The sequence below is a fragment of the Primulina eburnea genome, chromosome 5, assembly GCF_022965805.1.
Source record: "Primulina eburnea isolate SZY01 chromosome 5, ASM2296580v1, whole genome shotgun sequence".
NCBI lineage: Eukaryota > Viridiplantae > Streptophyta > Magnoliopsida > Lamiales > Gesneriaceae > Primulina > Primulina eburnea.
Window position 1 is genome coordinate 25,783,776 of NC_133105.1, and position 72,089 is coordinate 25,855,864.

A 72,089-nucleotide genomic window follows, 5' to 3' on the forward strand; every position below is an offset into this window, starting at 1 on the left:
TCGTATCAACCAAGTTTTCCACTTACCTGATCAGTATATACTCAAACGGTGGACAAAAGATGCAAAGATTGGTGTACATTACACTATGGCTGAGCAAAATGTGGTTGACGATCCAGAAAGGTGTTTGATGTCTAGACATATGAGGCTATCTTGTAAAGCCTCAGCTTTAATTGATGTTACATCTTTCAGTGATGAGGGGACAAACTTTTTGACTGATCAGTTTGATTGTATTGATAGCAAAATGAAGGAGATGAATATTAATAGAACATTACGCAGTGGAATTCAAAGTAGGAGAACCTTGGATGGAGCCATTGGTATCATTGATCCTTCTGAAATTAGAACAAAAGGACGTGGGAAGAGACTAAAATCATCGAAAGAAAAGTCAACATCAAGGGACAGACAGTGTCGTGGATGCGAGCGTCGAGGCGTGTCACATGACAAACGTAACTGTCCAAATTTGAAGGACGAGTATGTATTGATTAATTTTTTGAAAAGTTAATAGTTTCTTTAATATTACTACAGATGACAAAGTTCATTTATCAGGTCAACCGTCAAAAATGATAACACTGATGAGAACTCAGATGAAGAAGATTTTGGCTCAATACATGGTAACTCAAATACATAAATTATTTTATGCATTTAAATTTTGTTTATTTCATAATTTTTTTGTAATCAACGTGTTCATAATTGCAGGTAGTACAAAGTTGTGGACAACTGGAATGGGCTTTGATAACTGAAATTAATCTGTATGAAGTTATGTTTTTGGTGCTGGTGCTTGTATGGTATTAACTTTTGATTACATATGTTGAGTTCGGATCTGTATAAACCTGTTGTATTCAACCAGAACTTGGATATTACTGCAGATGCTGATTGATCTTCGTGGAGTTCATAGAAATCGAGATCTCAAGAGTGCTCGAGAGTTGGTCAAACTTCAGCAGCCCCCAGAGCCTGATTTTACTGCAGATGCTGATTGATCTTGTATTTCGACTTTTGAAATGAGTGACGTTAGATACTTGATTACTGATGAAAAATGTGTATCAGGAAGAACTTGCAATTGTGAGGAAAATGGAGTATGGTAATGTAACTGGGAGAAACAATATTTTGTGAAGATTACCCTCCCTCTTTGTCACTTGTTATTTGATGCAATTTGCCAATACCGTTGTCGACCAACTTCTTATGATTTATGACTTATGACTCATGAATTCAAGTGTACCATTGTATATTTTCAAATAGATGAGTTTTATTAACAATTGCTTGATTTAATACACTGGTGTCAATAGTTGAATCAGTGGTATAAAAATTACACATTTACATTGAAATATATTGCCTGTTGTGGAATAATGTGCACGTCGAAAACATTACATGTCCCATGGGAGTATTGATCAATTTAAGTTTCTAAAATATGGACAGTTTTATTAATGATAGCATCCCATAAACTGATTTTTTTTATAAAAAAAAAAAAAAGACATTTGTTTCTCTTCCAGTTTAGATGCTATCATTAATAAAAAAATTAGACATTTTGCGACGGTTTTTTAAAAACCGTCGTTATTAGCGACGAAATCTTACAAACTGTCGTTATTAGCGACGGATTCTTAAAAACCGTCGCTAAACGTTGTTTCGTATCATCCACATGCGCCTGCACAGCTGTTTAAATTTTATTTTTTTAAAAAAAAAAAAGGACATGTGGGCGCCAGCTTACCCTGCACCCTTGGGTGCAGAGTAACAACCCTATATATATATGGTGCAGAGTATATATATATATATATATATATATATATTGATATTATAATTTCCATTGTCTAATATTTATTTTATGAAATATTTGATTGTTTAGATAATTAAATTATTAAATTTAAATATTTAAAATCATGAAACATAATTATCATATTTGTGATTTTTTTTATTTATTTAAATTTAAATTTTATTATTATGTGTTTTATATTTTTGTTTAACTATTTTGTTAAAAAATTAAAACAATTTGGGTTGGTTAGATTGACTTTGGGTTGAGATTTTTTTTTAATATCCTTAGGTACCTTTTGGTTCACGTTATTATTTATCTATATTTTTATCCACATTTTTATCAAATCTAATATCATGTTTGATAAACCATATTATTTATCTATCTATCAATCATTTATCTTACATCAATCAAATCATCAATTATTTATCTCACATCAATCAAATCATTGAACTGAACTTACAATATTATCGTTTAATAAATAATATTATAAATATTTATTAATATTTTCGAAAAGACAAAACGATAATATCAAATTATTTCAAATTTAATCAAATTAATCAATAAAATCAAACATTATATTAACAGTCATTTTTATATATTTTATTATTAAAAATATTACTTATCTCTATATTATTGGTCTTCATACAAACAAACGGTACGTTATAGTAATCCAACCACCCGAATTGATACTCTTATAAAATAGTCTTGTGTTTTGCTGCAATTATATTTATTTATTATTTCCAAGTAAAAAATAAATATATACTAAAAAATAATGCATTATTTTCATATCTTCTTTATTTTTTTTAATGGCGAAAAACTCACATTTATTAATCTTCAGTAGATAAATCCACGAATTAATATAATAACTTACAGAGTGGGTCTCATGTGAGACCGTCTCACAGATCTTAATATGTGAGACGAGTCAACTCTACCCATATTCACAATAAAAAGTAATACTCTTAGCATAAAAAGTAATACTTTTTCATAGATGACCCAAATTAAAGATCCATATCACAAATATGACCCGTGAGCCTGTATCATAAAAGTTTTTGTCTTTTAACTTACAAATCAAAATAAACAAACTCCATGTGATAAACTCATTTAAAGAAAAACATCTTCTTTATCAAGTCTATATCAGATGTCCCTATTCAAATGAAAGACGTGTACTATTTTTCAAGTTTGTCGAAATGCTCGTCATATTCGAATAAATACAGAGTCCAATGTGGGGTCAAGTTCGTAGAAAACCTAAAGAGCTATTTGGTGCCAAAAAAAAATATAAATATATATAAATAAGGATGTTTGATAAAGCATTCTCCCACCTCCGACTCTAACCTTCCATTTGTCATTACATAATATTTGGCATTCTCTACGGTAACTTTCGTATTTTCTGCAATAAATATGTTAGTAAAAAGTTGGGACTGTCTACAATAAACTAACATCTCCACTTCAATGAAGATAGATGATGGAAGAACTTCCTCCATATCTAATCCAAAAGATTCCGAATCTACTCCAATATGATCTGTGTTGTCAAATGACTGGCAGTCATCGACATATTCAAACAAATAAGATAAAAATATAGCTTTCCCCACATCATTCAAACCCGAATTGGTCTTACACAACACAGCTCCCCATCCTGGCAAGAAAATAATCCATCCTTCAACCACCCATCCACTCAGACTGCTCAAGTGCAAATTTTTACATCATATATCAGCAACGAATTCAAAATCTAGCTCTCGAGGGCAACAAGGTCCCTTAAAGCTTTATACTTGTATGCAACTTTTACGTTTGAACAATATATATGATCATGACACAAATTCGCGATTACACACAAGTTGTTGAGTTGTTTATTAAGTTACTAGCTAACACACAGATACATGCCTTATTCAGACAAGGACAAGCCAATCCTACCCTCAACAACAGCATTATCTCATAAATCAGATTCGCCTTCCAAGCTTGCGCTCCATGGAAAAATCTGAGATGCGCACACACTATGCTCCAAAAAAACTACAGCACCATACACATAAAATCGGTCGCGTACAAGTTGTTTATACTGCCTGGCCAGCAACAGGATTTTATGCACCGCCTTTCTCACAGAGATCTAACAAATCCAAGGTCTGGCGTACCAGAAAAAAAATTAAGACTGAAGTTTCGGCGTAGAAACAAACAGATTTTCCAGAAACAACTGTTCAAATCTTACCTCAGGTACAGACAGCTCAAGGCGAAACTTAGGACCATCATAATGATGGAGGACTGGCCTAAAAGCATCTTCATCCAAAGGCTTGTAGAGTTTCCTGATACGGATTCTTACCTAATCGAAAACAACAAACAGTCAACAATCCAAGTCAAAAATGGCTGCACATTGTATTTTACGAGATGAAATTTACCTGTGCAGGAAACCTTGACTCGCCTTTGCATTTTTTATCTTCCCACGCAGTGGGATCAATGTTAGAACCCCCAAAAGTTGTTGCCTGTGCAAAAGTCAGTATGAGAAACAATTGGGAAATTTTCATTAGAATGGATCATCGTAGCATTCAAAGACCAAAACATTCCATAGCTTCAAGAATGCAGAATGTAAGTTCGAGAGTCTGCACATTAAGATGTGGGAATGCTAGAATCTTTAAAGTGTGTTTATTGTTTGGATTAAGATATAATTACCCGCACAAATGTGCAAAACTGTCAACAGATGCATTAGATACATTCACCACAATCACAATCCATGATTAATCAAGTTTGATGAAAGTAAATGAACATCAGTACATGATTAACAGAAGTTTGGAACATGCCTCAAAAACGCCATGTAACTGATGAGTGGTATAATTGTAGAGGAATAAAGGTAAGCCCGGGGTTATCGCTCTCACAGAGTCTCGGTATCTTGGTGGAAGACCTACAAATGATTGCACAATTACACAAAAAAGTTGATATCATATGTCATGGAATCATTATCAGCAAAAGCCATATATTTACATATTCGCTTGGATAGGGAATACTGTAAATGAACATAAAATAAATACAAAAGATCTTTGCATCACAAGCCATCAAAGAAGAAAGGAACTAAGGTGGCAATGTCCATTAAAATATAAACCTTGCTGATTTTATTCACTAAAACATGTTAGAATCTCAAAGCAAACAGTAAAGTTTGTTATAGAACTGTGAAAGCTCCTGCAAGATTTAATCATCACATGACTTCAGTAGAAGTAACTGTCTTGTACCATTGTTTCAAAATACACATTACACAGTGAAATTAAGAAAATCGACTACAACAAGAGCCAAAATTTAACCATTTGCATTCACAATCACCCACTCCAATGTTATCAAGAGACAATAAATAAATCAACATCTCCAGTCAAAGAACTCAGTCCTCAGCAACTTTTATCTACACATGGATGATGCAAAAGCATGGGCCAAAGTCATCTCAATAAACCAATGGTCTTCACAATACGAAAATAATAATTAAAAAGATTACCAAAGAGTTGTCGCTTCAAATCTTCCTGCATTGTATCATTGTTGCAGACAAAGATATATCCACCCAAAACCTTATTCCTGGGAAGTATTTCCGCAGACGGCAAAGTTTTAAACCTTTTGTCGGCAGAATTGTTAATACTTGCACCATCATCCTTGTTATTGTTGCTGCTATATGGATCCTTGTGATTGTTGATATTGTCATATTTACTTCCTGACATAGTCCTCATAGAGTTGGTGATGGTATTCTGAAACACAGCATCCATATTGTGGATGCCATTTGACAGGGAGCTTTTGCTTACATTCTCGCTGAACTTATTGTCCACGTTTAACATGTTGACATTAAAACTTTCAAACTTATTATCTTCCTGAAACCCAAAATTATCCCTATGCCTCACATCGGAAGTACCCTTTGAGAGATCTATGTTTATTCTACGTTCAGCCTTTGACCTTGTATGCTCAGCCAATTTTGAAGCAGCCATCAGCCATGCATGGTCCTCTAACACTTTTGACTGTCCTCGAAGCTCATCCCCCAACTGCCAAAAGCTATGATAGCTGTCCATACCGCACAATGAAACTCCTAGAAATCAAATGACCATAAAAATAATCAGACAAGTAAAGATGAACAACCACCCGAATCATCGTTTCCATGATGACTGACAGTTAAAAGATAATTAATTGCGGAAAATATGGATACAATCAGTGGCTAAGCCAGAAATGATGTGTACCACTAGATAAAGTCTTAATTTTTAAAAGCCACATGGATTAAAAAAGAGTAAAACATGGAATTCCCAGGTTTTATATAATCAGAAATACGAAAAATAATTAACTGACTCAACTAGGAGAATAGAAATGTTATTTGAGAAGGAAAACAAGAATAAAAACAATAGGCGGGCTATTTCTGAGAAATCGTGCATATAATAATTTTACATATTTCATCTAGTTTGGCGTGGATTTAGAGAGTGACATACCCATGTATAAGGGAACAGATGCTATCAGAAAACGACTAAGCTGATCCTCAAATTATTTGACAGAACCAACCATTTATTTCGGAATAACATCGCAGATTAACAAATTTCGTTATTTCCAGTAAACACATGATCTCGAGAGAAGTCATGCATCTTTACCAAGAGGCGAACAATAATACTAGCTGACTTGTGCAGCTGCAAGTGAGTGTATTTAAGAAATGGATATGAAATCAAACCATGTAACTGCAAATGTAAGAATTTCCCATGAAAACAAACAAGAAATGATGCTGAAATAATGTTCGATTTCGCGGGTAAGGAACCCTAGATTTGGGGATCCAATGTTGTACTGAAGAGAGAGAGAGAGAAGCACGTACCTTTACGTCCTCGGCTACGAAACTCTAAGCATATTTCTCGCTATTTATAGGAGAGACTTTACCGGAATTGCCACTGATGCTTTGCTTTATTTACTGAAAACTTAAATGCTTGCTTTATTTATTTCTCACACAAATTAACTAAATTATTTGAAAAGTCTTTTTTTAAAAAAATTATTGGAAATGTTTTTAAAAAAATGTTGGAATTAAATATATATAAATTAATACTATTATAAAAATTAGACTATATTTTGAAACATATAGAAAAGAAAATATAGTTTTATATTTGAGACTGAGAGAATAAAAATCGTTAATAAATCTTTTATGCAACTGATAGATTGATCTGATTCATATTTGCCGTAAAAAAAATATTTTTGACATAAAAAATAACATAAATTATACAACATATCTACTAAAATTGACATACGATACAATCTCACATGATATTATATGAAAAATTATATGTTATTCCGCCATACCACATGAAAATTCTAAAAGCATATTCAACCCCTATATTAAAAAAACAACACAAGTACATTTAACTCATTTATAAGAGTTTTATAACTGGTTCTTAAAACGATAAATTGCTCATAAATACCTAAAATCAAACCCAAATGTGCTTCAACTCCCTATGTCAGTATTAATATGTTTCAACTCCCTGACATCTTTTATTATGTGTTTAAGGTCCCTAGTTGGTAACAAGTTACAATGCTGCCCTCATTTTTTTCTAAAACCCGGAAATACTCTTATATGGGCATGTGTAAAAAATGAAAATCATTCCCCCAGAAACCTAAATAGATCGGCTCTCATTATCCTCAACCCTTAAACACTCCTCTTGTAACGTCTCGGATTCGACGAATGTCCTCACTGTATCAAGACGAGTCTTTCCAGCGTGCTTATGTCCTCACTCACACGCACCCTAGGAAACTTCTCAGGAGGTCACTCATCTCAAATTTGCTCCAAGCCAAGCACGCTTAACTTTGGAGTTCTTATGTGATGAGCTACTGAAAAGAAGATGCACCTTCGTGATATGAGTAGTACCAATCAAATCTTTTAAGCCTTCTTCAACTGTACAGTCCATTACATTGAACAGTCTCGGAATCCCTCTCATTCCGGTGTGGGATCGGTTCATTCATATTCCCTCAACCTAGAAGCCTGCCGGGAGCCGCTCATTGTCTGTGCAACTAATGGCACCGGCAATCACCCCCCGCCCTCTTCGGCCCCGAGCCTTACACCTCTTTTCCCATTGCCGATGAAAATCTTAGGAAAAAATTGTGGTCAAATCCTTTCAACGACTAAACAAGATTAAACTTTGCACCCAATTTTTTTTCTTTGTCTGCAATCTCTCGTCATTTTTGTCCTTTAATTTTCTGTGTAATGGAATTTGCTGGATTTGGGTCATCATCGAATCTTGCGTTTCTTGGTACCTACAAGTTCAATAACCAACTATTTGTGATTTCGATTTTCAGTAGGTGTAGTTTGTTTGATATTTTTGCTAGTCTTGGGAAAAAAACGAGGATATTAATCCTCAATCTATTACTTTGCAATACCTAGCTCCCCAACATAAGATGTACGTGACGTTGAACGATTATGATGATGTGCTTAATATGATCCATCTTCATATGTGTATGAAGCTTACAGTGATTGAACTGTTGGCAGGAAAAAAAGAACAGATTGGAGGTGGAAAATCTATGGAGAGGTAGTATCGTTATTTAGTTCTATTTTGTATGTTGTGTTATTTTGTTAATTTTTTTGTGTTCATATTACACTTTTTTTTAGTGATAATCCTGTAAATTAAGAATACAGTGGGTTTGTGTTGTGTATTTGTTAGACTAATTCAAGCAGTAGTCTATTTTGTGTCATTATTTTCATTTGAGTAAGTAAACTGATGCCAAAATTTTAAGTATCTATTGTAGTGCTAATGTTTTCTATTAGAGAACTTAGTTGTTACCTATTTATTACTGAATAGATGGTTATTATATTGGTAAGGGTTGAGTAAGATTACACACATTCCAGTAGTGATAACGAGCTCGAAGATGCCCCTGTACAAAATTCCATTGACGCTTGGTTTCATTGCATCCGAGGCGAGGGGCAAATATTCAAGGATGCTGCAGAATGTAGAACCTACATTAAAAAGTATTCGATTGCTACCAAACGTTCATATTTATATTAAAAAAATTGACCGAGAAAAGATTATCGCTATTTGTAGTGTAAAAAGTTGTAAATGGAGGATTTATGTTTCTCGACATAAAGAAGACAATCTATTTGAGATTAGAAAATGCAATTTACGACACTCGTGTGGAGAGGATAATTTATCCTAGAGTTGATGCAGCTTGTGTTGCTAATGTATTGAAGGATAAATTGAGGGGAGAGCCTTCTTATCGTCCTTGTTCAATGATGAGAGATTTACATAGGATTATGGAGTAGAGATAGGTTAACGCAAGGTGTGGAAGGGGAAGGAAATAGCGATGCATGATATTCACGATTTAGAAAAGGACTGCTACAATAGATTGAGATGGTATTGCCAAGCCGTTAGAGAAACAAATCCTGGCAATGTTGTTGAATGTGAGATAGATCCGGTAAATAATAAGTTTAAATGATTATTCATTTGTTTTAATACATGTGCAGCTGGTTTTGCTACTGGTTGTAGAACGTTGATATTTTTGGATGGCATTCACATAAAAAATAAATACAAAAGAAGTATGCTAGTTGCTGTGACAAAGGATGCCAATGACGATCAGCATATTCTGTAGTAGATGCGGAGAATGATTCTAATTGGGAATGATTTTGTTATCATTTGATATGTGTCATACTTACGCATCATGCCATGGGATTCGACAGATTCACTTTTTTCTCAGACCGACATCCTGGGATTATCAAGGCTATCCAACTTTTATTTTCGGGTAGTCATCATGCATATTGTTTGAGGCACTTGGTCGATAATTTTGTGAAGACGGTTAGTAAATAATTAATGTTTTTTTGTGTGTATTATATGATTAAATAATTTTAATGTATGTATTGTTATTAGAAAAAAATTTATTAATTTTCTTTTGGTCATTACAGGTGTTGCGAAGTTATCATCTACATAACAAAAAATATTGGTCGTCGGTATTCAAAAAAGCTGCCTATGCCCCATCACAACATGAGTTTTCATAGCACATGAATAATATCTTTGAGTCAATGCCACTTGCAGTAGCATTTATTCAGAAGTCTGAGCCTGAAAGCTGGGCTAATGCTTTGTTTCGTGGAAATCTTTGGGGTGTTATAAATAATAACATCGCTGAATGTTGGAATAATTGGATTAAACCAGCTCGTTATCTCTATGTTGTTTCTATGGTTGACCATATATGTGTGGAAATAATGAATATGATGTACCGACGACGCGAAGCAACATTAGGCATGGTGAAAGAATTAAGCCCAGCAAAGGAGAAGGCTGTTATGAGAACATACATTGAATCTCACACCTTGAGAGTGAACCGTTCAAGTGGTTGGAAGTTTGAAGTAGTTGATGGTGATAAAACATGTGCTGTTGGTTTGAATGAATGGACTTGTTCATGTAGATCCTGGCAGATCCATATGCTCTCGTGCAAACATGCTTGTGCTGCCATAGAATCGAAGTCAATGTCGGTATACGCCTTCTGTGATAAATTTTTCAAAACTGATATGTATTGTCAAACATACAAGGGCATTATTAATCTCATACCGACATTTGACATGTACGAGTTCAATGGCGATGAAGGATATGTAATCAATTCTCCTGATGTGTGTAGTCAGCCAGGGCGTAGAAGGACTCAAAGAATACCATCCCAAATTCAATCACGTCTGTCAAAGTGTAGTCGTTGTCGTGTACGAGGACACAACCGAAGAAGCTGTAAAGAAGCTATAAACTAGCTTATTTTGTCTTTTTGATTATTTTGAATGATGCTTGTAGAAATTTGTTCACTTTTCATTGACCATTTTCAATTTCATTTTCATTTGTTATTTTCTTGCATTTGATACATTTTTTCTAATTTCTAAAGAAAAAGGACAACAGTGGATTCAATTTTGGACGTGCGCAAAAGGAGACACACCCGTTCCAGTGGCATTGGCTGTGTAGCCTTGATTTGATTATTGTGTTTTTGCATACTGTTGGTGTTGAGTTGTTATGTGTTATAAGATTTTTTTAATTTGAATTCTGTTGTAACATTTCATGTGTTGTCTTTGTAATGTATACAATTTGTTGTTCAGTTTCAGAATGCTTTTGTGCCACTGGTGTATGATGCTATATTATTTCAAAAAAATTTTCAGCCACTGGTGTATATCTTTGTGGACACCTACTGGTACATTTGGTTGAGGGTTTGTTATCCATTTTCTGGTTTGTATTCATTATGGCCGATTATATCACATTGGAAAAAAAAGGTAGCACAAAATTGGCTGAATCTAGTATCATATATATATATATATATCGATATGGTACACAATGGGCAAAATTCTGGTACAAATATTTCATAACGTTGGAATTTGGATGCTCCTATAATATGTCATTTGTTATTGTGTTTTGGACACCTACTGGTACATGTGGTTGAGGGTTTGTTGTCCATTTTTTGGTTTGTATTCATTGTGCCCGATTATATCACATGGTAAAAAAAAATGTAGCATAAAATTGGCTGAATCTAGTATCATATATTTATATATATATATATATATATATATATATATATATATATATATATATATATCGATATGATACACAATGGGAAAAATTCTGGTACAAATATCGTGCAATTCACTTAGACATCAATACAAACATTATTGAAGCACGCAAAGCATAATCACACATTGTTTGTGACGACAATTTCACTTAGACATTAAAACAAACACAAGAGCTACAATGAGCAAACTTGCAATTACAAAACATGTGCAACCGAAACAAAAACAAATTACTGCCATATTGATGGACGTGTTGTCGTTCTTATCAGAGAGAACGTTATCATCATGTGGTGGCAAACCATGTGTCGCTGAAGAGGCATATTTTGAGTAGCTGAAAGTTGTTTTCAAAGGTGTACTGATGTTGGATTTTGATGTATTTTCTTCAAGTACTTGGCTGTGGTATTCATCACACCAGTAAAACCGATTAGGGTGTCGTAGCTCTCGAGGACAAATGTAGTAATACTTTCCTGGACGGGTAGCTCGTGGACCAGCTTCTCGTAAATTTATTTTTCCATAGCCACATTGGCATTCGGGTGCATCCTTGAACTCCATTAAGCAACAATAAGATCGTGTCTACTTACAGCAGGATGACAAGTGAAGTGAAGATAGTTGAGAAGGGAACCAAACCGCAAATTAATGTTGTGGTCTACGTTCAAAACTTCTCAGAGTCAAAGTTGTGTATAGTTGTTGTCACTGACAAATAGTAGAATGAAGGTGATGTTTTTGTTTTTTTCACTATGGTGAAATGTGTAATTATGTCATTGTTAATGGTGCTCCATTTTTAAAACGTAGTATTAGATAATCGTCACTGTGGTGCTTCAGAAAGGAATTATTGTCCTGTAATTTGGATTTTATGTACCTTTTTTTGATAAATATTGATATGGTGCACACTTAGCACATAGAAAGCGTGTAGACATAGTCATCATGAGTGGTGCTCAATTTTTATAATTTAGTACTAGATAATAGTCACTATGATGCTTCATAAAGGTCTTATTATCCCGTATTTTGGCTTTTATGTAACCTAACATTCATTCCCAACTAACATATCGAATCATGTTACATAGCTGTTGATTAATTTTACGAGGTGCTCAATTCTAGGCAAATGATACCACGAATTAGTTACTGACGTGCTCCATAATATACAAAGTGTATTGTATTTTTGTTTCTTTGTACCAATGTTTTATAAAGTGAGGACATGGGTACACGTGCACAACTAGTACATGCACGCATGGACGTCGACCTGGTGTACGCGGTGCTCAATTTTAGGCAAATGATACCACGAATTGGTTACTGAGGTGCTCCATAATATACAAAGTGTACTGTATTTGTGTTTCTTTGTACCAATATTTTAGAAAGTGAGGACATGGGTGCACAACTAGTGCATGCACGCATGGACGTCGACCTGGTGTATGTGGTGCTCAATTTTAGGCAAATGATACCACGAATTGCTTACTGAGGTGCTCCATAATATACAAAGTGTACTGTATTTGTGTTTCTTTGTACCAATATTTTAGAAAGTTGGGACATGGGTGCACAACTAGTACATGCATGCATGGATGTCGACCTGGTGTACGAGGTGCTCGATTTTAGGCAAATGATACCACGAATTGGTTACTGAGGTGCTCCATAATATACAAAGTGTACTGTATTTGTGTTTCTTTGTACCAATATTTTAGAAAGTGAGGACATGGATGCACAATTAGTACATGCACCCATGGACGTCGACCTGATCTTTAGATTACTAATTTTTGTAATGGAAAATAATCGTTCCAAATATTATTATCTTTTCACCATCATATGTTAGTCATCAGTACAAAAGAGGCAACAACACAAAACCTCACATTAACACAAAAGGGAGCCCAAGTTTTAACCTCTTCTGTACTAAACAATGTATTTTTCAATAGTCCAATACCAAAATAAATTATAATGGCGGCAACACGGGCTCTATAAGTGTCCATCTTCACATTTTGTTCATGTGCCCAAATTTCTTCAGTATCACAACAGAGACACTCTATCCACATGCATGCATAAACGCCACAATCCAGAGATGCACCTTTTTGATGGCATCGTTGTCTCAAAACCTCGTCACTGCCTACGGTGAATCCGGATATATGTGACACATAACCACTCAAAAAATGTGCCTGCAATAAATAAATATCTTTTGACACTTGAATCATTACTATTGTTGGAATATAATATTGTCATACTTACCATTACTTTAGCAGTCCCAACTGCAAAGGGATCGTGAAGCGAATTGAAAGTAGGAATTTCCCTTCAGATGCTTTGAAAACTAGCAAATACCAATGAAATCTGTCATTAATTGGAAAAATGATATACTTTTATCTTCTAAAAAGATCTTCGTTTAGTTCATGTAACTTCTCTCGCGTCGTGGATGACAGCCTACCAATAAAATTTCCATACTCTGTCTTGCTTATACGTCTCCTTTTACTGTATCGTACCAAATCTTCAAGCACTTCCTTCTACAAATTCACAAAAAAATATACTCATACTCCATAATCCAATAAGTTGAACAAGAATTCAATTTCAATTACACGTACACAAACGTGTCCATACATTAAGTCTCAAATCCACAATTCATACTTTTCTTTTGCATTATTCTCATGTACACGTTTATCATAATGCCACTGACGAGCTCACCAAACAAGAAGTCACAAAACAAAGGTCCAGTTAAATAAATATGCTCATCCATCCAAATTGTAACACTACAGGAATAGAATACAAAATTCATTACAAACAATTAGAAAAAAATATTATGAGCGAAAATAAAATTTCAAAGATATACATACTCCAATTCCTCCCTATTCAGAAATTCTGTCAACATCTTCCTCTATTCTACAGAAATTTCTTCACTCCCACAAAAATCGCTTCTACCTCTGAATTTCAACATGCAACTCTTAAGAGGACTACTTCCCTCATCAACATCTTGGACGGTGCGATATATTTTTAATATAAGATGCAAAAAAAGATTAGAAGTGGTATAAATAAGAAAATTGACATATTATTGAGATAAAAAGTAACTATTCGGTGATTAAATTGTGCACCATTCAAAGAAAACCTGTTTTTTGGAACGCCTATTCCGTTTTGGTGTAGAACTGGGTGGATGTAACGTACCGTACTTTTACTACTTCAAAATTTGCGGAAAAATTTAAAAATTTTCTTAAACATAAAATTTCATACGGTCGTCACTTGTCATCTAACTTAATAATATTAAAATCAACATTCCCAACTAATATTTTCCAACAAAGTACTTATTTCAAATCATCTCACATCCAACATAAAAACATAATATTTTAAAGTTTTCATAAAACATAAACATAGTGGTCCTCGGGTTTAGCCTTCCGCTCAGTCCAAGCCTGCCCCTTGATCGCCACCTCCTGTCTCCTCCTCAACATACTCACCTGCATCGATCAAGTCTAGTGAGTGTAAAGACTCAACACGTATAAACTGGAATAACGAGTACTACATAATAAAATCGCATGCAACTTAAAAATAGAACATACATAACTTGAAACTTGAACTTGCATAATAAACTTGAAACTTGCATAATAAATTTAAAACTTTCATAATAACCTTAAAACTTGAACATACATACTTTGAAACTTGAACTTGAATAATAGCTTGAACTTTGCATAATAACTTTGAACTTTGCATAATGACTTTGAACATACGTACATACATACTCTGACGTGCCATCATCATAAACTTTCATAAACATACTGCATACTTGAACATACTTGAACATACGTAACTTCATCATTTTCGTAGAGGATATTTCAAAGCAAGTGACCCTTAACATAATAAATATCTGATCAGACAAACCACAGTACTGGGCTGACAGGGACGTATCCACTGCCACATACATGAGATCCATATTCATAATTTAACAGGCCAGTTGATCCACGTTCATAATTTAACGCTTCACAACCACGATCTAACCCGTTCATAATTTAACGGGCGGATTGGTCCCCGTTCATAATTTAACGCTTTCCAATTCTAACTTCAAACACGTTCATAATTTAACGGCGTGGAGAGGTCCTCGGCCACGTTCACCGACTTCCAAACCCATTCACTTTTGGTCACAAGACATTTAGCATACCTCAAAAACTTCAAATATTTTCTTTGCACGTCATACATACTTACTTGACGCTGAGGGATTCGTTGGATGTCAATCGTGTCGTTGCTGCAACATACTAACATGAATTCATAAGCTTAACGTGTACAACTTAAACGTAAAAGTCATGCTTAATCTCAAGCTAAATAAATTCTTAGAACATTCTATAATTTCTCACCACTTGACCTTGTAAAACATCAATGTTAAATCATAGCATAAAACCTCAAACCAAACCTTAAGTGATAAAATATTTATCCCAAAAACTGAAGCTACACGGACCCCGTACCCAGGTCAGGCCCCGGGTCCGTGTAGGTACTGCCTCATATGTGTCATGTAAAAGAAGGGGCACGGACCCCGTCCCTAGGTCCGTGTAGGGGTCCGTGTCTGTGCGTTTAAATATGTGTCGAAGAAATGAGAAGGCACGAACCCCGTGCTAACCTCCGTCTCCGGGTCCGTGTCCGTCTGCCCAACGAATTATTTGATGAAAATTTTATGACATGTCTATTCTCCCAATTAACACATAATGCATCAAGATTCAACACTATGAGACCATTCTAGGACACCATAACAATGAACTAAACTTTTATAATCACCCTACAATTTATACGACCCAAAAATAATGTCATTTATATTAAAGTTTATTTCTTACGACTTCTTAATAATTCAAGCTCTTAACGACATGAATCGAAACCTCAAAAATACTCTAAACATCATTACTAACTTTCTTATATGCAGCAACGATCACCCATCGATCCCCAACAAAGCCTGCAACATAAAAACTTCAAGAACACATTAAAATTCATAACTTTCTTGAAACACGATTTGAGCAGTCATACGAAAAATAACATAACTCACTCATTTTTAATCCAAATAACTCGAATTTTATATCAAATCGAACGTATCAAAAAGATCTACGTTTTTGTAGTTGAAAGTTTTCTCAAAATATGTACCGAAAAATTGCAGTTTTCGAAAGAACATCAAAACAGGAATTTTCGGATCTAATTTGAGCAGTCACTAAAAACATCATAACTCACTCGTTTTTAATCCAAATAACTCGAATTTTATATCAAATCGGACGTATCGAAAAGATCTACGTTTTTGTAGTTGAAAGTTTTCTCAAACTATGTACCGAAAAATTGCAGTTTTCGAAAGAACATCAAAACAGGAATTTTCGGATCTAATTTGAGCAGTCATACTAAAAACATCATAACTCACTCGTTTTTAATCCAAATAACTCGAATTTTATATCAAATCAAACATATCGAAAAGATCTACGTTTTTGTAGTTGAAAGTTTTCTCAAAATATGTACCGAAAATTTGCAGTTTTCGAAAGACCATCATAACACGAAATTTCAACTCCAAAAATACTTCCAAATAAATTCGGTAGATTTTCTGCTCAAACTTCTACATCATACATACATTTTTATGCTTAAAAACAACTTAATACATAATATGACATGATCGATGCAGCAAGAACAGATTATACGTGCCTTTTGATATTTAAAAATACCGTAACGACGATACCGAAGCGGAGACGATACGGGAGACGATCCGGGACGAACGTGGCTCGATTTTCTTGAATAAACTAAATGAAATGATGCTGGAAAATTTCAGAGAATAGATGTAGTTGAAGGGAAAGGAGGAGAGAACTTCAATAATTCTTCTATTCCCTTTTTGTCAAAGAAATATTTTTGAAACTCTTCTTTAGTCAAAGAAGACAAATTATAAGTTTGGTGTGTATATGTTGTACGTGTGTGGTTATAAAGAATAGAGTGTGTTTTGTTTTGTTGTGAGTATAGGATATGCGTGTATATGTATGTGTAAAGGTGTGAGTGTGTGTGTGTGAGTCAAAGTGTGTGTGCTTGCATGATTTGATATATATATATATATATATATATATATATATATATAAATATAAAGGAATTTGAAACATGTGTGTATATGAGTGGAACATGATTAAAATATATTTAAAAATATTTAACATACTACTTTAAAATAAAACACATATTAACCCCACTATAAATTTTAAATTTAAATAAGATGCACAAATGCTACAACTCTAAAAATTTAAAATCAATTAATCATTTAAATAATTTAATTAGGCTCTTAAATTACTAAAATTAATTAAATTATTTAAAATACTCCATCCTTTTCTTAAATAAAATAAATACCATATTTTAAAATAGCCAGAATCGTTGCCGATCTTTTCCTCAATCCCACATCGAATATTCGCCTGTAACATAAACTCAAGAAAACCTTTTTAACGTATCCACTAGACATAACTATTAAAATAATTCAAATTCTTAAATTATGAATTAAAACACAATCTAATAAAATAAACATGCATTAAAATCATTTAATAAAATACATAAGAAATTTAATAACTTGCACTCACGTGGTTCATGTGAACTTCTAATTTTCGAGACATCACAGTGGAGTCACAAAACTCGTGGGTTTTTTCTTTTTCACACGATCACCCCTAGTCCTCATGGTATCTACAATTGAAGATTGAAAAAGGGTGATCTTCGACACTTCTGAAGTACCAATGCCACTGCCTGCATCTTTCTCATCATCATCATCTGTTCCACTCCCACTATTTCGACCAAACACATAATTGTTTTCATCAAATGAAACGGTTGCAAATTCAAGGCCTAATATTTGTTGTTTTCTATCTCGAAATGAACATCAACATTATGCAGCATCAAATTTACATTAGGTGCAATTATAATATTATCAGCTACAGGATTTCCAGAATCAGTTCTTTTCACTTCGTTATTCTCTTTATCACCTGAATAATTCCTACAGTCAGCTGCCCTCGGTTCATGGTTTTCTTTATGCAAATCAGCAACAACATTCTTCAACATTACGTCAACAACATCATCAAAATTATCAGCTACATTTTTTGTAGACTCAACAGCCCATTCTTTATCATTCTGTCTAGCCTCCTCCCACTTTTCCTCAATAATCTAATCCAATTCTTTATCACTCTACTCAACATCCTCCAACTTTAAATCAATAATATCATCATTCTGGTTAGAAACCAATGATTTTATGGCTACATGTAAAATACTTTCTCGCTCTAATTCAACACATTTTCTTTTCAACATTTTAGTTCATCCTTTTGTTTTTTTAAAAAATTTTCAAATTTTCTCACTTGAAATCTACCATTCTCCAGCTTAATTGCATGGTTTATGTCCAACAACTCCCTCTCCTCAGAAAATGATGCAATTGGTAGAACCTATTCACCAGTACAAAAAAAAATTTATGTCAGTTCATCCATCCATTATAGTTACAAAGCGAGATTACTTAAACTGAACTCGAATGAAATAAGACCAACTTGGGTTGAATTTATGGAATTCAAGAATGGAATCTTGTTTTCCACCCATCGAAACAACTGAGGGAAAGCATCTAAACTGGTGCACACTCCTAATACTGGAACCCTCTCATATACCCATACCTAAAACAAATAAGAAAATCTGAAAATTATTGAGAACAAAAATTTTTTAACACAAAGAAAAAAAAATACTAACCATTAAACCAACGGTGAGTTTTACTTCCGACATCACGTAAACATCAGCACAAAAATTGGAAGGCAACATCTCCCCAAGCATACTCGAAAAAAGTCGAAAGGTCATCGAGATAAGGGAAAATAAAACCAGGGGTTGAATAATTAAAAGTTGGGAATATTATGCAGTTGAAAACAAACAGGATAAAAAAGCGAACAAATCATCGACTTCATTGTTATCATCACTGGCAGCAAGCGTAATTAGTTTTTTAAAAATATCTGCACGTTTGGCATTAGTCACTTTTCCTTCAAATTGACGAGACAAAAAATTGGAAACCACTTTCAGGCCCAAATCAACAGGTTGTCCAACATGACGGAGCCCGAGAATAACAGAGAAATCCGCTGAGCTAAAAGGTATTGAGATATCTTCACCAATAACTAACGAGCACGAATCAAACTGAAATCTATTGAGAACATAATCAATTCTCGAACTACTTATCGCAAGGACGAGGATATCAATCCATTTCGCAAACGGCGTATCTTTTATCCGACCAATTTGTTGCTCACCTAAGACAGGCTTCAGTTTTCTCATCATGGATTTAAAGAAATGGAGGGAACAACGTGAAAGTAGCTTTGAACACAATTCATTTTCCTCCTTCTGCTCATTACCAGATTCAACAAGGTTCTTCTCAACAGCAAACTCTACGTTAGAAAATGAGAAAAAGATAAGAAATCTATCTCTGATGTATATATATATTTATATATCAGAACGTGACTTTTTTTTACAAAGAATCTAGGCTAAATATTAACACAAATAAAGAGAGTCGATCAAGTATCAATCACATTACTATTAGCATAAAAGAAACGTGGTCATTGGGGATAACTGGTTCATAAAGCCAACACTTTTTAACTTGATTTATAAAATTCATAAGTGATCTTCAGAAATAATGCAATATAACTAAAGAATCAACTTGATAACAATAAGAAAAAGGAAACCCTAGAAATTGGGGACAAATGTTCCTAATCAATGGGAAAAAATTTTGAGCACTAACTGTCTGAACAAGAAAAAAATAACGAAATAAAATAGCAATATCATAACAACAGGGTTCAATTTAAAAATTACAGAAACTTTCAAACCTGATTTCCGCATTCTTTGATTTCTCTCTTTCATTACTTTCTTTACTATCTTTTTCTTTGGTGATTTACTCGTCATTCTCTCCTTTGCTTCTTTACTCTTCTTCGGATTCTTGCACTCAAGTTTTTTACCCATTTTGTCTCTCTGTTGTTGGATTTCTCTGCCAAGCTTTCGTCCGATTCACAGTGGCATGAAGTAGATAGAGTTTGGGAGACGTTGGGAATTAGGAGTAATGTTGGGAAGAAAATTAAAAAATACATGAGGGAAGCGTAAAAATAAAAAACAAATACAAGAGGGTGTTTAAGGGTTATCAAAAAACAACAAGGACAACAACGTAACTTCATGCGATTTAAGGACCTTAAACATATATTAAAATGGGTCAAAGAGTTAAAACTGAAATTTTTTGACATGAAGACTGGAAACACATTTTTACTTACTTTTGGGGGTTTTTGAAAAGTTTGCCTGTAGTGACCCGTTCCAGAATCACCTACTAATCAAAAACTAAGCATGCAATTAACCTAATTAACAATAATCAGAGATAACAGCGGAAATAGTCAACAAAAATAATGGTTATACAACCCAATCGAAGTCTAGAATAACTCAAAATAAAAATACCCAATACAACCATATCGAATCAAAACAATACCGATAAACTAAACCAACCAGCTACTCAACGTCCTCCTCCTGCTCCTCCTGAGCTGTCCAACCTGAGGCCTGCCCCGTGGGAATGGGGTGTCCAAGAATAAACAAAACCGAGGACGTGAGCGATAAGAACGCTCAGTACAAAAGTATGAGTATACAGACCTATATGAAATGCACATGCTATGATCATGATACCGGGGTAGTCAAGAAACAGGAGTCACAAAAGGATCTCAACAATGCTCAGTCTAGAGGCGCCAAGTGGATAGTGCCGCGCGGTACACCTCTGGGTCACTGCATCCACTACAAGACAGACGTGGACCTAAAATGTCCCGGACCACCGAAGCCCTCCCGACCCGTCGGCCACTGTGTACTCTCGGTGTCCATGCGTCCACAAGACAGGGCTGAGCGGCCCCAAGATATAGCTTATCTCGAAAGAGATACAGCTCAACAGTAAAGGCTATCTCAAAGGAGAATACGGCTCAACATGAAATGCAACGTGCAGTAATAAATGTGACATAATAGCATGCGTCATATGACATATAACAATGCAGCAAATAATCATGCAACACATATATGAATGTATACTCAACCAGGATATCTCGGATAGTACTTTCGTACCTCTATCACAGCAAGCCTAGCCTTACGCAACACCGCTAATCAGGTCTAGCACAAGCCTACGCATCAAAAGCATACTCAATCAATACTACCATGCTCGACTAGCAAAACCAGTACTCCCTAGTACTATCAAAAGTTTAGGGTTTACCTTCGTCCGTCGACAGCCCTTTGATATCGATTGCCTTGAAACTCAGGCGCCGCTTACGCTACTACTCCTGGCAGCTCTTGGCTATCGCTCGACCAACAACTAACCCTAGAAACCTTCCAAACTCTCCAAAATGAGAGAAAACTCAAGAAATTGGCAAGTCAAAAATGAGAAATCCGAGCACTATTTATAGGCCATGTTCGGATCCTCCGAACAACACTTCGGAACGTCCGAACGCTACGTGTCCATTGGCTCTTGACAGCTCATGATCGGATCCTCCGATCATACACTTCGGACCGTCCGAACATGCACGTGTCCAGCTGCTCTTGACACCTCATGATCGGATCCACCGAACCCACTTCGGACCTTCCGACCTCTTCGGTGCTTCCGAACCATCTTCGGTCCGTCCGATCATGACTCGGTCAAAATTACACATTAAACCTTCTTAATCACCATTAATCCGTTAATTACCCAATTTGGAATTCGGGCTACTACATTCTCCCCCCCTTAAAAAGATTTCGTCCTCGAAATCTAGGCAAGAGAATAAAACATCATTGTAATACACTGCAAATATTCTTCATTACAACTGTATAACAATTACATCCCAGGCTGATCCTGGTTCAGCGCAAAAACCTGACCTTGGGCACGAGGTCGAAGATTCGAACTACCCACTGCCTGACCCTGTCTCCTCTGCTGAACAGTCGTCTGGGATCCAGAACCAGATCCTGCTCCACCTCGCAGCTGAGGACAATTCTTCTTGAGATGACCCATCTCTCCGCACTGAAAACAAGCTCCTGCTGCTAATCGGCATTGCTCCGATGGATGGTTCTTCCCACAATGCGCACAAGAATCCTTCTTCTCACCAAAGCGAACAACACCGCTAGACCTTGATCCAGATCCAGAAGAAGAAGAACCAGATTTCTTGAAAGACTGAGGTCGAGGGCTCAAAACACTCGGAGGTCTAGAAGAAAGAATAGCCCTACCACGCTGGAGACTGATCTCTGCTTGACGACACCGGTTCACCAACCCATCGTACGAAGTAGGATTATCACAGACAGTGACTCGATCAAAGATCTCCTGGTTAAGGCCCTGAAGGAAATGATCGTACTTGGCTTCAGAATTGCCACTGATATGAGGCGCAAAGGGTAACAACTCGAAGAATTTCTGCTGATACTCATCAACAGACATACTCCCCTGCTTAAGGTTCAGGAGCTCAATCGTCTTGGCCTGGCGAAGGGCTGGAGGAAAGTACAGCTGCATGAACGCTGCACGGAAATCGGCCCAAGTCGCTCTACCCTGCGACTGAACTATCGGCGCAGAAGTCGATCGCCACCACCTGCGAGCACGGCCCTCGAGAAGAAAACTAAGGGTCTCCATCTTCTGCTCATCGGTGCACTGGAATGCGCGGAAACAACTCTCCATGCGCTCTAACCAATCCTCCGCATTATCGGGAGTCTCACCGCCAACTAAAGGCTTAGGCCCCATCTGCATGAAACGATGCATATCGAAACGCCTAGGACCATCCCGACGATGACGATGCTCACGATGACGTCTATGATCGTCCTGATCACCCCATCGACCTACACTCCCCTGACTACTCCCGTCACCAAAGTGGTCAGCCATCGCTACAACATAGAATGGGGAAACTAGTAAATTGGTCAACGGAAATCCCAAAACAGAAATCTATATCCCAAAATCGTATGCATGCTCTGATACCATAAATGTAGTGACCCGTTCCAGAATCACCTACTAATCAAAAACTAAGCATGCAATTAACCTAATTAACAATAATCAGAGATAACAGCGGAAATAGTCAACAAAAATAATGGTTATACAACCCAATCGAAGTCTAGAATAACTCAAAATAAAAATACCCAATACAACCATATCGAATCAAAACAATACCGATAAACTAAACCAACCAGCTACTCAACGTCCTCCTCCTGCTCCTCCTGAGCTGTCCAACCTGAGGCCTGCCCCGTGGGAATGGGGTGTCCAAGAATAAACAAAACCGAGGACGTGAGCGATAAGAACGCTCAGTACAAAAGTATGAGTATACAGACCTATATGAAATGCACATGCTATGATCATGATACCGGGGTAGTCAAGAAACAGGAGTCACAAAAGGATCTCAACAATGCTCAGTCTAGAGGCGCCAAGTGGATAGTGCCGCGCGGTACACCTCTGGGTCACTGCATCCACTACAAGACAGACGTGGACCTAAAATGTCCCGGACCACCGAAGCCCTCCCGACCCGTCGGCCACTGTGTACTCTCGGTGTCCATGCGTCCACAAGACAGGGCTGAGCGGCCCCAAGATATAGCTTATCTCGAAAGAGATACAGCTCAACAGTAAAGGCTATCTCAAAGGAGAATACGGCTCAACATGAAATGCAACGTGCAGTAATAAATGTGACATAATAGCATGCGTCATATGACATATAACAATGCAGCAAATAATCATGCAACACATATATGAATGTATACTCAACCAGGATATCTCGGATAGTACTTTCGTACCTCTATCACAGCAAGCCTAGCCTTACGCAACACCGCTAATCAGGTCTAGCACAAGCCTACGCATCAAAAGCATACTCAATCAATACTACCATGCTCGACTAGCAAAACCAGTACTCCCTAGTACTACCAAAGGTTTAGGGTTTACCTTCGTCCGTCGACAGCCCTTTGATGTCGATTGCCTTGAAACTCAGGCGCCGCTTACGCTACTACTCCTGGCAGCTCTTGGCTATCGCTCGACCAACAACTAACCCTAGAAACCTTCCAAACTCTCCAAAATGAGAGAAAACTCAAGAAATTGGCAAGTCAAAAATGAGAAATCCGAGCACTATTTATAGGCCATGTTCGGATCCTCCGAACAACACTTCGGAACGTCCGAACGCTACGTGTCCATTGGCTCTTGACAGCTCATGATCGGATCCTCCGATCATACACTTCGGACCGTCCGAACATGCACGTGTCCAGCTGCTCTTGACACCTCATGATCGGATCCACCGAACCCACTTCGGACCTTCCGACCTCTTCGGTGCTTCCGAACCATCTTCGGTCCGTCCGATCATGACTCGGTCAAAATTACACATTAAACCTTCTTAATCACCATTAATCCGTTAATTACCCAATTTGGAATTCGGGCTACTACATTGCCCTTCTTAAAAACACAATTTTAAATTCAATTAATTTTACACAAAAAGTCAATCACGGGTAGGGATGTAAACGATCCAAACCAAGTCGAACAGTATCAGGCTTGAGTTTGGCTCGTTTAAGATTAATTCAAGCTCCAGCTTGATTCGAGCTTTTATCATCTGTCTTGAGTTTGGCTCGTTTCAGATTTATAGAGCTCGAGCTCAAACTCGAGCTTTATTCGAGCTTTTATCATCAGGCTAGAATTCAACTTGTCTTGAAATTACTAAACTTGTGAAAAGCTCGAGTTCGACTCATTAAAAGCTCGTTTATCATGTTAATCAAGCCAAGCTCGAGCTTGGTTTATTAATAGTTCGTTTATCATATTTAACAAGCCTCACTTGAGCTCGGCTCGTTTTCGAGCTCGTAAAACATACAATTAAGCTCAAATTTGAGCTTGATTCGAGCTTGTTAAAATTAAATATATCTATGAACTAATTTTATATTAGACATACAAGTTTAACTTTTATTAGTACTAGTATTTTTATTTGTCAATTCAACAAATGAGTCAAGCTTGAGCTTACGACCCACCTAAACGAGCCGAGTTCGAGCTCGCGAGCCTATTAACGAACATGTTTGCGAGCTCACAAGCCAAATACACTTAGACTTGAGCTTGGTTTGATATGATTAACAAACGAACTCAAACAAGCTTTTTATCGAACCGAGCTCCGAATAGCTCGCAAACGGTTTGGTTTGTTTACTATTACGGAAGATGCCCATTTAAATTTGCCAGGTAATTAATTCTTCTTCAAAAAAGATCTATTTAGCGTTAAACTGATCAAATAGAAACTTGTTAGTAAAAGAATTTCGGAGATTAATTTTGAAATTAAATGAAAATAAACAATCATCCACAAGCAAGGAATCGTGATGTTTCATCAAATCCATCATATATAACTAGAAATTTCAGTAGCACAAACCCAAAACGGCGGTATTTGAATTATTTTATCGTCATTTGCATATTTATAATCCATCTCAATATTATTCATGGGTCGATAATCGTTTTTCTTGCAAAAATGGTGGGAATCTTCCCTAAACCATCCAGAAAACCAAAAAATGTATTTCCAAAAAATTGCACAACCAAGAATAGGCCGTGATTCTTGCGGCGATCAATTACTCAGAGGGGCCAATCATCTTTTCTGGCACTACTAGACTATCAAATTCTTCAGACTTGAGAACCCCAAGTTTCAAGGCAGCTTCCTGCACAATCAACATCTTGTTCGTTTATCGAGTGGAACAATGTTTTGCGCTGCTAATACGCTTGAAAACAATTCGATTCGCCCGCATGAGATTGATAATATCAGTGTCATCAGACGGTAATATTTAGACCAACTGATAATGAATTGTACAGGTAAGTATTGGGTGAAAAGCAAACCTTCAAGGTGGATCCCTCCTTGTGAGCTTTCTTGGCAACTGCGGCAGCATTATCATAGCCGATTTTCTATAATAAACATGGTATTACTAGTTCAAACATGTATATGTGGGCGTGTACGTGTACAAATTGCTTTCCATACATAAATATTGATATATGCATATACATGTAAATGAAGTAGGATAAAAAGATTTGAAGCTTAAATGGAAACTCACAGGGTTCAATGACGTGACAAGCATGAGGGACTGCAAGGTTAAGAAGGAATCCGTGTTCAATTAGACAAAGGGTGTTCCATCGACTAATTTAAATGAACTTTCGAGAAATGGAGCCATATGGCTACTGACCTCATGTAACAACTTAGAAATTCTTTCTTTATTGGCTTGAATTCCCCTCACACAATTCTTCTCGAAGGAAACAGAGGCATCCCCAAGCAATCTCAACGACTAACCAACAATGTATAAATATTAAAAATCATTCTCCAAACACAATGATTAACACACACTCAAACATGTATATATGTATATTAATATAGACAGAGGGGGACATGCATATGAAAATTAAGGTGCTGAGATATGCTTACTACTTAGTGAAATTTTTTATTTCACGTCTGCCCCAACCTCCAAAACTGCATTCAGATGGTGTGGACGCAGACACAAGTGCCACAAGCTAATTTCCATGCTTACAATAAAATTCTTTTGTTTCCAAACTGGGATATATCCATATCATGCCTATGTTCAATTTCTTACCAGACTGACCTGATTACCCACATATCATTTGCCAACAACCCCACCATGTGTGTGTGTGTGTGTGTGTGTGTAGAAAGGCACCTAATTAAGAGTAACTCGAGAACTAGCAAAAATAGCATAAAGACAGATACTGATATAAGAAATACTGTACCATACATGTAAAACATTGCTAGCAATCACAGGCTTAAAAACATTCAGTTCAAAATGTCCATTTGATCCACCCACTGTAACTGCAATATGATTGCCCATAACCTGGACCAAACGAAAATTATTTAGAAATTGCTGGATATAAAATAGGAAAAAAAGACTGAAACTATCCTAGAAACGTTTTTCAAATTATATTTTAATCATAATTATAACTGATACTAACCTGAGCGCACACCATTGTCAGAGCTTCACACTGTGTGGGGTTCACCTTTCCCTGGAATGTTAAGATCATTCAAGAGATGAGCAATGAATAATCATAACGGTAAATAAGTTAAAATCTAAGAATAAATCAATTGAAAAACACCATTACCGGCATTATACTGCTGCCTGGTTCATTTTCTGGAAGTATGAGTTCTCCTAAGCCACAACGTGGACCACTGGGTATATGAAAAGATATGAGAACAACCCCATTGATTGTAGTACAGGCATTAAAAAATATAACTAGATTTCACATACCTTCCCAAAAAACGAATATCATTGGCAATCTTCATTAGAGAAACAGCAATCGTATTTAAGGCACCACTTGTTTCAACAAAACTGTCATGTGCAGCCTATCAAGTGATCATAAAGGAAAATTTCTGGATGATTAATTCTTAAAAGAAACTTTGCTCATACAAGCAGTAAAGCCAATCAGATTTATATTTGAAGTAAGAAATCTTGTGGTGACTACAACCGAAAAGCTGAATAAAGATGTAAGCATTTAGAGTTGTGAACGCAGAAGAAAACTTAAGATATAGAGATTTAGCAGTGCTTCAATTTCACAGTAGAAAACTTAAAAATAGAGATTTACCAGAGCTTCAAATTTATTTTCAGCAGTAACAAATGGCAAATTAGTTTCCTTGGCGACTGCTGCAGCAATCTTTACATCAAACCTGATAACAGAAGGTTGATTTCGTGAAACAGAATAGATCAACACTTTCACTATGCCACTATCACAAGCTACAAAAACGAGCAAAGATCAAGTAACTAGAACATCCAGCAAACCTCCGCTTACCCTTTCTTGGTGTTCAAACCAGTTCCTACAGCAGTGCCCCCCTGTGCAAGCTGCAGATGCATTCCAAAACTTTAGGAACACATCGAGAGAAAGCAGATAAAGTTGAAATTAAAGAAAAGAACGATAGCGAGGACATAAACAAACCTGATACATGCGAGGGAGGGTGCATAATACTCGATCAATTCCATATTTCACCTGCAACCAGAGGGAACAACTTTAGAGTTTTAATAAGTATGTTATAAACCTTAAAGATAAAACTAAAATTGGGAAATATTGCTAAAGGTAATGGATTAAGTCATACTTGAGTGGTATATCCACTAAACTCTTGTCCAAGTGTCAGAGGAGTTGCATCTTGTGTGTGCGTCCGCCCAATTTTAACAATGTCTTTGAATTCAACCGTCTAAAATTAAATACAGAGCAGATTGAGTCATTTAACATGGTTGTGAACAACATAGTATGGTAACCGTAAGTGTCTACAAACATAGCAATTCATTTGTGCAAATAGGGACAAATCATGGTAAAAAAGCCAAGATAATATATATAAAACAGAGGAAAGTGCATAAATAAAAGAAAGTGGTGGGGTTGAGAGCAATCCAATATCATTATTATCCCATACACTGTAGTCAGTATGATCATGAGACGGACACAAACCAAACCCACCAGAGGAAGATAATTGTCAATTATAGATTGAAGAAAAGAATGACGGATGACTTTAGAAACAACAAATATCAACCTAAAGAATGCTGAGGGAAAATGGGCAGTTAAACTGACCTTTGAATGCAGTGTTGTGTGCAACTGTTTCAGTTTTGGCACTAGTCCATGATTTATTTCCATTGCGGCTGCAATGTGCATTACCTATGCAGAAGATAAGCCAAGGAAATTCAACCAGCTGCCCAATAATTCAGATAACATGTGTGTGTCAATCTCGGAGCACTGGGCTTACAGTTGGAAAGGTGTCATTAGAAGACTGTGATCTGTTCACATGATCGTTTGGATGCACAAACTTTTCACCGCGCTTGTGGCCGAGAATTTCAGCTGCTCTATTCGCAATAACCTGTCACATAAATGATAATGATATTGATCTAAATAAAAGTACATTATTTGACTCTATGCTGCACAGAAAATCAATCCACACAATTGATCTCATTGGGAATTAAATTAAAATAATCATAATGAAATTCTCAAGGATGAAACATGCTCACCGAGAAACTAAGGAATGAACAGTAAATGTAAGGACACTATTAATTATCTAGTATTTGTCAAGAATTAACAATAATTATTTTAATGCGATGAATTAGAATAATTAAGCCAAATATTACAAAGATTGATTATGTGTAGAAAAAATTTACAGACGATATTAAAATACATGCTGCATGAGTGTTGAAATAATCAATCAGACTGGGTCATGTTTAACCCAAAATATGAAAAAGGAGAAACACACACTAATTTTATATCACACATTCACACTCATCCCTCCTCTCTCTTAATTCAAACCCTGTCCCCAACCGTCGTTTCCTCATCATTGCCCCAATATGCCACCTCTGTCACTGGAAACGGTCCGTTTACCCTCGATTAAGCTAGCTGTCGATTATCCACAATTGTTGCACTTTTGGACGTAGGTGCAGATTTTGTGTGCAGTTTAAGGTAAAACCGTCGAATTGGTTGTAGTTTTGTAAAATTGGGCTCGAAGATTTGGGATTATTGACCGGTGGTGTTGTAAAATTCAAGTTTCAGCTATTTTGTTAGATTTGGTACTGCAAAATATAAGCTAGGTATAATCTCGAAATTAAGTTGTTAAATTTTAATTTCGCGTCATTTGGAACTAAAATGGAATTTATGCAATTTTTTAAACTTAAATTGACGATTTTTGGGAATTTTAGTTGAAAAGTAGTTGTATTTGGAGATTTGAAATGCCTAAATTAGTTGTTTTGGGAGTTTAGGCTTAAAAGTTAATTGTTAATGAACAAAATAACCCAATTTGGTAAGTTAAATGTTGTGATATATTTGTCTTCATACTGGGCTTGACCCACGTCCCTTATGGGGCTGTCGTTAGGGGTGTGGGTTTTGGGTTTGTGTATCGGGTACTCGATCAGATTGCTTAATTCTTGAAAATGTCAGGTTCGGGTAAAAATCCGAATCCGGATTTCTGAAATCAGGTAGATGTCGGGTAAATTTTTGGGTTCCCGATCGGGTATCGAATACTCAACAAATTTTTTTTAAAAAAAATATATAGCATGACAATATATAAATTCCCTGTCAACTTTAGATTCAAACTCGTTCATAAAAAATAAGTGTCAACAGAAAAATAAACAGAAAGAAAGAAATACTAGCTGGTCTCTAGCCCACACCTTTGAGTGAAGAAAGCTGTGCTGTATGTATGATTCGAAAGTGAAAACCACGAGTTAGAATAAAATTGAAACGGCCTTCCAAAATAGTGACCAAAAGTGTAGTGAGCGCGAAACAAGGGGGGTTCTAGAGCCTGCCACAATTGTGGTGAGTGTTTCTTTATGTGTTCTTGTTTTTGGTGGATTTTTTTTCCCATCTAAATTCGGTCATGTTGCTGAATGTAAAACATTTGAGGTCACAAATTGAATTGAAGGTTGTTGAAGGGGAAAGCAATGTGCTTGAGTGTTTTTTTTCTGCTTGTACTCGTAACTACCGGATCTTTTTCAGGTATCCAAAGTCGGGATATTTGGGGATAATCTTGGTAAAACTTCATTTTTAAATAATGAACCTCTCCAAGTGTATTTGAGTGCTTCCAAATACACATGAGAAAGTCGTTTTTTCTAAAATGTTTGACCAATGTTATTTTGCTAACTACCCCCAAAAGTCGGGAAGTGAGGTTATCGGACCCGACAAGACGTCCACCCTAACTGTTGTGGTTGTTTTGTGATTCCATAATGGGTTAATAAGTTAGTTCTGATGCAGCTTGTAGAGCGTCTGCCAGTGGTGCCCCCTGAGTTGAGTTGAGTTGAGTTGGAGTGTCGATTTTCCCATATATTATATCTTTTATGTTTGGAGTCTAAGCATTTACCGGGATACTACTTGTGGTTTAGATTGGATTGTGATGTGATTGAGTCTGTGCAGCTCTGCGTGCGATTGTAATTGTGTTTGAGCCAATGTAGCTTCGTTCGTGGATTTGCTTGGTCATTGGTCAGTGTGGTGTTATTATTGATGGTTTCTATCTTTCAGTTTATATTCGAGAGTATATTTTGTGTATTGAGTTGTTTTCATTTCCCTGATGTGTCCTATTCATAGTTGTTTGGGACTCAAGGCGCACCGAGGCCATGGAGCCTGAGGCGCAATGCGAGGTGCGTGCCTTACCGAAGCAAGACGCGCATTTTTAAATTTTTTAAAAAATATATTTACCATAGAATAAATATATTATAATATGAAATAATTAATTCACAATGTCACGCAAAAAAAAAATAATTAATAAATTCGTAGTAATTAGTAACATGATTAAAATTCTCCAATTATCCAAATTAAGTTTATCTTCTTACATCGAATCATTAGAGATCCCACTTTGTTCTTCTTGAACTTCATCATTTTCTTGATCAACATTAATTAATTCTTCCTCTTCATCTAAAAAATGTGAAATCGGTATTTTTCTGGTTGTTTTGGATGCAGATGCGCTCACCTCGTTCTTCTGTTTAGAGTTCTCTTCTTCTGACTCCGGTGTTGGGGCGTTGGGTTGGTAGGGTTTGGTTTTGATTTGGGTTTGGGTTTGCGCTATTTGTTTTAAACAAGTAATTAAAAAAAATTCACCATGGCGCGCTTAAGTAAACTTCCAAGGCTAGTCCATGCAAGTGCATGGACTCGCTTTAGTAAATCGCTGGGTCCTCGTCTGGTGGCAAGCGAGCAGCGCTCGCCTTTGACATCTGAGGTCTTATTTACAGGAAAGTCATACCGAAATTTCGGTCGGACCAAAAGACAAAATTAACTTGTTTTTTTTTTTATGTTTACGTTAATAAGTCCTTATTGTGTGTTACTTAAATATTAACAAGGACACAGACCCCCATTATAAGTCACTGATTCATTGTCACCAATCAAATTCAAAATTCGACCTTGAGGTGCTTAGAACAAATCTCCTCATCCTCCAGAACTCTTTGGGACAATACCTGTTTCTTTGCCCAAATTAAATCTTAACAAAATAATAATAGCAGACGTATCAAGAGAAAATAGTGACCCGATCAAGTAAGAAATTGAAAAGGTTGTGTCAAAACTATATAGACTAGAAGCAAAAAATTCAAAACCATGTACCTCATTGGCATTCATGTTACTCTGAGTGCCACTTCCAGTTTGCCAGACTACCAATGGGAAATGATCACTCAATTTTCCCTCGGCCACTTCTTGTGCAGCTTGCATAACTGCATTCCCTATGGATGGATCCAGTCCATATTCCATGTTTACCTACAGAAAAAATGGTATCCTCAAGTCATTCCAGCTAGATATCGAATAATTAATTCAGTGATCAATACTATGTTGTACAATGTCACCTAACAAATTTAAGAACCATAATATTATGGATAAATACGTTAATACAATCACGAGTTCCACAAACCGATCAAACATGTGTTTAAGAAGATTGAGTTGAGGGAATAAAATACCAAACATTTAAGTGCCATTACCGAAGATAGCCATCATGAAAGTGCAATATGCTCTAAAAAAGCTCAAGATCAATGTTCTAAATGGCAGTCGAGGTGGTCGTCTAGGCACCGTCCAGGCAGGAGGCGGCCATCGACTACACCGCCTGTAGGCGGTCAAAGGTGAGATGGGGCAGGCAAGGTGGGTTTAGGCAGTCAAAAAGTCAACAAAATTTAAATATACTACTTTATAAATACATTATGCACTCTCTCTTCAAAGCACAATAGCCAATCCAATCATCCACAACTGCTACAAGCCCTACTTTGTTCTGCCTCAAACCTCCGCCGTCAACCAGCCCACTAGGTTAGAACTATTATTACATTAGTATAATACGTTTTCAGTATTAATATGATGATGAACACTTATTTGTTACTTGTATAAATTGTATTATATTGTATGAAGATTACTGATGCATAAAAATCATTTAATTTATGCATATATTGCATGATTATATATAATTAGATATAAAATACAGCATTAAAATATTCAACCGCCTAAGCACCCGCACCGCCTACTGCCGTTTAAAACAATGCTCAAGATGAACAAACAAACAAAATGAAACAAGCAGATTTATCGTGGTCCATGATCTTTGGGAAAAACTGAACTAATGATAAGCAGCTCACCTTAGCAGCACATTTCTTAAGAATCCCAAATGCACGTATAATTGGTTCAGGCATTCTTTCACGCTCACCTCCAATCTCAAAGTTCTGCAACGACCTTTGAGTTTGTGCACCCCATAATCTGATCCATTTAATCATAAATATTGTCAAAAAAACCTAACAGCAAAGAACGAGCTGACACCCGCTCTACTTCAAATTCGTCGGAAAACAAACAACTGCCCATATCGAACGATGACAAGCATTTCTCAATACTATTAGCAAAGGCAGGCACTAGATAGATGTAATGATTCGTACAAGTAAATGAAGTTTTTTTTTCGCAAATAACGGATCATGTCGACAAAGAGTAGTCTTTTTGGATCATATCTATAATTTCTGAGTTTTAATTTCACGAATTGTCTATAATTGCTGATTATCCGGTTGAATCATGAAATGCGATCCCTCATAAGAGTTGGAAAATCCCAGGAGATGAGTGCACATAAATTCAAAATAACAAAAAAATCTAGTAAAAAAAGGTCGCTAGCAGCTTTGGAAAAAAAAATGCAGAGAAGATAAAGATCCTGGATAAGAAGTAATCTTCAAGACGTACTTGTCGGAGGGAACTTGAATGAGGCCAAAAGTGTCTCTTTCTTCTCTAAAAGAATTTGAATACAGTCTGAAGCTTGCAGCTGAACAACGGAGCGAATCCGGCAGACATGACGTCGCCGTGGATGCAGCTGACAATCGCCGGCAAGCTGCGAACATGGGAGGAGGAGGAAGTTTACGATCTGTGAGAAGAAGAATAAGAATGCGGTCTTCCTATAACAATCAAATGGGCCGCAAATGGAGACTCTTTACCAAGGGCTTCACAATATTTTGAGATCAGACAAATAATAATAATAATAATAATAAGGCAAAAACATATGTGAGACGGTTTCACGTGTCATATTTGTGAGACGGATCTCTTATTTGGGTCATCAATGAAAAAGTATTATTTTTTATGCTAAAAGTATTACTTTTTATTGTGAATATGGGTAGGATTGACCTGTCTCACGGATTAAGATCCGTGAGACGGTCTCACATGAGACCTACTCTAATAATGATAATGTTATATATATATATATATATATATATATATATATATATATATATATATATATATATATATATATATATATATATATACAGTTTTGATATGTTGCACACTTACCGTGTACACCTATATGAGCAACGATCAGGTGTCATTCACCCATTGGATGTGATGAAATATAGAAAAATTACGCATCCGATAGGTGAGTGACACCTTATCAGTGCTCACATTGGTGTGCACGGTAGGTGTGCAACATATCAAAACTTATATATATATATATATATATATATATATATATATATATATATATATATATATATATATGAATATGATATTTAGGTGATTGATTTGATTGAAATGTTCCTTTTATAGACTGACTTCTCTACATTATAAATAGAGGTGTTTAGTTGTAATTAGTTTGACTGGTTTTCTCTCATTATCTCTACTAAATTTATAACACGTTATCAGCAAGAGTGTTCTTCAAAGGTAAACTCATTAATTATTTTCTTTTGTATGTATGCTCCCGATGAAGCACAATATGTAGATTCCATACTGGTGCACTCGAAATAACAAATTTGATCTTATGATGATAATTTCAGTTTTATATTAATACTCCAGAAGTATCACAATATTTTATGTTTATATTGATTCTCTTGAAGAAGCACAAATTCTTATTTTATGTTGGTGTTCTTAAAGCAGCACTACATATTTTTATGTTGATAATCGTGATAGATCTAAGGATATAAGATCTAATTGATTAGTGACTTATTGCACTTAATAAGTTAATTATTGTTGGGTTTTATATTGCAATATTAGTACTAGTTAGGATTTTACATGGTTTTGAAAACTATTGATTAATTGTTTTCTTGATAAATGCTTTTACTATAATTGAATATGTTAATATATCTACCAAATCGGTTTCTAAATATAGACATGATTAAATTTTGTGATACTATATAACTTTTTTAATATTATACCAAAAAAATGTCTCTAAAATTTCATTCGTCATTAATTTTCTTAATATTTTTTTTCATTTAACAGTTGCTATGGCAAATATTACCAAACTCGAATTCGAAGCACTTGACATCAGTGGAAAAAACTATTTGTCATGGATTTTTGATGCTGAGGTTCATCTTATTTCTAAAAATCTTGGAGATACGATAAAAGAAGCAAACAATGAATCCCTGCAGGATCTTGCAAAATCACTGATTTTCCTTCGTCACCATCTCGATGATGGATTAAAAGCCGAGTTCTCACTGTGAAAAACCCGCAAGAACTTTGGAAAGATCTTAAATAAAGGTTTGACCATCAGAGAACTATAGTTCTCCCAAGAGCCCGGTATGAATGGATCCACCTTCTCTTGCAAGATTTCAAATCTGTAAGCGATTATAATTCTGCATTATTCAAGATTTGTTCCAAGCTCAAACTTTGTGGAGAAAATATTTCTGATCAAGATCTACTTCAAAAAAAATCTCTACTTTCCACGCATCAAATGTGCTCCTGCAGCAGCAATATCGTGAGCGTGGATTTAACAAATACTCTGAGATTATTTCATGCCTACTAGTTGCTGAACAGAACAATGAACTACTGATGAAAAATCATCAAATGCGCCCAACCGGCTCTACACCATTTCCTGAAGCAAATGAAACAGCATTCCCTGAAGTGAATGTCAACTCAACCCAAATTCCTCATTATGGAAGAGGGCGTGGGCGTGGACGTGGCAATGGTCAAAGGAAAAATTATCAGCAACATGGTGGAAAGAGACAGAAAACAAACCACCAGCCGTGGAAACCGAATAATGAAGAATCAGTTGGAAAACCAAAAGAATATGAAGATAAGTGTTTCAAATGTGGAACGGAGGGGCATGGGTCTCGTACCTGTCGTACGGCAAAGCATCTTGTGGATCTCTACCAAAATTCAATCAAAGGAAAAGGAAAAATAGAGACAAATTTTGCTGATGATGATGGACCTGTCGACATAACTCATTTAGATGTCTCTGATTTCTTTGCACAACCGGATGGAAATATTGATCATTTGATTGAGGGTGGTGTGCTAGAAAATATAGATTGATCAAATTTCGATTCTAGTATTTTTTGTCTTAGCTCAATGTTTTTAATTATCTATGTTTTTTCTATAATGTCCGCATTATTATATCTTGGTTTAAGGTTTTTCTTGAGTTGTAATAAGTGATAACTACTTTGAGAACCTTGTTTAACTACCATTTTATTTTATGTATCTTAGAGTTATAACTTACTTTATTATGCATTTATTTTTAGATTAATGAGGAATATCAAGACGTTTGTCTAGCAGATAGTGGTACAACACACATCATCCTTAAAAGCAAAAGGTATTTTTTTTGAATTAACATTAGCTGAAAATAATGTTATAACAATATCGGGTGCATCAAAAATTATTGAAGGCCATGGAAAGGCAAAATTCATTTTACCAAATGAGACAAACCTATCTATTGAAAATGCTCTATATGCTAGCAAATCCAATAGAAATTTGCTTAGCTTTAAAGATATCCGCCGAAATGGATATCATATTGAAACATTGAATGCAAACAATGTTCAATACCTTTGTATTACATCTATTATATGCGGCCAGAAGCAAATAAAAGAAAGATTACCTGCACTCTCCTCTGGAATATATTGCACAATAATTAAAGCAATTGAGGCAAATACAGTCACAAACACGAAGTTTGTTGACAAGAAAAATTTCATATTATGGCACGACCAACTTGGTCACCCTGGGAGTTCGACGATGCAAAGAATAATAAATAATACTCGTGGACATCCCCTAAAGAACCAAAAGATTATTTTAAATGATGACTTTTCATGTGTGGCCTGTTCACAAGGCAAACTCATTATAAGACCTTCCCCAACGAAAGTTGATATTGAAATTCCAACATTCTTGGAAAGAATTCATGGGGATATTTGTGGGCCTATACACACATCATGTGGACCATTTCGATATTTCATGGTATTAATTGATGCCTCAACTAGGTGGTCACATGTTAGTTTGCTTGCAACTCGAAATATAGCTTCTTCAAAGCTACTTGGTCAAATTACGAGCTAAATTCCCTGATCACCCAGTCAAGACAATTCGTCTTGATAATGCTGTTGAATTCAAATCACAAGCATTTGATGATTTTTGTATATCAATTGGGATCTCAGTTGAGCATTCAGTTGCTCATGTTCATACACAGAATGGTTTTGCAGAATCATTTATTAAAAGATTGCAATTAATTGCAAGACCGCTACTCATGAAAACAAAACTACCATCTTCAGTCTGGGGTCATGCTATCATACACGCTGCATCACTGATTCGTATAAGACCAACTAATTATCACCAATACTCACCTTTGCAGCATGCGTATGGTCGAGAACCTGAAGTTTCTCACATTAGAGTATTTGGTTGTGCGGTAAAAGTACTTATCCCACCTACACAACGGACCAAAATGGGTCCACAACGTAGACTTGGAATTTATATGGGATATGACTCACCTTCTATCATTAGATATTTGGAGCCATTAACAGGCGACTTGTTTACCGCAAGATTTGCAGAATGTCATGATGAAAGTGATTTTCCAACACTGGGAAGATCAAAATTGTATCCAGAAGAACAACGAAAAATTTGTTGGAATGAGAAAATATTATCACATTATGATCCCCGAAACAATCAATGTGATCAAGAAGTTGGAAGGATCATTCACTTGCAAAGGATTGCTAATGAATTGCCCGATGCTTTTCTTAATACAAAAAATGTAACAAAGTCACACGTACAAGTGGAGAATAGTCCAGTGAAGATCGATGTCCCTACAGGACCATCTAATACTTCACCCGCAAATGAATCTAAAATACGCCAGAAACGTGGTCGACTGATTGGTTCGAAGGATACAATACCTAGGAAAAGAAAGATGCAAGAAAAGCAAGAATTGAAAGCTCAAGAAGAAGCAACCTTACATGATACAACAAGAAAAATAAATGAAACAGATGTCGATAACATGATTCAGGGAGAACCAGAATCACATGAAAATACCGTGACTTCAACAAATTATTTGATATCTCGTAAAATATGGGATCGGAGAAAAACAAACATTGACAATGTTTTCACTCTTAATGTGGCCTTTGATATCACGCAAGGTGTTAATGACCCCGAACCACAATCTGTTAAATATTGTTAACAAATAAATGACTGGCCGAAATGGAAGGAAGCTATACAAGCTGAATTAGATTCTCTAGAAAAACGTAAAGTGTTTGGACCCGTAGTTCAAACACCTAAAAATGTAGTCCCTGTAGGATACAAATGGGTGTTTGTACAAAAAAGGAATGAAAATGATGAAATTGTAAGATACAAAGCCAGACTTGTAGCTCAAGGTTTTTCTCAAAGACCTGAAATCGACTATGAGGAAACATACTCACCTGTGATGGATGCCACCACTTTTCGATTTTTGATTAGCTTGGCTGTATCAGAAAATTTGGACATGCGACTAATGGATGTGGTCACTGCATATTTATATGGTTCACTTGATAACGACATATACATGAAAATCCCTGAATGATTTAAGCCACCAGAAGCAAGTTATACAAACCCCAAGACAATGTTCTCAATAAAATTGCAAAAATCATTATATGGATTAAAACAATCCAGACGCATGTGGTACAATCGTCTTAGCAAGTTTCTACTACAAGAAGGTTGTACAAATGATGTTATTTGCCCATGTATTTTTACAAAAAGAACGGATGGGGGTTTTGCAATCGTGACAGTATATGTCGATGATTTAAATCTTATAGGAACTCCCGAAGAGCTTACCAAAACTGCCAATTATTTAAAAAGTGAATTTGAGATGAAAGACTTGGGAAAGATAAAGTTATGTCTTGGATTGCAAATCGAACATTTATCCGAAGGAATGGTTGTTTTCAATCTTCATACACAGAAAAGATATTAAAACGCTTTTACATGGACAAAGCACACTCATTAGCATCACCAATGGTTGTCCGATCACTCAACACTAATAAAGATCCTTTCCGTCCACTTGGACATGGAGAAAAAATCATTGGTCCTGAAGTACCATATCTTAGTGCAATTGGTGCATTGTCATATCTTGCAAATTGCACTCGACCAGATATAGCATTTTCTGTTAATCTCCTAGCAAGATATAGTTCTTCTCCAACCCGAAGACATTGGAATGGTGTGAAACACATATTTCGTTATCTTCGTGATACAACTAACATGGGATTGTTTCGAAAAAATCAAATTTATCTTTAATAAGATATGCAGATGCAGGCTATCTTTCAGATCCACATAAAGCCAAATCCCAAACAGGTTATGTGTTTACACGAGGGGGCACTGCTATTTCATGGAAGTCGACAAAGCATACTTTAACAACAATATCATCTAATCACTCTGAGATCATTGCAATGCATGAAGCAAGCCGAGAATGTATGTGGTTGAGGTCCGTAACCCAACATATTCAAGAATCTTGCGGGTTACCAACAATGAAAGATAGCCCGACGACTATATTTGAAGATAATACTGCTTGCATCGCACAACTAAAAGGAGGAAATATCAAAGGTGATCGAACGAAACATATTTCGCCAAAGTTTTTCAACACACACGAACTTCAGAAGAAAGGTGATATTGATGTACAACAGATTCGTTCTAGTGACAATGTAGCTGATTTATTCACAAAAGCGTTACCAACATCAACATTCAAGAAATTGGTGTACAAGATATATATATATATATATATATATATATATATATATGATATTTAGGTGATTGATTTGATTGTAATGTTCCTTTCATAGACTAAATTTATAACAAAAAACATATTTTAGTTCATGTTTTTCCCTAGTTCTGACGTATAAATAAATGAACTTGAAAATGATTTTGACATCATACAAAAAAAAAAAAAAAATAGCAACAATCACATTTTTCTTTCGCAGTGGGTTAAAAGGAAAACAAAAATCATTGGTTGAGCTTGCCATTTGAAGACGATCTGATTATGGAGTGAAAAATATTTCACTGTTAAATGTCGGAAAATTGTCATGTTGGGTGGAAAATTCAAATCCCGCAGAAATGAAGGCTTTTGACTTGTCACAATGCACACAAATGATATGAATTCAATATTGAGAAGGTCCTCGCTATACTAGAGTTCTGGATACCAAGTTAAGGTCATTCAAACTCAAGCCAACCATTATTCAACATAATGTTTACCTCCAATCACTATAATATATTAGTCTTTTCATATTATTAAACTACATCTCTTTGTAATAAAAATCAGAATAACTTTCAAAATGCATATCTAAACTATATTCCAAACAATCTTTCATATATTCCTTAAAGCCGAAACGGAAGTCCAAACCAAATGCCACCCTCGGCTTTGAAAGTATGACGAGAGATGTGAAACTTATTCATATATTATATACGTATACATGTAATATATTATTCTTGTGGTTTTTAACAGAAGTAAATTTGGGTATAGGAGTCTGATTACTGATCCTAAATCTCGACTAAGGGTCAATATCATATCTGCTGCTTGTGATCTTGTGAGTACCTATTCGTAGTTTTCTGAATCCTCAGTCCAAATCACTTGAAAGTCGAGCAACTGAGTTAAAGATTCAACAACTACTTGAGCAGTCCAGTTCAAATCTTCTGTCCAAAATCAAATTAAACTCGACATAAGACTCTCTGAACTCTCTCACCCTTTTTATACATAAACATGAATCCTTATTAAATAGACCCCCATTTCCTTCCTTTTCCTCCATCCTCCACTTCTTTGATGCTGTAATACATAGAATCCAGGGCAAACAATGAATGGAATATCTCAAGTAATTAACTTCATCAATTGCTTATTTCAGCACAATACTTCACAGCTGTCCTTGCTCAATCGCAGTATTCCCGCGCCAATCTCAGGTAAAAAAACTTGGGCTCAGTGAAAAACCTGAGGCGATGCATAGTATTCACTTTCATTAAAGACAGGCCTTAAATCTTCCTTGCACATGAAATCCAAAGGGAAGGAAACTAGATGGCCCTTCACAGACTCAAGTCTTTCCATGGGATCTGTGTTTGTAACATCTCCTTCTTGATAGGATTCTAGTTTGGGCGGGGCTATTCCTAAATCAATGGTGGTGTGGCCGATTTTTTCTCTCCAAACTGCCATGCATTGTCGGAGTGAAGCCCTGGATGTAATCACTTGAAGTGAGAAATACAAAGTTTTGAATATCAGAAAAAGAATGAAGACAGGTACCTCAACCTTACCTAGTATGTATAAAATCATTTGGTATGCAGGAAAATACATCTTGGTAGATCATAGTATTTGTCTGTCAACAACAGAATTGCACTGTGTAAATAGAAAAATCGAGAATATGACCGTAAATGCAAACTTCATAATCATTTGTGGTGGTCAATATGCTCCGACTATTAAATGAAGTAGACTTAAACTTAGAATAAAATAGATAAATCGTCCAATCAATGGAGACAAGGTGTCTGAGAATGACAGTAAGGTAGATGCAGACAGCACCCACACGTTGTAATTAAACAGAATGGGTGGTTAACATGAGCGTAGGAAATATTATAATTCACATATCAAGATAGAGATCTACATTTTTATAACTTTGTTGGTATTTTACCTGCGCAAAAGATAAGAGCTTGATGTTAAAGCAGCATACTGCAATACTTAAGAGCTAAATATTGTATCAGTCCATTGCGACACTCATGGGAACGCTAATGCTTGTGTTTCAATATAAAAGTTTCCTTGTTAATTGTTTTGTGCAACTATTTTTTGTCAAAGCGAAGAAGCTATGATATGAAAAAATTAGTCACCCTCACCTTTGCGGTGGCCATCCATACATCCTTGTACGTCGAATCTACCACTGGGTCTCTTATTTGATTAACCTAAAATGGTTAAAATTTCGAAGCATGAGAAAATTCATTTTTTAAACATTTCAATAATATATTCAATATTCACGCAATTTGAATCTGAAAATTTAGAGACGATCCCGTAATATAGCTATGAATAATGAATTCAACCTCTCCAGATCGAAAACCTAGGTGCTCAGACCACAATGCAAGGCGAAGACTCAACGCAAACTTTCCAGCTCTCCAAGTCTTGTTCCCCATCCATGAATCAACAAATTCTCTGTCCTCAATAAGCACACCAATCTGAAATGGTACAATACAGTTAAACAAGAAACAAGCAACACAATCCATCAGTTCACCTCCACATCCACTTTTTACCTCCTTAAACCAAAGCATGAGAAAATCTAAATAGATAGAACTAGAACTTTATGTATGAAACCAACTGAAAGTTTGTGTGATATCTGATATACACATAGAACACTCGTATGACAGCAGTTCACAATGGAATCAGTGCAGATCATGTGGTACTGTGAGATGAAGGACCAGGCCTAGAGTAACAATCCGTGCCATTCACTACACCACAGCTCCTAGAAAGAATCTTTTTACGCATAGAAAGTCAATTAATCTTAATGGAGCTGAAACAAACGGGGTCTCATTCCCGCACTAATGTTCCAAACGTGTTAAAGGTAAAAGCAACTTAGTAAGCAGTTCAATTATAATTTTGGTGATACCTCAGAATCTCTAGATCCAAGCAAACTTCTGTCATTTATATTTGCAGAGCCAATTAAGGTAATACGATCATCAATGATCATGATCTTGCTATGAACATAAACCTGGTGAAACAAAGGCACTTTAATAAAACCAATAAATAAAAGTAATACGCTTGATGAGTCATCCACTAACCCATGAAAATAAAAACTTATCCACCATTCTATAACAAGATGCATAAAACATAGTTTACATCCGTTCATCCCAAACTTAAGGTTTCAAAAGAAGCAAACGAGAAATATTATGGCAGTCGCTTCAAATTTTTTTCTTTAATTAGCACGTCAGTCACAAGCAAGCAATATTTTAAGCTCAATCAAAAACTTATCGAAAGACTGCTTATTTTTCATAATCCAATTAAAAAATGGAAATTTAGAAATATTAGTTATACATGAAATATGATTCATAAATGATTGTCACCAATAAACGATTCTTTTCTGCCTCATATACTCCATCCTTTTTATTGCTTTGATCAACTAAATATACTCATTCAAAATCAAAGTCGCCCAAGAAGCACTGGAAGGTTAACGCCTCAGATACTGGATGTCAAATGATCAAGAAAGGACCAGATATGCATTTGCAGTGCAGAACGGAAAAACATGTGTACCTGACTGGAGGAGACAGGACCACCTTCATAAAGTCTGCCATAAGCTCTCAGACCATAAAAGGATATATAATCATGCATTCTAGGGCCAACAAGATCATAAAGATTATGCAGTATTGAATTATTCCCCCGACAGATTGTTCGATATTGCCAATGCATGATCGCTCTCACAGATGCAGCACCAGAATCATCGACACCGCCCTTTTGAAATGAAGCACATTTCAAACTCTGTGGAACTATTCAGTACTGGAAGTAGATATGTACCAGAAAACTTTGTTGTTATTACCTGAAAGCCCGGTAGAAGAGGTATAACAATAATAACCCTGAAACACTTCATCTCATTGTGTGCTCGCATTATCCGTCTATATAATGCTTCTAAAACGCGATTGGCGATAATATCATCACCAGATAAACCAGAGATGAAGAATTGGTTCTGAAAACAAAATCTAGTCAGTGCAAGTTAGAAAAATGAATTCAGATGTTTTTTACTGCTTCTAATAGAGCAATAAATAGTACACCAACAGCTGCTGCGTGCAATTGGCTCCAATTTTCAAAAAAACGAAAAAAGGTCGTTCAATGAACTTAATAAAACCATATCATCATGTATCGGTAATAATCCCTCTTTTTGATATGGTCCTGTTATATTGTACAATCTTTTGTGACCATAGCAAAGTAGAGATTATGCAAAACTATGTCAATGTGCCTCTATTTTTTTGTACTTGAGAGAGAGAAAAACATACAAAAACCTACTCCACTGACAGGTAAGTAACGGATTCAGTCATGCAAGATTACAAATTCATCATTTTCTAATTTCTAGTGCCAGATAGTTTGAGGATTACTAGACGAAACTCAGGCACACAATGTCACATCACAAATTCATCGTGAGATGTATTTGTAAAGCCTTGCTACCCCTCAAGCTCGTAGGATGTTAAGAATACCAAGCTTGGACAGTAAAAAATGGTGTTGGGTGTGATGCCAGAGCCTTTGCGAAGATGTCCACAGGCTGTTGTTGTATTGAAATGTAAGAAGCGGCAATGATATTCTTCTGTATTTTTTCACGCACAAGGTGACAATCGATCTCAATGTATTTTGTTCTCTCATGATAGAGAGGATTTGCAGCCATGTGTACTGCAGCCTAGTTGTCAAAATAACGTGCTGAGGCTCCGTAAGAGATAATCCCATATCCTGAAGTAAACCACAAACCCAAATAACTTCACATGTTGCTGAAGCCATTGAACGGTATTCGGCATTGGCAGAGGATCGAGAGACCATATTTTGCTTCTTAGTCTTCCAAGAAATGGAATCATTGCCAAGTTGAATGATGTATCCTGTTACTGATTTCTATTTTCAATACATGATGTCCAATCAGAGTCCCAAAAGGCTGTTAAATGCAGGTCGTTGTGAGATGGCAAAGACATGTTCAGACCAGGAGCAATCTTAAGCTAGCTTAGAATTCTCATTGCTGCAGTCATATAAGACCTCTTGGGAGAATGCATGAATTGACTTAGTTGTTGGACAACAAAGCAAATATCCGGTCTAGTGACTGTGAGAATACAAATATATCTTTGATAAGAAGTAGGGTCATTGACTAAAGAATCAACTTCAGACGGCTGCTGATGAGGATAAAATTTCTGATCATACTCGAAGCTAGGGAGTTTGAGATGATGTTCCGTGGGTGTGTCATATGGTTTGAACCATAGTATACCATGGCATATGTGGAAAACCAAGGTCCTAGAAGGTTGTTGAAAAAAGGTAGCATTCCTCATTAAACACTACATCCCTGGATACAAAGAATCGTCGGGTGTGAAGATCGAGAAGTTTAAATCCCTTTTGATAAAGTGGATAGCCAAGACAAACATATGGCTTTGCTCTCGAGTCAAATTTATCATGTGGAAGGAGATTTGAAGCATAACAAAGAGAGCCAAATATTTTTAAGTGCGTGTATGAAGGTGCATGTTTGCGCTCAACAAGACCGTTTCGTTGGGGAGTGTATAGACATGAACTCTGATGTATAATGCATAAAGAATTGAAGTAATCAATACATTGAAGGCGAAAGAAATCCATGCCATTATCTGTGCGAATGTTACAATTTTAGTGCAAAAATTTGTTGAAACAAAGGTGAAATATTGCTTCAAGATTTGCAGAGTGTCCGACTTAAACTACATCAGAAACGCCAATGTGCATAGAGAAAAGTCATCAATGATTGTTATATGACGAAATGATCGATTTGGCGTGTGTTGAATAAATGATAAACATTCTAATCGTGAGAAAGACAAATTACCAAAACTCTTATGCCAAAGATTGATATTATGAAGATCACAAGAAGTGAGATTTACAGTCATTTGATACATCAGATACAGAATGAGCATTATTGCTACTCAAGTGTGTAAAGTGCGTATTCGAGACTGAGGTTGGAGTAGAGCTCACTAGGTAGTACATGCCATGTTTGAGTTTACCAATCCCCATGATTCTCCCAGTCGGAAGGTCCTGAAGAGACAAACTTGGGATAGAAAATGACACAAAAATGATGAACCTTTGTAACTTGTGATATGGACAAAAGTTCAAAATGGAAATCAGGTGCATGAAGAACATTTTTTAAAGCTAAAGAAGGGGAAACAGAGATGGTTCCTCGAGAGGTAATATGCTGTAAGATTACCATCAGGAAGTTGGAATGAACCAGCAGAAGGAGGACATGGTTGAACATCTTGCAAGCCTTGAATAGCACCTGGTACATGAGTGTTTGCCCCACTATCTAGAATCCAATCATTCGACTCAGAAATTGATAGTAAACTGGTGGTCATACCTGTAAGATTAGCTGCTGGTCCTGCAGTGTTGGCTGTCTGCTCAAGAAGCCTTAAAATCTGCTCGTATTGAGATGGTGTAAAGGAGACGGCAGTGGGTGGAGGGAGGTCTGAATCTTGAGAGACATGGCATGAATCTTGGTTCGTGCTAAGTGTTTTGGGAGCAGAAAACCTAGAAGTCACTTGAGAGGTTTGAAATTCTTTGTCTGGGGAAACTTCTTATAAAGTTTATGGTTTGGTCGATAACCAACCAACTTGTTACAATTGTCTTTCGTGTGGCCTGGATAGTTGTAATTCTTGCATCTGGGGCCATCTGATTTTTTGTGGGAGGATGAAAAAAATGCAGTAGCAGGAACCTCAGATATAGATTGTGAATATAGCACATTCCTGTGAGATTCTTCTTGGGTAATAATTGAATAAGCTTGAGCCACAGATGACAAAGGTTTAATTGGAAGAATTTAACTCCTTATGTAGCAATAACTGTCATTGAGACCCATAAGAAACTGCAAGAGACGCTGGTGTTGATCATGTTCAATATAGGCTTTTGCAGTAGCACAAGAAAAGGATGGAAGAGTCACTAATGAAGTGTACTCATCCCAAAGCTGTCTGAGATCAGAGAAATAAATGGAGATTGTATTTTGACCTTGAGTAAGTCAAACAATATCACGGTTGATGACAAAAATTCTTGAACCAGAAATCTTGTCAAATCGTTATTTCAAATCTTCCCAGACAGCTGAAGCCTCAGTAGTGAACACAAGGCCACCAAAGATATCAGGTGACACCGAATTATCCAAGATAGAACGATGGCATTGCATCGTTCCGAGTCATGTAAAGAGGGAGAGTTGGCAGAAGTTTTGGGGCACAAAACCATTAATGAACCGAATCTTTTTCTTCGCTCGTAATGCAAGTAGCATGGTGCGGCTCCAAACACCATACTTTTCAGATCCAACAGGGGGATCAAGAACAAGAGAAACCCCGGGAGTATCCGAAGGGTATAGATACAGAGGATCATGAAATCCAATGTAGAATTGGATCCAGCCATTTAAAACTTTCGCAAAGAAAATATGATTCAGAAGAAATTACATGCCTGATACCATGTTAAGGTGAAGATATATCACCATTGAAGTGATAAACAAAAGCTTTCAATAGACGAGGACGAAGAAGACTTATAGTATAATCTGGAAAAATATCAAAAATGCTTTTACATTTTCTGGTAGCTCATTTATATATTGACATTGGAGAAAACTACTTGTAAACTTCTACTAAATACAAAACTAATTAACTGTCAAACTATCCAACAGATTAAGGGTCAAGTAACTGGCTTGATTCTTCGAGATCTTCTAGAACATGTGTATCTTAACATACAGTTCTTGACATGAATAGGATTTTCCAGTGAGCCAATTCAACTTATATCATGTTCACAACCTGTGAACTTACCCTATCATTTGGAATGAAAAATTAGTGCCTGAATTTGTTTCATGTACGATATTTTAGTAATGAAATGAGGAACATGCCTTTGCGATAAGGGAGTAGTAAGAAATGAATACATTGCTACCTGAAAAAGATACCTAATGTAGAAATGCGCTGCTTAACAAGGAAGGAAAAAAACAGACCTCAATATATACATAATGTTCTGCTCTTTCAATAAGTGAACAGTAGGCACTGTGAATACTTTCTTCAGTTTGGCTTGTTCCTGCTGACCATTGGCTTACACTCCTTATAACCTGGGAAGCACGGGTCATCCAAGGCTATTAGATGAGGGAATATCCACACTTGCAAATGAAACACATCAAAACCAAGTACTTAGATGATGTCACTCATGCAGCTAAGTAAGCTTAGATCAAACCAGAGCAGACAACAAAAAATTCTGTCAAATTCACAAAGAGTAAATGGAACTTTAATAAATCTCAATGCTGTTTGTTGAGTGTACAGGAGCCGGTTTATAAGCTTGAGTCTGCAATACTGGGCAAGACTGGGGAAAGAGAAGAAGAGGCTTCATCTCAGGATCCACTTCTACTAGACCTTTTACCCTGGACAAAACGTGTCGTTTTGGTTCTATTTTTTGAACATAGAAAGATAACAATGTATCTCATGGTTCAATAAGACAGTCAATTATAACAACAAAGATATTGCTAGCCAGGAGCTAGAACTCACCTGACAGCCACATGGGACACGAGGACCAACTTGTCCTATTTCATCTGATGAAACAACTTGATCACCTCTTTCCTGTGATTCCCACCACCTGTTTTCTGAAATATCTGATCCATGCTGCCTCACAAGTGAAGACATGCTGCTTTGGAGATCCAAGGAGTCGAGATCATCCACGAAGCCCCTCATTGGCATATCTGGGATTAATGGTTCAGCTTTGAATTTATGAAAAGAGAAGGGACTTCTGCCGGGCCTGCTTGGCTGATCATGTGGATTACCATCAAACCCATTTAATTTTGGTTCTCCTCTTACAGCATCTTGGCCGTCAGCTTCTTGAGGCATAAGCAAAGGTATATCCTGAAGAGATGATAGGGACGAAAAGGAGTCGTTCCTTTTGATGTCTTTATGATAGCCATTGTGATTCTTATCACCATTTTCTATCTCCCTACTAATTCCCATATAATGAGGAATAACCATGTGGTGCTGAGGCAAGAGAAGGGGAATTGCATTCTCATTTGGAGCTTTGTTTCTCTGGAAGATAATGAAATAGTTTTAAATCACATGAAGAATACTCTAGCTACAGATATCGATATAAAAAAATTAACTACATATACCTTAGCATAGTTCCATCGCTGAACAAAATGTCGGGCTACATCGCTGCAAGGGGGCCCCCAAAGGGCACAGTGTACATCATGCCATGGCATCCGTGGATATTTTGCTCGATCTAATTCATCCTTCATCGTGTCCTCCCACGAATTTGGTTCCGATTCCCTAAGATTCAGTAACATCAAGCAATTGGCAAATTTAATTCCATACTTAGATCAAGCTAAAGGTAGCAAAACAACATCCCAGTTCGCTTTTCAAAGTAAACTTAAATTGAACAGTGATAGTACATAAAAATACGGAAAAAGCAATTGGGAAAATTACACGAGCATGGTAAAAAAAACAATAATACAGACGGGATGACTCACGTTTACAAACTCGTTCACAATCAAACTTCCCAACATTTGGCAACAAAAGTAAAGAGAAGCTTAAAAAGGATCACCCAGTAAAAAACATTATGTTTCTCTAGAGAGATGGACTAATTTTTGTTCTCCATTACATCTAAATGGGTGAGAGATGGTTAAATTACCAGCTAACATACCAACAACACAGGTTCATACACACCTTGGATTGTAATAATCCTTGCCAGGCCATATTGAAGAGGGATGATCACCAATTTTATGATCGCCAGAATCGTAACGTCCAAAGCACAGATCAAGTCCTCCAATGAAACATATCTGGTGATCTACAATGACAATTTTTTCATGGTGGGACCTATATAGGAGAGGATCCAATATCAACAGATGCAATTATTAGTTTGAAAAGCAAAAGCTTATCTAGACAAACATGAATGGATGTTGTAAATAATTGCAACTCTAATAGAAAGCACACCATAAATAAACACCAGAAGAAAAATGGTCAGGATATCGAAGCACTCTGATGTTCTCATGAATGCCCAGAAGCTTTCTCTTGCTATAGACACTGTTAATTTTCAGAGCTAGAGCAACCTCTTTGTACAGAAGAATATGTACCTAACAAAACATGATAAATCCATGTCACCAGACGTTCAAGCCGAAAAATGAAACAATCACAAGAAAAAAAACTAGCAATACTCTTCCATGGGACCATTTCCAGCTCAATAAAAGCAATAGGCAACAACATAATACAGCATCAAAGCAGCATCTTCAAGACGAGACATTGCAAGACATAGCAAGGAAAAATTAGTCCTTGTTAAGTTTATCACAAAATGATATTCCTACAAACTTGTCATGATGCCAATACTAGTTTAGATCTCCACAAACTATAAGAAGCATAAGAAAACCAATATATTTATCCAGACCCATTACTCTGACCTTAATCATAAAATACAAATTAACAGAGTTATGGCCTACGTCAGCTAGTAGAAGATATCATCTTAATGAAACAAGAAATTAGTAAGATGACCATAAACATAACTTGTTCATCAAGAGAATCACCAGAGAGAACAAATAATCATCTATGTGAACCTATTTACCTGAACACCTTCCTTGGCTTTAGCTTCCAGTAAAGAATCAAGCCGAGTAGATGCATGAGCAAGAAATGGACGGCACAAGTAAAGTTCTGGACACAACCACCACCCGCATATGTATATCTGATTTGAATATCATCACCAATAACAACAAAAAATTAGCAGGTATAACGCCAATTATAAACACAATGGACGTTCGAGAATATACCGTCGATTTTGCACCCTCAATAGCCAAAGCAATAGCTTCAAATGCAGCACGACCATCAATGAACCACTGAACTTGACTACCATCTTCAGTCAAACCTCGAGGAGGAGCAAAAGAGCCAAAACGATGGGGGTGACACCAACCTTCAGGTGGCCTAAGACCAGCATCATTGATTGCGGCAACCCAATCTTTAACTTTGGCATTACTTTTCGTTCTAAGCTTTATGTTCCGACTTCCACAAATCACCTATAGCATATGGCCCTTAAGTTCATTAAAATGCAGTTTTCAAGCTATAATTTTTTCTTTTGATTGGTAGTTTGCAAGCTACAATTGCAACCTATGTCATAAATCCATAAATTACATATACGAAATTAGGTTATTCGTTGTCATTAACAAGAGAGTTCCAACTTAGCGAAGAAATAACTCTCATGCACTGAACCCTAAAGAGAAGGGAATCTATGCATATGATTTTTGCAGAAGGCAGTTCATAATATCACTAGCAGTTACTTTGCTTCAATTACACATGGACAATGAAGAGGCAAAAATCCTTGAAAGTATGTGATTCTCAATCATTCAAAACCTCAACTGAAGCAAAAATGTAATGAACATAGCCTACACTGAAATAGTGGCGTAAAGGATTGCGATCTTTAACTTCTTTCGCCAATGATACTCGACCCTCTCCATTACCATCTGAGGCTGGTAGAACATCAAAAACAACAATATCTAGAGGATTGGGGTCAAAAGGTTCCCTCAGAAAAGCCAAAAATCCAGGTTTTAGCACAGCCCAGACCTGCAGATCGACAAAATGTAAATATCTCAACTTCTATGAGATCACAGTAATCTATGCAGGCTAGAAGAGAAGGAAATGCCGAGCTAAACCCTGTCTACCAAGTGCAACATTTTGCAATTTTTCCAGTTTTCATGACAAATACTAGAAAATTACAACATATCCCAAAAAATTTCTATTTGGCAAAAGGGATACTAAAATATTCATCTAGCACAATGTAGGTGGAAAAACTCCTGCAAGAAGCGTCGTTTATTCAAATACAACCTATCTTTAGTAATCGCCAGTGATGGCTCTTTGATCAACATCTCAGACAATTGCTGAAATATGATTTACGAGGAATATAAAACATGTCTCAGGGAAAAATACATAAATAAAACCATCTGATATCCAAATTCCAATCAAAGTCACCGATAGTAACAATAAATTGATTTGATAACAAAAAATATGCACCATCTTCTTCCCAAACAAAGTAATTACACCATGAAATCATATCTAGAGAGATCAATATGACCTTTTGCCAATTATCTCTGCAACAACTGAACAACTGACACGAGCAGCATTTTCTGTCACTGTTATTGCCCAAAATTTTTGGCAAATGCTTTACCATAACATAGTCTTCCTTCAGCTTTGGACCATATTCTGGGGAAAAGGATAACTTGGAAACTTCCAAAAATCTGCACACCTATGATATTCAACTACAACAATAAGATTTGTAAAAAAATCCAAACAACCAGGCAGTTACATATCTGCAGAAATGAAGCCAGAAACATTGTCATATGTGCAGAGCCAGACAATGTCCATCCAACAGTAATAATATGTTTCCTGTATGATCATACATCTTTCGTGTTTAGCCTTTTTTCTTACGACCATCAAGGAGACAACCATCATAGAAATGCAACATAACCACATGAAGGTTAGACAAAAGTAAATATGCGTGTGCAATATGAACCTTGTAAAAGTCACTAGCTCAGCTTAAAACACATCAACAAAGTGTGAATCGGTTTCGGCTTTTCTATAAATAGGGAGTCGAAGCAAACACAGAGTCCAGATTAATTTTAAAAAAATGAAAATTCTCATAAATGAAAATATCTCCTCTTTCTTGATAATTCAACAATTTTGTACTTGTGAACAATGTACATGATTAGCTTATAGGAAAATGCTCCACTCAGAATCTCAAATACACCTTTTACACATGTATGAACAGAAGGCCAAATATGAAAAGATCATATTTAGAATGTAACTCAAATTCCAATGATAAACACAAAGGAGAACAACCTAGCTTTGAAAAAATGACCTGGCATTACCTCTTGGCAGTTCACGATATCAATATTACTGAGGAAGTGATTTAAGTATCCCTGCATTGCTGTTTTTGCTAGCTCCGAGATAGAATGTTGCCTTCCAAGTGCAGGCCTGATAATTGGAATGGCAGCACTAGATGGAACATCTCTGAACAAAAAAACACCAGTAAGCTTTATAAGTATTACAAGAAGAAGCTACAGCATACTTTATATCATTTGCATAAGTCATCCTTGATTAAGAAGCACCTGTTTCTAGCACTCTCGTCTAAACGTGAAGGAATAGCCTCATCATCCTGTTCTTCATCATCTTGCATAACTGTTGCCTGGTCTCCGATTCCTAAATTTTGAAGCCATTCTCTAACCTTTAAAAGATAGGAGAAAATAACTTACAATGAAGATTAAAGACACAAGATAAATTTACACCATAATAGCTCATTCCAAGCACAAGAACGACAACCATAGTATTTTCGTCTGATGTGAAGCACAGCTATAAAACAGAACCAGTAATTGTCGGGGAAAATGGCATAAAACGAGAATAAAATATACCTGCTCTTGCTTCTCATGTATCTCCTCGATAAATTTCCGCTTCTTGAGAGCAAAGTGCAAATAAAAAACTTGCGAAGCTTTCTTCACTAACTGCCACTTGAACTAAGGAGCAATAGTGTGACAATCAGAACTTCAGATTATACAAATAAAAAACTTGCGAAGCTTTCTTCACTAACTGCCACTTGAACTAAGGAGCAATAGTGTGACAATCAGAACTTCTGATTATACAAAAGTGAATTTCAGTTCTCAAATAGTGCATAAAAGCTTGCACTTACTAGAAGTACAAAATTCATATCAAAAGACAATCTCAGTTTTGCTAAAACATGCATGCTCTTAATCTGATGCAACCTAAAAGAAGGAAAAACTTCATTATGTCATGTCTATATAACATAGTTTATTTGAAAATACTCTGATCCATACCCTCAAATAGCAAAGGAACATATAGTTGTCAAAACAAACCTAAAACAAGAATTAGGTCTAATGGATTCTCAAGTACAAACAAAAAAACATGGACTTTTTTGACAAAGCCGACAGGTAGCAGCAATGAATCTTTTGTACCTTTAACAGGCCCATGGAAGTATTCAATTAGTAATCGACCAGTAAATGTTTGTCTGAATTTTCTTTGCTTTTTCCGATATATCCTCAAAATCCCAGAGAACATAAAGGAGGGGAAATGAGAGAATGTATTCAATTTAAAGGTTTATATTGCAATCAGACAAGAATTCACGGAGACATCAAACCTGTCTGTATTGCAGCTCAATGGTGTAACCCAGTAGCATGGGGCTTATATCGCTGGGATCGGGGCGAGAGACCTGGACAATGGTAGCCTTGGGCAACTCATCAAAAATCCGAGTGAGTTCAGTGGCCGGATGAAACGACAAGAACGATGACATCATCATCGGGAATTCTGCCGGCGACGCCTCCTTTTGCATCTGAGCGTACTTGGGCCCGCCGATCATGGAAGATTGCTCCGAGGAACCCATTTTCACGCCAAATAATAATTTTAAAAAATCCGCAATTGAATCTAAATCGTATGTGAGAAATCAAATGTTAAGGTTATGGAAATCTGACCAATGGATTGTATCATCCATCAGACAACAAAAGGAGGGGAAATGAGAAACGGCATTCAATTTCAGGGGCTGGTTTGTCTTAAGTAGGAAGATGTTGAACTTTACTTCGAATTTTTCATGTCAATTTTTGTTTTGTTTTACGACATGAATAATGTACTAATCCATCAATATAATGACATAAAATGATTGAATGTTATACCACAGATCACTAACGTGAATGATGTAAATCCATCGAGTATTTACTTTTAACACGTTATCAGTCGAAAGATCAATTCTCTATATTTTTCCACCCCAAAATACAAAAACAAAGTAACAAAGTAAGAATATTTATTTTACTGATTATTTATTTTTATTATGTATATATGTAATATATAATATCATGTTATTATATAATAAAATATATGACATCTCATTATAATAATATGATGTGGTTATATTATTACACTGCTTATATATTTTTTATCGTGTTAATGTTTATTTATTGTGTATATATATTTCAATAATGTCATGTTATTATATAAAAGGGATCTATAACACTTCATTATAATAATGTGATATGATTATTTCACTGTATATATATTTTTATTGTGCAATATATTAATTATATATATGTAGTTGTATAATATTACAATATTATATAAAAGGAGTCTCTGACACCTCGTGATAATAATGTGATGTGATATAAATAATTATTTAAACATTATTAACATTATATACGTCATATTATTACCATAAAATTTACATATACATAAATTTATTTTTACTAATTTTGTAATGGTTATAAACAGCTAGTTTTTACCATATAAATATGATTTTACAAGCGCATTCAATCACTCCAAACTTACTCTTCCTCCCTAAAAATTTTCTTCATCAAAATTTTCGAAGAAGAAGAAGAAGGTTCTTTCAAGGTTATTTTATATAATTATTTTGATTATTATACTCACTAGTCTTGTATTTATCGAAGAATATCCGTCTCACGTTTTTTATTTATTTTAAAAATGTTTGTACTTATAATTTATCGGTTACTTTGTATTATCATATTAGTAGATTTAAAACTTAACTAATAAAATGCATTGTTATTTTTATTGTATCATCATGTCAAATTTGGCAAAGCTCAAATTTGTGGCGCTCAACATTGCGGGACTCTCGACGTAGAAATGTGTCTTGAGTCATTGGGTCAAAATGAGACCATTAAAGAAAATGGTATATTATCATCACAAGAAAAAGCAAAAGCTATGATATTTTTACGTCGACATCTTAATAAATAATTAAAATGTGAATATCTCATTGAAAAAGATCTCATGGCTTTATGGAAATGATTAATGGAAATTTTTGAACATATAAGGGACCCGTGATAAATGGAATACATTAAGATTCCAAGATTTTAAGAAAGTCAGTGATACAACTCGGCAATATATCGAATAATCTCGCAATTAAAATTTTGTGGACATGAGATTACGGAATTGGAAATGATCGAAAAGTATTTTCTACTTTTCACGCATCAAATATTACTCTACAACAACAATATAGAGTACATGGATTTGCGAGATATTCTGAACTTATCGCATGTCTTCTTCTGGCGGAAAAGAACAACGAGCTGCTAATGAGAAATTATCAGTCCGACCCACTGGATCAATAGCATTTCCAGAAGTAAATGTTTTAAGTAAAATGAATTTAAACTTGGAAACCAAAATCAAATTCAAAGACAAGATTTTGGTCGAGGTCGTGGTTGTGGACGTGGACCTGGAAGTGGTCGTGGTCGCGGTCGCGGTCGCGGTCGCGGTCGTGGTTTTGAAAACAATCGAGATAGTTATTTCTATGAATCATCTCAAAAGGGCGTCACGAACCACCCACTAAAATGATATCATGAGAACATGAGTGTTAATGACAATCACTCAAAACGATTTAAAAGTTCATGTTTTAGATGTGGCACTCCAGGACATTGGTCTCATATTTGTTAAGCCCCCGAGCACCTTTGTAAGCTCTATAAAGAATCAATAAAGGGAAAACAAAAAGAAACCAACTTCACTGAACACAGTGACCGTTTGAGTGATTTAATTCATTTTGATGCTACAGATTTTCTCAATGATTTCTCTGAAAATGATTAATATATTGGTGGAATTGAAATCTAAAATATTTTATTTTTCATGTTCTCATATGCTAATATTTTATTATATAACTATGATATGCCTTATATTTTTCAATAAATTACATATGTATTGTCAGTAATTTTTTCATTACATATTTTTTTAAGTTCAAATCTGGAAACTGCTATGAACAAAGCTAAGCAAGGAACTAATCCCATGGATGTTTTCATACCTCATAGTGGTACAACGCACATTATTCTCCGAAATAAAAGATATTTATTGGAAATAAAACAAACAAAAACAATTGTGAATACAATATTAGGTCATGTAGACTTGATTAAAGGTTGCTGTAAAGCATATTTTTTGTTATCTAATGGTACAATTTTTTTTATAAATGATGCTTTGTATTCACCACAATCGAAAAGAAATTTGTTGAATTTTAATGACATATATTCTCAGGGGTATGATACTTAGACAATAAATGAAGGAAATGAGAAATATATGTTTCTTACCACATATAAATCAGGAAAGAAATATGTAGTTTAAAAACTACCAATGCTTCATTCTGGATTATATTATACACATATAAGCCCAATTGAATCAGACATGGTAGTTGATAATTCTTCAATATTAATCAATTGGCATGATCGATTAGGACATCCTAGTTCAACAGTGATGCGAATAATTATAGAAAATACATATGATCATCCACTGAAAGACAATAAGATCTTTCAAAATAATAAGTTTCCATACAAAACATGTTCTATTGGAAAATTTATTATAAGACCATCACCAGCTAAAATCCAAACTGAATCACCTATGTTTCTTACGTATCCAGTGTGATATTTGTAGACAAATTCATCCACTATGTGGACGATTGAGATATTTTATGGTATTGACCGATGTCCCCAGCCGATGGTCACATGTATGTTTATTATCAACTCGGAATGTGACATTTGCAAGATTATTTGCTCAAATAATAAAATCGCGGAATCAATTTTCCGATTATACAATCAAGAAAATTTGACTTGATAATGCTGATTAATTTACTTCCCAGATTTTCAATGATTATTGTATGTCAATGGGAATCACTGTTGAGCATCTTGTTGCTCATGTACATACACAAAATGGATTAGCTGAATCATTGTTGAGAAGACGCTGTCCACTAGACCAAAATCCAGGAGCTGTTGTCCTCCCTTCAGAGAGGACCTGTTGCCACGAGGAAACTTGTGGCAACAGAAAAGAAGTATCGGCGTCGTTTAGGCGGCGCCCATACAACAGACATCTTCAAGAATAAAGGTGTCTATCTCCCGATGCTCCTTAAGGAGCAGAAGGTTCTGAGAAGGATCGACTTCTCAGAAAACTTCTTGAAGACCTCCACTGTGAGGATAAGCATCTGGCCGTCCTGCTGGAAGGAGGCAGTAGATAGGGAGATTGACAATGTAAGATCCAAAAATATTAATAAAATTTTATTATGTTTATTGCTTATCTCTTTTTATGCTTTATTATTTCTTGCACTTAATCCTGGAAATGGATCAACATAAAAAAATGTTAAAGAGATTAAGATAAATCAATTGATCTAAGAATATTTCGGAAATAAGAAAACTTAGCGTCTAGCAGCGACTTGGTGAATGTGTCTGCTGCATGCTGATCTGTTGAGACATATGGTAAGACAAATCTCTTTCTTCATGACATGTTTTCGGATAAAATGATGTCTAATGTCAATGTGCTTTGTCCGAGAGTGCAAGACACGATTATATGTGATTGCTATTGCACTAATTGTCACAGAAGATAGGAGATTCAGCGGTTTGAATTCCACATTCTTTAAGTTGTTGCATCGACAAAATTTGAGCACAACAACTTCCAGCCTCAAGATACTCTGCTTCAGCGGGTGATGTGGCAATAGACATTTGTTTCTTGATGAACCGCTGATGCTCTTTCGGTCAATCTTCCATCCAGCATAATCTGCATCTGAATAGCCTACAAGATTAAAACTTGAATATTTGGGATATCAAATACCCATATTAGTAGTACCTTTAAGATATTAAGAAGACGTTTAACGACAATATAATGAGATTGCATAGGATTGACTTGAAAACATGCACATAAACAAACCTCAAACATGATGTTTGGCTGGCTAGCGGTCAGATACAATAGTGAACCAATTAATCCTCTGTACATGGTTGTCTCTACTGAGATTATCCCTTCATCTTTGTCCAATTTAATGGATGAGCTCATTGGTGTAGCAGCTTTATAGCAGTTCTCCATACCAAACTTCTTTAGCATGTCTCTTGTGTATTTAGCTTGGTTAATGAAGATGCCATTTTCTGACTTCTTGACTTGCAGTCCTCGAAAGAAGTTTAATTCTCGCATCATACTCATTCAAAATGATCCTGCATTAACTTGGAGAATCTCTCACACAATTTGGATTTGTTGATCCAAATATAATATTATCAACATAGATTTGAACAAATAGTGAATGATCATCTTTTGAAAATCTAAACAGTGTCTTATCAACTGTTCCAATCGATAAGTCATGATCAAGTAAGAATTTAGTCAAAGTATCATAAAATGCCCTTAGTGATTGTTTTAGTCCATATAGTTCTTTATCAAGTTTATAGACATGATCAGGATGAGTGTGACTAACGAAACCAGGTGGTTGTTCTACGTATACTTCCTCATTAAGCAAACCATTTAAGAATGCTGACTTAACATCCATTTGATATATATTAAATTCTTTGAATGCCGCAAATGCAATAAATATTCTAATTGCTTCTAGTCTGGCAACATGTGCAAATGATTAATTAAAGTCAATACATTCCTCCTGTCTATAATCTTGGGCAACTAGTCCGGCTTTGTTTCTAACAATTAAACCATTTTCATCCATCTTGTTTTTAAACACCCACCTAGTACCAATTACATGCAGATTAGCAGGCCGAGGAACTAAATGCCAAACTTTACTTCTTTCGAATTGATTAAGTTCTTCATGCATGGCATCAATCCAATTGGTATCATTTAGTGCATCACCGATTTTCTTATGTTATAACTGAGAAATGAAAGCAGCGTGCATAAATTCATCTATCATTTGTTTTTTGGTTCTAAGACGAGCGGTTGGGTTACCAATCACCAGCTCGAGTGGAAGATCATTTTTACACTAGATACATGGTCCAAATGGATTGAGCCATGTTGGTTGAGCCGTTGCATCTTCTTTTTCTGCTATTTCCTCCTCCATCTGATTAGTTTCATGTGGGTGATTGTTCACAGGTTCATCTACCTGATGAAGTTGTTCTTGGATGGTTGGACTTTGATCAGAAATATTTTCAACCATTCTTTTTAAATCTATCTCATCATCACTGCTAGATTCAAGGTTAGTAGCATCTAATTTATTAATTAAATAATGAATGCTGCTACCACTATTGTCATGACAGATGGATGATTCATGAAATACAATATGTATGGATTCTTCCACAGTGAGAGTTCTGTGATTATATACGCTTTGCTGACTGCTGAATATCCTAGGAAGACACCATTATCAGATTTAATGTCAAATGCAGTTAAATGTGTCTTGCCATTATTATGAATAAAACACTTACAACTGAATATGAGGAAGTATCCAATTTCGGGCTGTTTGCCGATCCAGACCTAATATGGAGTCTTTTCATGATTTTTGTTGATCGTGGACCGGTTCTAAGTATAACAGGCAGTGTTGACAGCCTCTGCCCAAAACTGCTGAGAGATTCCAGATTCTGCTAGCATAGTCCTAGCTGCTTCCTTGAGAGTGCGGTTTTTTCTTTCAGCAACTGCATTCTGTTGTGGTGATCTGGCAGGTGACAGCTCATTCTTGATGCCATGATCTTCAAGATAGGATGACAGGAGTTGGTTTAGAAATTCAGTTCCTCTATCACTCCTGATCTTGTCCACCACTACAGTCTTTTCATTTTGTAGTCTCTTAAGGAGCTTGATGAGCTGGGTGGCGGTTTGATCTTTGGAACTCAGGAATATTACCCATGTGAACTAAGAAAAGTCAATAATTACCACTAAGGTGTATTTCCTTCCCCCTAAGCTCATTACTGTTATGGGTCCAAAAGGTACATGTGGAGTAGTTCTAGGCAACGAGCTGATGAATTTCTCCTTTGTTTTTGAATGTTGAGCGAACTTGTTTACCTAGTTGACAAGTATTGCAGATTCTATCTTTTGCAAAATCAATGTTAGGTAAACCAGATGCCAACTTAAGCTTGCTGATAGTGGCAATGGATTTGAAATTAAGGTGATTGAGCCGTTTGTGCCAAAGCCAATTTTTGTTTCCATTTAAGGCGATGAAGCAAGTAGGAGCGGTTAAACTATCATCATTCCATTTCACCTTATATGTGTTATACTCTCTAAGACCAATCGATATAATATTGTCTGCAGCAGATTTAACAGTGCACGTGTGCTTGTGAAACTCAACAATGTAACCGTTTTCACATAATTGGCTTATACTAATCAAGTTATAGCACAAATTTTCAACTAAGAGCACATCTTTAATGATAATCTTGCCAAAGTGTATCTTACTTTTACCCACAACTTTACCTTTAGAGTTATCACCAAAGGTGATTCTTGGTCCTTTGTAGTCTATTACTTCTGATATGAGATTTTTATTTCCCATCATATGTCTTGAACAACCGCTGTCCAAAAACCAGATGGATGCTTCCAAGTTCTACTTCTTCAGCACTTGATATCATTGAAATGAGAACTTGGTACCCTTTTCTATTTTGGTTCCTGAACTAATTAGACCCTTAGGGATCCACACCTGGATTATCCTGATGGATTTTCCGTTGCATGTCCAAAGCTAGAAGCAGTTATGTGCATAATCTGGGGGTGTGTGCAATGATGTTTCTTTTACAACATGTTGTCTTGGTCGTCTGTCATTATCACTTAATCTGTAACTCTTTTGAACCGATCGGTCGTTGTAGTATCAGTTAGGTCTTATTTTCGAGTGATATCTAGTTGAACTTGGCTTTCTACAGGGTCAATCTGAACTATTGTGAGCGGTTGGATATTGCCTGCGTCTGAACCATTATCAGTTGGACTTTTCTTTCTCAAATTTGACATGTCCTAAACGACGTGGCCTTCCATGGTTCTCAAGATTTACATTTTGTTTGATTTGGAGTTCAGGCTCGTTGTGTTCATGTACCTTACTAGATCTGACCAATTTAATTGATTTTAAACTGTCTTTTTCTAGTAGCAATTGAGTTTTTGCTTTAGAGGTGCTGAATTCATTGATGTTGTAAACTAGCCCAGTTCTGTCTCTGTCTCCGGCCGGTTTCTACATCTCATGCATCCTTTCAAGAGAGGCGGAGGACTTATTCCATGAGTTGACTATGTTCATCAACCATTTATTTTCTTTTAAAGTGGCATTGAATAATCTTCACAAGTCGTCATTCTTAGCCACTAGCAGACTTAACTTTACTTTCAAACCGTCAACCTCCTTTTGTTGCGAGCAGTTGGAGAGGGTTGACTTGTATTTTAAGTCTTCTTTTTCTGCCTTAGCCTCATTGAATTGCTGTGATAGTCTCTTAAATTCATCCACCATGTCATGCAGTGCCGTGACGAGGTCTTCCCGTGTAAATTACAGAGAGTCAAATTCAAATATCATTTTTTCGGTAGATTATGATGTTCATCAGCCATGAGACATTTTACTGCCTCATCGTCGCTTTCACTCGAAGATTCCTCAGAGATGAATATTTTTGAATCTGAATCGTCCCATTTGTTTTCTCATTCTTCTGCGATTAAAACTCGTTCTTTCTTTTTGGTGAAATTTTTATCATCTTTGGACTGTCTCCCATCGACCGGTCTTTTCTCATCTTTCTTGGGCTTGCTACACTCTGCAATAAAGTGCCCCTTTTTCCCACAGTTATAACAAGCTTGACCATCATCTGTATGGTCTTTCTTGTAATATGGTTTAGCAAATTTAGATTGTTTTTTAGGCATAAATTTACCAAACTTATTGACAGATAGGGACATAGCTTCATTGCTCAGTTGCTCAGCTGATTTCTTACTTGTGGACTTTTCGATTGGAGAGTCACTTAGGTAACTGTCAGGGCCTTGGTTTGTTAAACAATGGATGGTTCTTCTTCAGTTTGAATTCTGAGCTCGAACTCGTACGCTTTAAAATTGGAAAAGAGATCGTGAAGCTCTAGTTTGTTCAGATATTTTGATTCCCACATCCCTGCTGTCTTCATGTCCGATTCTCTGGGAAGAGCTCTCATTACCTTCAAGGCAATTTCACGGTTAGAATATTCTTTACCTAAAGAAATAAGTTCAATAATAATACCACTAAACCGTTCATCAAATTTAAAGAGAGTTTCTCCTGGCTTCATTTTTGCGTTGTCAAACATATGGATTGCAACTATCAGCTTATTTTCTTTTGTCTAGTCGTTGCCTTCACACAGCTATGTGAGTTTTTCTCATATCTCCTTTGCTATGGAGCAAGTTTTAATTTTGGCAAATATATTCTTATCTAGAGTCTTATAAAGTATATCTTTGACGACATTGTCAAGATTCATTTTCTTCTTATCATCACCTGTCCATTCGGATCGGTTTTTCCCCTATTTGGGGAGCACCTTCAGTTATGGCCACAGCTGGATTGACTTTCAAGATCTTCATAAGCCCGTTAGTAATGACATACCACATGTCATCGTCCTGGGCTGCTAAATTTCCTGCATACATATTTTCCAGTCATCATATCTTCTTTAGAAAACATAGGAATCTTGTTAAAAGATGCCATATCGATTGTAAATATCAATGTTCAAGAAAACCTCTGTTAGGATCGGTTATTGACTAAGGAGTGTTTAGAAGGGGGGGTTGAATAAACACTTCTAGGAATTTAAATGTTTTTCGAAAAAGGTAGTTCAGTTTTGTTACAAACTGAACTAAGTATCCGTCGGTCAATATCAATCAGTTAAACTGAATAAGCAGTTGCGGAAAATTAACTGATTGAAAGATAGAATATCTAACTGGAAATAAAAAGCTGAAGTAAAGACAACACAATATGTTTCTGGATGTTCGGAGAATTGAATAACTCCTACGTCACCCCTTCTATCACAAGGATATGATATTCACTAAAAGACTTTGATCGAGTACAACGCTTGTACAGACCCACTTCAGTTAGGACTTATCTATTGCCTGAACTGAAACTCTTAGTATAATACAATGATCTCTGTAAGTAACTGAACTTAGCACTTATCGAATTATCAATATTTCAGAGTGCTAGTTTGCTCAATGTGTAGCCTTGATTGCTATGAATAGATCTGATAAGTGTGAGCTGAGATTTTGACAGAGTAATGACAAGTTTGGGATTGGTAAATCGTGTCATCTGTCAACTGCTCTTTAGTCATATTTATAGACTTATCTTTCAACGGTAATTTTGAATTCTCGTATCCATTGATTGCCACCTTATCATTTCTTGGACAATGTTCTTGATTGCCGCTTCATCATTTATTGTAAGACGGCGTATAAATCTCAATAGCCGAAATACGTTGTTCTATGCAGTGCGGCTTTCCATATTCAGTTGCTGTCTGATATGTCTTTTTGTCTGTTGAATGATCTTTCCCGAGGTATCTTCAGTTGAGAAGCTTTAATGTTTTAACTGATCAGTTCTCAACTGATCAGTTTGTGTCAACTGATTTCAGTTGAATGTCCAGCTGCCGAATTTGCTTTCATGTATTAGTTGATTTGATCGATTGATTTATGTTTTGTCAAACTCCAGAATTTAGTTTCCAACAATTTCCCCCTTTATGGTGTTTGACAAAACCAAGAGATTCAACTCAGCTCTTTGTTGATAATAGATTACGCAACTGAATCATAGAATATCTGGGTTTCTTGTAGATAATATAGAAGTCTGAGAAAATGATATCAGTTGATAGCTTGATTAATTCTTTAGCATAACTGAATCATAAAATAATTGGTCAAATGATATCAGTTGCTTCAGCTCAGTTGCTTCAGCTGCTTTCCCCCTTTTTGATATCAGTTGCTTCAGCTGCTTTCCCCCTTTTTGATATCAGTGGCTTCAGCTCAGTTGCTTCAGCTGCTTTCCCCCTTTTTGATATCAGTGGCTTCAGCTCAGTTGCTTCAGCTGCTTTCCCCCTTTTGTCAAATACATCCATCTTGTCAGATAGCTTGCGAACGTGAGAAGAAAGAACCGTGACAGAGGATGACATATTTTCAATAGCAGTAGTCATTGTGACTTGTAGTAGTTCAATTTTCCGAGACACAAGCGATTCCACATTGTCGACGCGTTGGGTAATTAATTCTTGAGTGGCAGTCAGACTGGACATGATACCTCTATTTTTCTGAATATCACCAACTGCAAAAGAGAGAGCGGTAACAGCAGATTGAATATCCTTCAGTCTTTTCAAGGATTCATGATTATCATCCAACTTCAGACTGTGCGAAAGTTGTGTATTTTGAATTTTGGAGATGGCAGTAATTATTTGACTCATACTGTCCTGCATATGTTGGACTTCTTTAAAAATGAGGTCAAAATCTGCTGAAGATGGAGGATTGGATTGTTGAGAAGTGCTTGGTTTACTTGTATCATGTAGTGACCCGTTCCAGAATCACCTACTAATCAAGAACTAAGCATGCGATTAACTTAATTAAAAACAATCAGAAATAAAGGCGGAAAACTGTCACCAAAAGATAGTTATACAACCCAATCGAAAAACCAGGACAACTCAACTAAAATGAAATATACGGTACAACCATATCGAAACAAAAAGATACCGAAGAACTAAACCAACCAGCTACTCAACGTCCTCCTCCTCCTCCTCCTGAGCTGTCCAACCTGAGGCCTGCCCCGTGGGAATGGGGTGTCCAAGATAAACAAAACCGAGGACATGAGCGATAAGAACGCCCAGTACAAAAGCATGAGTATACAAGCCTATATGACATGCACATGCTATGATATGATACCAGGGTAGTCAAGAAACAGGAGTCACAAAAGATCTCAAAATGCTCAGTCTAGAGGCGCCAAGTGGATAGTGCCGCGCGGTACTCCTCTGGGTCACTGCATCCACTACAAGAACAGACGTGGACCAAAAATGTCCCGGATCACCGAAGCCCTCCCGACCCGTCGGCCACTGTGTACTCTCGGTGTCCATGCGTCCACAAGACAAGACAGGGCTGAGCGGCCCCACAAGATATAGCTTATCTCGAAAGAGATACAGCTCAACAGTAAAGGCTATCTCGAAGGAGATACGGCTCAACATGAAATGCATCATGCATCATAAAACGTGACATAATAGCATGCATCATATGACATATATCAATGCACCACATAATCATGCAACACATATAAGGATGTATACTCGACCAGGATATCTCGGATAGTACTTTCGTACCTCTATCACTGCAATCCTAATCCACTGGAAAACCAGACAAACAGGTCTATTCCAAGCCTATTCATCAAGTGAAAACCATCACTAAAACTTATCTACCAGACTTAACTAGATAATCCTGAAATAATAATGATACAATTCCAAACCTTCGTCCGTCGCTAGCCCGCTGATGCCGCTAGCTCCCAACTAGAGCACAGCTCCGCTACAAAGCCAGTAGCTCCCTGCTAGTGCCTGAACCTCGGGAAAGACTAGAAACCTCTCAGAAACGACTAAAACGCTCTGGAACGCTCTGAAATGGCGAGTAAGAAATGAAGCCTCGCGCCTCTATTTATAGCCAATGTTCGGACGATCCGATCCACTTCGGAAGCTCTGATCCGGTACACTTCGGACGATCCGAACCCACTTCGGGCGATCCGAACCTTGCATGCCTTCTACGTGTCCAGCCACCTGTCTCGGACGATCCGAACCCTTGCTCGGACGATCCGAATTCTGCATGTCTGCCACGGGTCCAGCCACCTGGCTCGGACGATTCGAACCCACCTCGGACGATCCGAACCATGATCGGACGATCCGAACCCGGTTCGGTCCTTCCGATCCCACCGAAAAATAATTAATCCAATAATTAACTCAAATTAGGTATCGGGATACTACATATCAAGTTCAGAAACGATCAAGGCTTGATCAGTTGAAATTGTTTCAGTAACATTTCGAACTGAAATTTCATCAGCAGGGATTTCTGCTTGATCCCGAGGTGGTGAGGAAGGATTTTGTTCAGTTGATGGTGACACAACCTGAACTGATGTCTCTAGGGAATGATCGATTGAGTCATCTGGCATATCAATTGGTATGACCTGATCAGCAGATTGATCTGGTGGAACAATTTCCACTGAAGGAATAGTGACCTCTGGATTGGTTTGATCAACAGAGTGATCAACTTTATCATTCACTGGTGCACTAAGGTGGGATTCCTCTACCACGGCTTGAATTACTTCATCAATATGAGCGAAAGACAGCTCAGCTTCAGTATATAGTTGTTGTTCAACAGGTGGTGAAGAAAGCTTATCAGAAACTGGCTCTTCAGTTGGAACAAGAACTAAAGCTGATGATGGTTCTGTTGTGTTAGAGGGTGCTTCTTCAACTAGTTCTACATCATCATCATCTGAATCTTCTTGGTAGACTACTAGTTCTTGATCCAATTCCTAAAATTTGATTCTAGAAAGTAGCCCTATAAGGTCAGTGTCAAGCTGAGTAATTACAGCTTGATCAGCATATGCAGTAGGACCAGTTGGCAAGTAGTTGTTTTTAAGCTTAGCTACAAATTGAGCCAACTTCTTCGCTCTCATCTGATCAAAGAAATAACTTTTCCTCTCCAAGGCTTGAGCAATAAAGGCAGCTTTGACAGTTCGAAGAACAAAGGCCTCCAGCTTGATGAATTTTCTGAGCTCGGACTTTTCCTTCAGTTGCTTGGCAAAAACCTCAGTACGATAGGCTACCCAAGCATCATAGGACTTAGTCTTTGCAGCAGCAAAACTGTTCACTTTTCCCCATACAAGATCAATATGAGTTTGAATCGGGTTGGAGGGTCTGGGTTCTATAATCAATTTCCCTTTCCCTTTATCAGTACTCATGATATGAGGTATTTCCAGTCCGGTTCGAGTTGATTCAATCTGTTCTACAAACTTTATTCCTTTGGGTCTGGCAGGTGCTACACCAATTGGTCGAGGTATTTGAGTAACAGGAGCTTGGGCCCTAACTGATTTCTTTATGGTACTTACTGAATCAGCTTGTGGAATAATCTGTAGAGGAACTGCTTCTATAGGCTGCTGATCAGTAAAGGAAATCATTTTGTCAGTAGGAATGGATACCTCAGAAGTAGTTTTAACCCTTTGAGTTCTTGGCTTCTTCGCAATTTGAGGTGATGAAGTATTTTCTGACTCTGATGAACTCAAAATCAACTTCCTTTTGGCAACCTTCAGTTGAGCCAACGTTTTGGTTTTCTTGACTGATTTGGGAGCAGCTAACTGAGTTCCAATTTCCTGTTTGATTCGCACAAACTGAGTAGGAGATATGTCCATTTTGGATTTGATTGGCATCGTGTTCTTTGCATTGAACACCTTAAATTTCGACGTCTTCTCAGATTCCTCGGCCACTAAACCTTTTGCTTTCAGCAGATAACTGATTTGAACGGCAAAACCCTTGGATTGTTTAGAAGATAGAAACATATTCTTCAAAACATTAAATATGAGATGCTTCCAGTTGAATTTGTGATTAGCCATAATAACAGTAATGGCCTGAAATTTCTCCAAAGTTAGGGCAGCAAATGATCCAGCTTTTGCCAAAAGCCCTTTAGCAATTACATCAGCCAGCAATTGAACTTCATGCTTGAGTTCCTTTTTAGGATCAGAAACTTTAATCTTCTGTCCATCAGCAGAGAGAATGGTTTGCATTTCCTCAATATCAGATGCTTTGACGTCCGAAAGTTGTGCCATTCCTTCAGAAGGTAAGAGAAATAAATTACCAAGAGAATCTTCAGAGATGATCAGTAACTGACCATTGATAGTAGAATTGATATTTCCCTCAGAATCAATCACGCCAGTAGAGTAGAAATCCTGAAGTTCTTTGGGATAGATATCCTGAGAGGATTGTCCCAAAAATGTTTTTAGACCAGCAACTTCGAGTTTCTGAAATACTTTCTGGACTTCAGCATCGCCGAAGGATAAGATAGATCCAAAATTGATGGCCATAGCATTTAGCATGAAAGCGGGAATTTGAGTCGCCATTGATAACTGAAAAATTTCCTGAAAGAAAATTCGAATGATGAGGTAGTTCTTGCTCTAAAGATGATTTGAAGTAGTCGAAAAGTAAAACTGAAATGAAGCGGGTAATTGTACTAATGTTTGTGACTGTTTGAATTTTTGGACACGTGTCAGTGCAGTAAAAATTTTGAGTAAAAATATGTGTTCGTGCGCTATAATTGTGTGTGTAAAATAATGAGCGGTTAAAATTGATTCCACGTCATAAATTAAAATTCATCATTAGTTTAGCAGACAGTCACATCATTTGATTTGGAATATAATTGGTTAATTAGTTAACTTATATGAGAAGATTAGTGGAAAATTCGACTGGTAGATCAGTTGATAAGACTGGGTTCTTTCAGTCGAGAGTTCACTAACAACTGTCTTCTCAGTTAACTTCTTGAACCATTATTCCCCCTTAATAAACGCATTAACGCAAAATTACGGCAATAGTCAGTAATGATTAAAGATGAGTATGGTGCTCGGCATAGCAAACGTCACAGAGTGAAGTGTCCTTTCGTTTCCCTTTTGGCCTATAAATAAGAGTGAAGGGGTTAACCAAAATTATCTCAGCAAGTAAGTTTCAAAGATAAGGAAAATGGCAGAGGCTGGAAGCTCAAGCGACGCTCAGTTTACACTGCAGGCCAGGAAGCAGTTCATAGAAGATGAAGTCTTCTACGCTAGCCTTCCTTACTGGGAGGAGATGCAGGAACTGGAGTTCCTGTATTACTCTGGGCGGGTCTCTTCTTTCAGGCGAAAGGCCCAACTTCGAGAGGTGCGAGAGCTCCTAGAGGTTCCTGCGGGGGTGGACCTTTTTAAAGAAGGTTATCTCTACAAGCTCTTTCTTCTGAAGGAGCTAGAGATCCTCCGCCGCATCGCTGCCTCCCACAATTTCTGCAAAACATCTTCCTCAGCACTAGCTGCATGGATGAGTTTGTGGATAATTGCTGTGGAGAAAGAATATGAAATTGTAACCGGCTCCTCTTCTTAATAAAATATTTATTATGTTTTATCGTCTTTGTTCTTTTATTTCTGCCTGCAATGATCTGGAAGAGATATAATCACAAACACTTGCTGACATCAGTTAAGAACTCATAAGAATAAGCAACTCACTTATATATTCAGTAAAACAACAATAAAGGTTAACAACAAATTACGATTAATGATCATGTAATCCTGTTATATGATCTAATGACATGCTAACAGTCATCAGTTTTGATGAGTAAACAAATGAACTGATGAAATACTAATTTTTATAAATTAAAATTCAAACTGTTATTAACTGATATCTTAAATGTCCTCGGTAAATGTGAGAGTCGATTTAATTGACTTGTGATTCTTCAACTTCTTCAACACCTTTTTCTTATAAATGAGATGATAGTGGTGATAATGTGATCAGTTCAAAACTATTTCAACATGTCTGATTCTGATGCATGCAGTAGCACGCACGTTCATGTGACTGATCAGTCAGCCCCTCGTTTAGCTGAAATTAAAAGAAAGATGGAGAAATATGTTTTTCAGAAGGTATTGACAACCTGGGAAAAGATTGATGAGTTGAAGATGGTGAGTGACAGTGGTGTCATTCCTACTCGTGCTCAGGAGAGAAGAGCACTGAAATACCTTGCTCGTTTTTAGGTTAGCCACGTTAATGATTTGGTTGAAGACAAATGTCTTTTAGAAGCAATGCTATGGAAGGAGTGGCATGTTGTTGATAAGATTTCAAAGTCAAGGGAATTTGCTGGAGTTCGAATTTATGAGTTGAATGACTGGGTTAGGGCATGGCTAGATACAGTTGGATCTATGATTTTTTCTGTAAATTGGGAACGTTGGTATTCTTAATGAAATATTATTATCAATTTGTTGTATTCTTATTTTCTGCACTTAATTCTGTTAGTGAAGTTATATCAATTAAACCAAGAATATTTCGGAAATAAGAAAACTTAGCCTCTGGTAACGGTTTTGTGAAGATGTCTGCTGCTTGTTGTTCCGTTGAGACGTATTCTAATATGATGTTCTTCTTTAGTGCATGATCTCTGATGAAATGATGTCTGACATCTATATGCTTAGTCCTGGAGTGAAGAACTGGATTGTATGCAATAGCTATTGTACTAGTGTTGTCACAGAATATTGGTGATTCCTTTGCATCAACACCATAATCTTTCAGTTGTTGCTGAATCCAGAGTAGTTGGGCACAGCAGCTTCCAGCAGCAAGATATTCTACTTCAGTTGTGGAAGTTGCTATGGATGTTTGCTTCTTACTGAACCAAGAGATCAGTCTGTCTCCAAGAAACTGACATGATCCACTTGTACTTTTACGATCAAGCTTGCATCCTGCATAATCTGCATCTGAATAGCCAACTAAATTGAAAGATGAGTCTTTAGAGTACCATAAACCAACATTTTCCGTGCCTTTAAGATATCTCAAGATACGTTTGGCCGCAGAAAAATGTGATTGCTTGGGGTTAGCTTGAAATCTTGCACATATACATACAGCAAACATAATATCAGGGCGACTAGCAGTTAGGTACAATAAAGAACCTATTAAACCTCTGTATAGTGTCGTCTCAACTGATATTCCCCCTTGATCAGTGTCTAATTTAACTGATGAACTCATTGGAGTGCTTACTGCTGAACAAGATTCCATGCCAAATTTTCTTAGCAATTCCTTGGTATATTTGGTTTGACTAATAAATGTTCCTGAATCCAGTTGCTTCACTTGTAAACCAAGAAAGAATGTCAGCTCACCCATCATGCTCATCTCGAATTTATCCTGCATCAGCTTGGAAAATTTCTTGCATAATTTGGGGTTAGTTGACCCAAAAATAATATCATCAACGTAAATTTGAACAAGTAAGATATGATCATTTTTCGAAAATTTAAACAAAGTCTTATCAACTGATCCAACAGAAAAATCATGATCAGTTAGGAATTTTGAGAGGGTTTCATACCAAGCCCGTGGAGCTTGTTTGAGACCATATAATGCTTTGTTCAAATGATAAACGTGATCAGGAAAATTATGATTGACAAAACCTGGAGGTTGTTCAACGTAGACTTCTTCTTGCAATTGGCCATTTAGGAATGCACTTTTCACATCCATTTGATAGACTTTAAAGTTTTTGAAGGATGCATAGGCAAGAAATATTCTGATTGCCTCCAGTCTTGCAACTGGTGCATATGTTTCATCATAATCAATTCCTTCTTCTTGTCTATACCCTTGTGCCACTAACCTTGCTTTGTTGCGCACAACTGAACCATCTTCGTTCAGTTTGTTTCTGTACACCCATTTTGTACCTATAACAGTTTTAGAAACTGGTCTTGGAACTAAGTTCCAGACATTGTTATGAACAAACTGATTTAGCTCTTCTTGCATTACATTAATCCAATTAGGATCAGCAAGAGCTTCGGCAGTTTTTGTTGGTTCGATTTGAGATACAAAAGCTGA

General features: G+C 36.4%; 5 protein-coding genes across 8 annotated transcripts in view; 2 read left to right on the plus strand and 3 right to left on the minus strand.

Annotated features, from left to right (window-relative positions):
- Positions 1-974, plus strand: part of LOC140831457 (uncharacterized) — a 1,234-nt gene extending 260 nt beyond the window's left edge. The window contains exons 1-4 of the mRNA XM_073195209.1: positions 1-443; positions 523-608; positions 694-771; positions 864-974. The exon at positions 1-443 is cut by the window's left edge and continues 260 nt beyond it. Of these exons, the coding sequence (XP_073051310.1) occupies positions 1-443; positions 523-608; positions 694-771; positions 864-974 (718 nt within the window). The remainder of the gene's footprint in view (positions 444-522; positions 609-693; positions 772-863) is intronic.
- A 2,453-nt stretch (positions 975-3,427) lies between these two features.
- LOC140833128 (B2 protein) lies at positions 3,428-6,562 on the minus strand. 3 transcript variants are annotated; one of them, XM_073197570.1, is made up of 6 exons: positions 6,543-6,562; positions 5,205-5,780; positions 4,525-4,625; positions 4,126-4,209; positions 3,939-4,049; positions 3,428-3,855 (listed from the first exon to the last, which is right to left on the minus strand). In XM_073197570.1, exons 2-6 carry the CDS (start codon positions 5,761-5,763, stop codon positions 3,814-3,816), a joined length of 897 nt encoding a protein of 298 aa, XP_073053671.1. In that variant the 5' UTR covers positions 5,764-5,780; positions 6,543-6,562; the 3' UTR covers positions 3,428-3,813. The 3 variants fall into 3 exon arrangements, with proteins under 3 accessions (XP_073053671.1, XP_073053669.1, XP_073053670.1); XM_073197568.1 differs by lacking the exon at positions 6,543-6,562 and adding an exon at positions 6,242-6,332; XM_073197569.1 differs by lacking the exon at positions 6,543-6,562 and adding an exon at positions 6,172-6,190.
- Positions 6,563-9,719: 3,157 nt separating this feature from the next.
- LOC140831458 (uncharacterized) lies at positions 9,720-10,430 on the plus strand. Its single transcript, XM_073195210.1, has one exon. The coding sequence runs from the start codon at positions 9,720-9,722 to the stop codon at positions 10,428-10,430; it is 711 nt and encodes a 236-aa protein (XP_073051311.1).
- Positions 10,431-25,467: 15,037 nt separating this feature from the next.
- Positions 25,468-34,025, minus strand: LOC140833130 (fumarate hydratase 1, mitochondrial). Its single transcript, XM_073197571.1, has 17 exons — positions 33,769-34,025; positions 33,186-33,303; positions 32,179-32,328; positions 28,859-28,969; positions 28,687-28,770; positions 28,217-28,315; positions 28,060-28,110; positions 27,916-27,965; positions 27,712-27,793; positions 27,378-27,472; positions 27,232-27,298; positions 27,085-27,135; positions 26,871-26,966; positions 26,313-26,411; positions 26,184-26,213; positions 25,972-26,037; positions 25,468-25,796 (listed from the first exon to the last, which is right to left on the minus strand). Exons 1-17 carry the CDS (start codon positions 33,921-33,923, stop codon positions 25,710-25,712), a joined length of 1,491 nt encoding a protein of 496 aa, XP_073053672.1. The 5' UTR covers positions 33,924-34,025; the 3' UTR covers positions 25,468-25,709.
- Positions 34,026-41,142: 7,117 nt separating this feature from the next.
- On the minus strand, positions 41,143-54,510 carry LOC140833131 (phospholipase D zeta 1). 2 transcript variants are annotated; one of them, XM_073197572.1, is made up of 20 exons: positions 54,059-54,510; positions 53,319-53,420; positions 53,019-53,134; positions 52,779-52,920; positions 51,986-52,156; positions 51,304-51,477; positions 50,691-50,933; positions 50,489-50,605; positions 49,867-50,006; positions 49,600-49,749; positions 49,047-49,203; positions 48,439-48,963; positions 47,898-48,008; positions 43,770-43,916; positions 43,487-43,684; positions 42,846-42,947; positions 42,286-42,417; positions 42,085-42,150; positions 41,515-41,576; positions 41,143-41,435 (listed from the first exon to the last, which is right to left on the minus strand). In XM_073197572.1, the coding sequence occupies exons 1-20, from the start codon at positions 54,299-54,301 to the stop codon at positions 41,186-41,188; spliced, it is 3,348 nt and encodes a 1,115-aa protein (XP_073053673.1). In that variant the 5' UTR covers positions 54,302-54,510; the 3' UTR covers positions 41,143-41,185. The 2 variants fall into 2 exon arrangements, with proteins under 2 accessions (XP_073053673.1, XP_073053675.1); XM_073197574.1 differs by lacking the exon at positions 54,059-54,510 and adding an exon at positions 53,877-54,037.
- Between the last annotated feature and the right edge of the window lie 17,579 nt (positions 54,511-72,089).

Excerpts from the sequence above, each read along its gene's own strand:
- LOC140833130 (XM_073197571.1), bottom strand. The coding sequence starts at position 33,923 with ATGTTCGCAGCTTGCCGGCGATTGTCAGCTGCATCCACGGCGACGTCA. Across the intron at positions 28,316-28,686 it reads ACACAACACTGCATTCAAAG|ACGGTTGAATTCAAAGACAT; the intron begins GTCAGTTTAACT and ends ATTTAATTTTAG. Across the intron at positions 26,038-26,183 it reads TTGTCACGTCATTGAACCCT|AAAATCGGCTATGATAATGC; the intron begins GTGAGTTTCCAT and ends TGTTTATTATAG.
- LOC140831458 (XM_073195210.1), top strand. The coding sequence starts at position 9,720 with ATGCCACTTGCAGTAGCATTTATTCAGAAGTCTGAGCCTGAAAGCTGG.
- LOC140833131 (XM_073197572.1), bottom strand. The coding sequence starts at position 54,301 with ATGGGTTCCTCGGAGCAATCTTCCATGATCGGCGGGCCCAAGTACGCT. Across the intron at positions 43,685-43,769 it reads CTCTTCTACCGGGCTTTCAG|GGCGGTGTCGATGATTCTGG; the intron begins GTAATAACAACA and ends TCATTTCAAAAG. Across the intron at positions 41,436-41,514 it reads AATGATTTTATACATACTAG|GGCTTCACTCCGACAATGCA; the intron begins GTAAGGTTGAGG and ends GATTACATCCAG.
- LOC140833128 (XM_073197568.1), bottom strand. The coding sequence starts at position 6,317 with ATGACTTCTCTCGAGATCATGTGTTTACTGGAAATAACGAAATTTGTT. Across the intron at positions 4,050-4,125 it reads AGTCAAGGTTTCCTGCACAG|GTAAGAATCCGTATCAGGAA; the intron begins GTAAATTTCATC and ends GTTTTCGATTAG. Across the intron at positions 3,856-3,938 it reads TTGAGCTGTCTGTACCTGAG|ACCTTGGATTTGTTAGATCT; the intron begins GTAAGATTTGAA and ends CTGGTACGCCAG.